Raw genomic sequence first — 58,767 nt, 5'->3', positions numbered from 1 at the left:
CAAAACCTCAAGGAGGTTTCTAAAATTATCCCTTAACTTTACTACCAGAGCTCATCAAAAGTTGCACTCCATGGTAGTTACAAAGAATTTCGTATTTAGATACTTCGAAATTGGGTTTGATTTTAAGAGTACAAATGGACTTCAAATATCTCGAGTTCCTAGCACCTCTCATGCTGCTCAGTGAGAAACGCAAAATGAAAAGTATGCATCTTATATTGTATTAGTGGTCATCTAAATTGGAATGCACATATCGCAGGTTGAAGGGCATTCACAGATACATTAGCAATCTAGAACAAATATGTAACCACGGTTTTCTTTAATCCTGTTCCTTTTAATTTCCCAAGCACTCAGATTATTTACCTTCGGCGCTCATTTTTTGGCAGAAAGATTTGATACATCCAGTCAAAAGATCGATTTGTCATCAAATAAGTAATGCTAACTTCCCCATCCCCTTTCTCCCACATCAGTTCAGTAGAAAGTCGAGTATGAGTGTTTAAGGTCCATTGAAGTCCCTTCCACTCAGCAATTGCCTGGATGTTGGACTTTAGTGAGTCCCCCTTAGATACCTTTCTCAACGCTTTGTTGAAAAGAAGCAAGAGTCACGGTGAGGGTTAAAAGCTAGCTTAAGTCGAGTGTTTCCCCATCCCCCATCGGTTCAGTAGAGAGTCGAGTGTGAGTGTTTAAGATCCATTGAGATCTCTTCCAGTCAGCAACCTTCCTCCCACATCGGTTCAGTAGAGAGTCGAGTGTGAGTGTTTAAGATCCATTGAGATCTCTTCCAGTCAGCAACCTTCCTCAATGCTTTGTTGAAACGTAATGCTAACACGGTATTGTGGAACAGAAGATGCAATAACTAGCAAGAAAATAGGGTAAATTACATGTTACCCCTCCCATGGTTTTGCATAATATCACATGACTTTTCTAAAATTTCAAAATAATCACATAACTTCCATGTGATTTTGTGTAAAGTGGAAAATAGATAGAAAGCATATTTAATTACAATGATTAGACCACATGTGTTTTAAAAGGACGTGTGATAATATCATAATATCCACTTAACCCCTCTATGATTTACATAAATATTCACTTCTTATAATTTTTACATTTATCCACATAATCCCTATATGATTTTGTACAAGACGACTAAATCATTGTTTAATTTAACATTTTAAGTAAAGACACAGCTAGTATTTCAACTAAGGATGCCATACATACTCTTTTCTGTAAAATTTCCCATTTATACAAAACCATGGAGGTGCAAAGTGCATATTTGGAAATGTTAGGGACATTATATGACAATAGATGAAACCACATAGAGGTTACTAATAATTTACCCAAGAAAAAATGACCTTTTTCAGTACCCAAGTACTCTAGCGCTTAGTTTAGGCAGAAAAGATGTGACGCATTCAGTTAAAAAATCAATCTGTCAGCAAACAAGTAAAATGCGTAATATGACTTCACATAAATAATGTACTGTGGAACAGTAGATGCAAAAAACTTGCAAGTTAAAAAAATGAGCGCCTTCTGTTGATTTACGGGGTAAAGAAGGGAGGAAAAAGCAACAAAATAATACTAAGCTTCCATGTGCTATTATAAAAGCAGAACTCTGATTTATAGATATGTACAACTATCATTCTCCATCATATTAATACACAGGAAACTTATGAAGAACAAGACAGCATGCACACCCCAGGACGATAAGCCCATGCAGGGGGCAAGCGTGCATATTTCTCCATTCCTGGCTGCTCATCAAAAGGACGTTCCATAACCTTCAATAATCTGCGAACCTCTTCGAAGTCGCCCATCTCAGCAGCATCAATGGCACTTTGGCATAAATAGTTCCTAAGAACGTACTTAGGATTTACAGAATTCATTGAGGCCTTCCTCTCCTCATCAGAGATACCACTAGCAGAAAGCTACAAAAATAAAAATGAAGGCTGTGAAACGTGCGATTCATACAACTTGAGAAGTTACAACATTTCAGCAGAAACAAACAGATACTTCAGTCACAAGTAGTGCACAACAAACAACTTGAACAGCAACACAAACAAACTGGCATAACTCTTAAAAAGTGGCCCTTGCTAAAGAAACATTCAAGAAATAAATATCTTGAGCAATAATTTGTTCCCCAACCTAGGAGGCCACAACTTGGACACAAGAAGCCAGCTCCAGAGCCGAGGTACTCTTCACCTGGCTCTGCAGTGGTAAGGAACTACCTTGTTTATTCTCTTCAGGTTTACTTTTACAGAAGACTGTCATGTCACACCATTAAAAAGCAGATATGAACACAAGGTAAAAACAGTTCAAACAACGCCATACTCCCAAGAAGAGATGACATGAGTACCAAAAGCTACCAATGAACTCTATGGTCAGTTCCAGCTTCAATTCCAAAGCTTGTATGTTATATTTGCTCCCATGTTATTAAATCAGTTTCATACAAATTTTCTAACATTTCATGGTATCATCACTTGCAGGTGAAAGAATATCAAAGTTACATCACATGACCATCAACCAATACCATGGCACAAATATTCTTGTAAAACACTAGGTGCGCAAAATATCAAGACGGGGAATTTATTAAAGAACTACGTGTAAACAAAAGGTTAAACTTTTGCTGATTCTAAATTTCAGATAATTGATTCAACATTGGTACATATGTTTCAAGCAACCCACAAGAGAATAAGCCAAGCAGGAACATGGAAAACCTAGAGAAAATAGCACAACCAGATTCAAAAGTAACTTAGGATGAGTTGCCAAACAGAACTTGGTAAAGAGCCAAGAGAACCATAAATATGACTTTCGAGGAAGTCAACACAATAGGCAGACAGACAGAGGGAAAAAGACACGAGGCAACAGAAGATTGGGGAGGAAAAAAATTGAGACTCCTCATAATTTCTTTACAGCATTAAGTTTGCTCCCCATTAAATTACAGCACAAATTTTATCTTAGTCAGTCTATCTGCGAAACCGACAGCTCAAAACATCATATTGTCTCAATGAATTCATAGGACAACTTGCTATCACCAATTTCACTCCTGAGCAACACTTGACTTAACGACTTGTGAAAATCTTCCCCTTCTGCTCGTCTACCCTCTTCGGATATAGGAAAAGCTCTCGATCTAGTTGATGTGGTCATGATAGGGGTCAGCTATACTTGTTGGAGCCAACATATGAAATCAATGTATAAAAAGTTGAAATCGCATCTACATTCTTAGTGTGAAATTCGGCTAGTACTTATTTTACTCCAAACCATGCCTTCTCACTGCAACTCCATTTGTACAAGATGCATGTATAGTAGTCTAGTCCATAAAAAAAATTGAAAAAAAAAAAATCCAGATGAATAAACAGTTGAATAGCACTTCGGCATGTTGTTTCTTCAATATATTTTCTTTTTGCCGCTCCTACAGCTAACTGTCCCTGACTTTTACAAATTAGCAGCCATATTTCAGGCCCAAAATTGGTACACAATTGCACCAAAATATCTCTATGGCAACACAGGAAAAGGCACCAACAAGCAACACAGAAGAAGAAAATTAATTTCAGACGAGAATAAACTAGAGGCATTGAAACATTTAAGTGACAAATTGAAGATGAGGCAATGAACCAGGTAACTGACACTACGCTCAAGGAGAATCACAATTCTTCAGGCAAAGCCCTACCATAACACGCTCTTAAGAGCTAAGGGACAAAAATATGTAGTTAATTAGACTACAAAATTTAATAAACTACTAGCAAATTCCCACGCACTATTAAGTATTTAATTCAATAAGCATGCCAGATGAAGAGATCACCATATATTAAATAGCACCAAACCAGATATAGTAATGAGATATTTGGAAGATTATGAGGCTCTAGGACTTGGGGTCCCAGGTTATAGACCCCTCTCCCCCTCCCCGCTTCTTAAATCCCATCCCTCTGCTGCTAGAAATTTGAAAAAAAATATTAAAAAATATATATATTTGGAAGATTAAATTCCATAAGTAACACCCTATCGTTGTCTAAAATGGTGGCAGTTACCATTCCAAACTACATTTGCCATCTATCAATATTCAAAGGAGAAATTTTCTTATGCTATGTCAAAAAAATCACATTTACCTCTTCAGTGTAATGATAAGTTCGCCAAATATCAAAAAATATGTAACCTTTGAATAGCATATGTGAGTTTCAATTAAACAGACAATACCTCTTCAATATAGGACTTCACCCAGCTGGTCCATGCCTCCTTCCGTTCTTTACCAATATCAAGCAGTACTGCCTTTAAAGGAATCAATAGCTCATCTTCAGGAATGGCAGGGTCAGCTTTAATATTTGAGAGCAACCGGAAGAAATTTGTATAGTCTACTTTATCAACAGCCATATTGTTAAGAAGTTTGCTGAGCAACTGTTTATTGTACTTTGGCAGGCCAAGTTTTTGAGTCATTATAGCCTGATAATCATCCATAAACTTGGTTCCATATCTGTAGCAAGTCATACCCAGAATGTCACAAAAAATTCTATAAAATTAATTTGAAAAACAAAAGCCATTAAAAGCACCTCTCCATAACATAATTTGACTCCTTATCAGTAATCAACTTGGCAGAAGATAAAGTCCTAGCAAATTGGGCAATGTTCCACAGGGCAATATCAGGTTGATTTGCAAAACAGTATCTCCTCCCAGGAAGATCTGTTGTGTTTGGAGTATAACTTGGATCAAAAGCATCTAAGAAGCCAAAAGGACCATAGTCGATGGTAAGTCCCAGCACACTCATGTTGTCAGTATTCAAAACACCATGTGTGAAACCAACACCCTGCCACTTTGCAATCAAGGATGCTGTACGCTCAGAAACTTCCACAGCCCAAGCTGGTACATCAAACATTAGAAACTCTTAGTACCAAAATAAATAAATATGTGTGTAAGCTTTCTGTCTTTCTTCCTCCTCTTTTTTTTTTTTTGGCCGGGGGGGGGTGGGGGGTGGGGTGTGTGTGTGTGTGGGGGAGGGCGTTGGGTGTTTAGAGAAGAAGAAGAGGGGATGGGTCAAAACTTGCTATCATATCACATATTTTGTCCTTTTAATTGCAATACTGAGAGAATATGGAAGGTAACCCCCCACGATAAAAGAACTGGAAAAAACAAGCAGAATTCATGTAACAACCAACGTAGAATCTATCCCCAAACTTCATTCTTGTAAATAAGCAGACTGATTAGCAAAATCCTGTAGCCAAAAGACACATGGTGCACGAAACCTGAGAAAGCAATGGTAACTGATCTCAAAACCTGCTTGGACTGGTCAACATAATCAGGCCAACCCTGTTCCCTGCAGGAACACTTCTACCAATCCTTAAGCTCCAAGAAAACCCACATGGAATATATCTTCTAGTCTCCGAAACCAAATTAGAAAATCTAGGAACCCTCTCATTTTCCTAGGTTAATTAGCAAGAACTAACAGCATGTATCCGTAGTTAAGTCCAGAATGAGACTCATAAGAAACATACAACCGGCAACTTGGACTGGCAAAATGACAGCAACATATATCAAAAAATCATGCCCGAAGGATACTTAATTTAACACCTATTATCACTTATATACTGCCACTAATTATGTAAATTAAATGCCAACCTGCATACTTGTTTGAGGTTAGATCCACCACTTCATTGTCTTCCTCCCCGGTTTGAAAAGATACACTTTCGCTCTTACTCATATTCTCTAAATGGGGATAATGATGCTTAATGGTGTAGTCTGCCAAAGTACGAACAATATCAAGATCCTCTTTTCCTCTAGAAGCATGTATTTGGTATGAACCGAAGCGAAGGAAAGATTGAGCTACTCTGCAAACAATTGCACCAGGTTCCTCCTTTGGATTTCCACTGCACAGACACAGAAATAAAAACTAATAATTCACAAATTAAACCAATAAAACATGACAGATGAAGAAATATTAAATTGTGGTGGCATCAATTTAAATCAAGTTACAGCCCTACCCCTAAGCAATGCATGCAGAAAAGTACAAATTCTCATTCCGGTATCAACCTAGTGTTGTAAAATCAAGACTGTGCTTAAAAAAATATGCTATATTTGGTTAAAGTCAACAAGATCATACAGAAATTTAAGGACCAAGACATCGGAATAACATGCAAACACATCAAACATTGGAAACTCCTTTATTTTTTGAATTACTAACATGGGGCTGTAATGGAATATCAAACTCAGAAAAAACACATTAAAACATAAAAGCTAGAACATATATCAAGCTCAAAAAAACCGCATGAAAAAACCATGACTGAAGAACATACTCATAGAACATGTCTCGGGTGACAAATTTTCCAGTTGTCACAAGACAAAGAGCACGTGTTGTGGGTATTCCCAGAAAATACATTGCTTCACTACAAAGAAATTCCCGTATACTACTTCGTAACACTGCAAGACCATCTGCAAATCGGCTGTATGGTGTTTTTCCAGCACCTTTGAGCTGCAACTCCCACCTTTCTGAATTTGAGTTAAGAAGCTCCCCAAGAGTTATTGCCCTGCCATCACCTAACTGACCAGCCCACATTCCAAACTGGTGTCCTCCATAGCATTGAGCATAAGAAACCCTATAGGAGTGACATGCTGAAATGTTAATCAAGCACCATAGAGGACCTCTAGGATGTATAAGCCGACGTGACACTTACCCTCCAACCAAGGGAGAAGCTCCGGAAAATATCTGCGCAAAATCAGGTCTTTCAAACCTGAAACAACAAATATGTTTAGGAAGATGACATAAGACATCAATGAGAAAGAGAAGAGCCGAACATCAAGATCCAGACAGAAAAAGAGAGAACTAAAAGGAAGTAACCACATCTTAGTAGTATTATGTATATTTTCTTCCAGGAAACAATTCAACTCTATCTGACCTAACTCAGACAAGAAATACCATACACAAACTTCCAAATCAGCTACATTATCATTTAAAATTAGGAACCACCTCCTGATTCTTGTGATAATTTTGAAAATACCAAGCAATGGGAAAAAAGCATATCCTGAAATAACCGCGCTAACAAAAAGGCAGGGAAACTGCAGGCCCACCATGTGCTTAAAATAGCATTGCAGGTTTTGGCAGAGAGCAGAAGAATCCTTGTTCACTACTTCACTATAATAAACTTATATTGCCACCTTCAGGATGCAGACGAGAAAAAAAGCCAGATATGTTCTACATCACAACCTAGTGAATCTAGCTCACACAAACAGCTATTGTACATTCAAGATCATCCAACATAAAGTTGATGAAAAAGTCAACTATTAGAACCTCAAAACAGCACAATGGCGAATGTACTCAAGAACTTAAAGCTGCTATGCAAGAGATCCAAACCATTATAAGCTTTATGAAGAAAACATCCTTTTCCACTACTAATGAGGAAATACTGTTAGCCTTTTCCACTACTGCAGCAGATTTATGCAGACAGGAAAAGAGGTCTCATTTCATACAATGGACCTAAATCCCCATTTTTCACATAACTCCAAAAAGAAGCCAATTATCGCTACACCATAGCAAAGCATCTTTGCCTTAGAGATTGTATGTCCAGACTCCTTAGATTGGTCATCACATTCACAATTGAATAATAATGAAAAAGACTGCCAGATAAAGTAGAAAAAGATCGAGAGTGCATTTCACCAGTAAGTAGTGAAGCAACAAATTTCCACAAGGAGAACCTTTTTCTTCCAACTAAAAAAAACGCCTGATAATTCTCAAATCAATAACAATGTCAGCTGTTTAAAGAGGCTTTAAAGTTACACCATGCACACATCTTTGTGCTGTACCCCAAAGATGCACATAACACATGAAACAAACTCGCATACTCACTCTTTAGAATCCAAGTCAAGTGATTCAGCAACTGATTCTGACCATGCAACGAGTTGAGGGTTCTCCACTTCAGCTGACGGCGATACTTTTGTATAACAAGCATGTAATACCTATATATCAAATTGCAAAGTCAATTGAAAAACATCAATCAAGTGCCAATATCCCATAAAAAGCCAATCCTGCAAGACCACTATGTATTATGCATTCACTATTTGCTTCCAACATCAACATTTACTACCCTACTGCAGAATTAGCTACAAACTAAAAAGTTAAGTGAAATTTCTGAAAAGGGTGAGTAATCCAGCAAAATGGCCCTATTTATCAAGTTGCAGAGCTGACGTTAACATTGAAAACATCAATTATTGTCAATACATTTTAGGTTAACCCTCCAAAAACTGCTAAGAGTATGCTTTTAGTATATGCTGCCCAACATTAACAGATATCCCTACATCAGAATTAGTTGATGCACAAAACCTTGGAATAAATTTGTGAAAAGGGTAGTTAATCCACCTTGGTGTAATTCTGTGCTATTGCTAATATAGAAGGCAATTACACCTACATTTTTGCACAAAATGTGCACATTTAAGTTCAGATTGAACTAAACGTTCTACAAAGATCAACTAAATGCCCTTTACAATAGAAAGGTCAAAATTGTTCCCTCTTTTATTAATGAGGCAGCCAAGCGCTGCTTTTTCAGTAATTTTCCTTAAATTAAAGCACACAATTTCCTTACCACTTAATATAGTTAAATCCCATTAGCTACAAAAAAGGCCCATTAAACCCTATCCATAAAATTCACTCAAAGAAAAGATAAAAAACAGAAAATATTACATCATTCAGAGAAGTAACAAATTAAACGAGTAATGGCAAGATATCCAATCAGTCCATTTCCACACTCCATATATATTCAGCAAACCCTAAAAAGAAGAAAAGATAAACATTTTGCATAAATTAAGAAAATATAAGCACAAAAAAACTTTTAAAAAAAAAACTAACCTCTCTTGGCATAATATCAGTTCGGGGGTCACCAGGGAGCTCTCGAACAAATGAATGATCCCAATTAAGTTCCTCCAGCTTCAATTTCACCCCTTTATTTTTACTAACATTATTAATACCATCATGATTTCCACCATGATTATTGGAATTCAAGCTCTGATTTCTGAGATCATCGGCGATGGAATCAACGGCTGCGATTGACGGAGAATCCATAGCAGAAGAAGAAGAACGAGGAAAGAAATTGGAGTAGTGGCGTTGCTGTGATTTGGAGAAGATGGAAGGGCAAAAATGGAATCTTGGTTTGGCTAAGAGAGAAGAGCGGAGATTGAAGAAGAAGGCGGTGGTGGTGGAAGAAGAAGAAGCTGATGAAATGTAGGAAAGCATTTTTTTTTTTCGTTTTTATTTCTCTTTTGTGGTTTTTTTTGAGATTTTTTGGTTTTAATTTTCTGCAAGCGGCCGCCGCTTTTGGTTGTTGTGTCTTTGTGCTTTGGATTGCGACACGTGTTTATACAACTGTGTTTGTTTGACTAGTTTTCTTTTTTTTTTTTTTTTGGGTCAATTGTTTTGGTTGGTTTTGGAAAAGGGATAATATGAGAAACCTCCCCCAATATTACCAGGCATCCATGAGGTTTTGAAAATATCATTTACCTCTTCTAATAATTGCAAAAAGATTATGTCAACTGTCACTTAACACATAATTCATATGTTAAATAAATATAGCTCAAAAAATTAAAAAAAGAAACAAAAGCCACTTAGTTCTCTTTTTCCTTTCTCTAACATTCTCTCTTACTTTTTTTTTATGACTATATGATTTTTATGTGTAATTTATTGTAAATTGAAATTTATTGATCTTTAACTTTTTGTGTTGTGATAGAATGGGGTATAATTTTGCAGTTTATTTTGAATTAATTTTTATAATATTCAGTACAATTTAAAAATTTGGGTACGGGTTAAGAAGTTGAAAAAAATTATAACATTAATAAGAAATAGGTTTTAAGCATATAGAGTTAATTTTGCAGTGTATTTGTTTGCAAATCTCCTTTTTCTTTTTCAGATTTATATTTTTACGGATTATAGCATTATGTTGTGATAGTACTACTTACGATTATTTTTTAGGTGGTGGTTTTCTTGAAATAAACAAAGTGGCTTAGGAGGATATTTATTTAGCGAGCAAAAGCGTAGTTTAGGGTTTTTCAAAATTTTATTACATAAATAACAACGGCTCCGTTTGGATTTGCATTTTTTCCAAAAATTGTTTTTGTCTTTCAAACACACCAAATGTTGTGAGCCCACAACAATTATGGCTACAGTTAAAGAAATGCGAAACTACGTCGTTTGGGCAAAAGCCCCAGTTGTCTATTTTTCGGCTATTGTTTGCAAAGGCAACCCAAAACCACTTTCCCAAAATCACACGAGTGTGAATGCCGAGAGATTCAGGACCGCGAACAGCTTCTGCTTCCTCAAAATGCTCCTCTAAAGCTAAATTGACGACTGAGTTTGTCAGCTCAAGCTCGATGAAGAAGCGAAGTCAGAACGCATCCAAGCTCCCTCCTCGTTGCGCGACTTCAGCTCAAACATTGTTTGAGCTCTCCGACCCCCTCTTTAGCTCTTTAGCTCGATATCCGGTATGTTTTTTTTTTTCTTTCAAAAGCTTCTTAGCCTTCTGTTGTAAAGACTAATTTCTAAACTAGATTGTTAATTAGCAGTGGGGAAGGTTGTACTTTCAGATTTAATGTGGCCAAATCGCAAATATATGCGATACACTTGTGATCTGGAGTATGAACAGTGTTAGGGTTCATCCAAGAATGGACTTCATTTGCAAATTTTTTCACCGTTTTCGAAGAAATTTGGACTGATTAAACAAAAAATTGCTTGCTTTATCTTTTGATGGAACCTTTTTGTGTGTGCATCGTCAGAGCTGGCTTTCTCTGAGGAGCTATGAAATGCGAACATTTTTTGACCGCATTAATTTGGTTGGATAAAAGAGAAATTAAACTATGTCATACCATTTAATTGTTTGCTTAAGGGGAAGAGAACTTGACTAATTTGCCTAATTTATTTGGCTGTTTTAAATGTACTTTATGCCATACCATTTAATTTACTCTCTGGTTCTCTCTCTCTCTCTCTCTCTCTCTTTGGTAATTTTAATTTTACAGTCTCTTTACTAGAATTTTACACGTTTGGGAATCATCCAGAAAACTGTAATGGAGCTGCATTGCCCTTAACATGTTTATGTGCAATTTGTGTTTAGTCATACAATGCTTAATCTAATTTAATAGTTAAGATTTTCATATATGTATTCCTTTTATTGGTATCTGGATCTGATTGCAACATGCTTGAATAGAATTTCTATCATTATTCAGCCTAATTTGAGTCATGTGTTCCCTTGTAATCTGACAAATGCCACCTTAACGTAATAATTTCTAGTTGAAGTGTCTCTGTGCTAGATGTCAATGACACGTTCTTGCAATTAGCAATCATATGTGAGATTGTGAAGAATCACCATGTTTCAAACATTTATCATATATATAATAGCTGCTACTGTTTAGAAAGAGCATTTTCATTGCATTTGTCCTTAGTCAATTAACTTGTAATATCAAACCTTCATATGTCTAGTTAAGAATTTACCCGCCGCTTGTTATCTCTATTGTTCATTTAGCAGTTGTTTTTGAGACTGTTCTATGTCTCTGCTGGCTGCTGCAACAGAATCCTTGGCTACCCTCCTGCTGCCACACTATAGTTTTATGCCTGACCTGTAACTGACTTTCTTGAAACATTGAAACAAAGGATATTTGATTTCAAGGCCAAAAACTTCATACCCTTGTTTATGATTTGCCTCCAACAAAGTTGTAAACTTACTTATCTATGCTATCTGGTATGACATAAAATTGAACTTCTACTTCAAATATGCCATGGATAAGTGTAGGATACATAGTTAAGAGACTCTTACGTTAAACAATCCTTCGTTGCCTTCATCAGAACTGAATAATTTTATACTAGGTGCATGCTTGATTGGAAAGTCAACATAAGAAATTATTATGCGGAGAGAGCTGCCTTTGACTATCCAGACTTGCCTTCAATAGGCTTATTAAGCTCTCGTTCTGATCCTATTTTATCTAGTTCTAGATACTAATGACTTTAGTTAACTATTTTGATGAATATCTTAAAAGAATGATTGGGTTTATTTGCCAAGTCCTCAAGTTCTCTTCCCCCCCCCCAATATTGTCATTATCTTTTTTTTAATGTCATTCCATTTAGTTTGCTGTTTTTTTCTTACTTTATGGCCTAATTCTGTGTTTTTTTCCCTGAATGAACTGCTGCACGCTATTTTAGGCTGCTAACTTTTTTTTTTTACCTCGAAAACACTTGATGTCTTTGTCTAACTTCATACTGCTATTCGGTGCTAAAAAACAGGGTAGTTTACTGCTCTGGTTGCCATTTTCTAAGGTTATATGCCCCCTATTATCCGCCGTGCTTCCAGAGGTATATTTGCTTGGTTCTTCTTTTTTTTGGCCTTGTTCAGTGCTGGTAAGTAATTTTATATCTATGTCAACACAGCATTGAAGTAGAAAATCATCCAGAATTCTCGTTCATCCAACTCAGTGTGGGGGGAAAACGATTTAAGGAAGTTGCATTTCTAACTATTACAAGGTAATTCTTGCTCCTCCTCTAGTTTGGTTATTGTTATGTCGTCTCTTGGATAATCAATAATCATGCCTGTAACTTTATTTTTTTGTTTTGATAACTGGATTTGTTTGTGGGTTAATAAGATGAGAAAACAAAGGCGCAATCCAGGTGGGGAGCGTATGTATTTCTCTAGGCAGCACAAAATTGATTTTACCAACCACCTTGTGAGCATGCATAGAGCTAGTGAAATTAGGGACAATAACATTACTAGCTATGTAGTTCCCGAAATCCAACGCCGGTTGAACGGCTAATATGGCACCTCCTTCTCCTCTAATAGTATAAGAGGCAAGTACTATGCATTGCGCGAGCTGACCAAACTCTACATTGCCTTCAAGAGGCGGGGAACGGGAATGGGTTGGGATAGCCAGAAGTTTACCTGGCTTATGGACGATAGCCAGTGAGCCGAGATGGAGCAGGTATAACTATTTTGGTGTTTTTATATCTTTTAAAATTTGTTTTTAATAGTTATATATGCTGGTTCCTTTAACTCCTTTTTGGCTGTTTTTTTTTACTAGGTCAACCCAAAGTTTGCAAAATTTCAAAATAACTGTACCATCTATCATTTGCTTGAGGAGGTCTTTGTCAATCAAGGCGCGACGAGAGAACGAGCCCAGTACTTCAGCCGAGGAGCAAGACATGAAGACTGCTGCACGACTTGCACGGGGAAAGGGAAGGTCGGACTTTGCAGCTGAGGATGCTGAAGTTGAGGTAGGAGGGGTCACCTCAGTGAAAGGGAAGAGGGGGAAAGGAAAGCGGAAGTCGGGTGATTGCTCAAGCGGTAGTCCTATGTCCACTGCCTCTGGATCAGTGACTGACAGATACCTCAGGGCTCTTGACACCATTGAATCGCTGGTTAGTCGAAAGAAGAGCTCCAGCATGAGTGTCTCAGTTAGTTCTCCGAACAAGCATCGTTCTAGCCGTGATGTCTCGAAAAAAATCGACTATGACGTTGCCATGGATGAACTTCAGGGATTAGAGAACGTGCCCTACGTAGCCAAATTTGCTGCTGCTGCTGAAATACTGAAGGATAAGCAAGAGCTGGCTGTTTGGAATTTAGCTGGATCTGACGCCGACTGCATCACCTGGATGAAGTTAAAAGGCTATTTCCCGCCTGACCCTCAGGAGCCCTATCCCCCACCCCTATTTTAGTTGGTTGCCTTGTTCATCGGGAGCACTTATTTGGAGCTTGAGTTGTTGCCTTTGTTTGTTTATACTTGAGACAATTAGTTGTAGCATTTGCTACCGGAACTTGGACTTTAATTTTTCTTAGTGTTATCATTTGTTTATTTAAATTCCGGATGCTATGAGGCCATGACTTTGTTGAGGATTTGACAATTCTTAATGTTGAGTATTTAAATTCAGGATATCTTTGTGATCATGACTGATTGTTGGATAGTATTTAAATTCAGGATAATTTTTTTTGGCAATGAATATGTTAGATATAACTTGAATTCAGGATGACTTTGTGGCCATGAGTTTATGGTCCATAGTTGCCTCATTTGAGGATGACTTTTTCGAAATGAATGTGTTGGCTAGTATTTAAATTGAGGATGACTTTGAGGCCTTGACGGTGTTGGCAAGTATTTAAATTTAGGATGCTTGAGGGGCCACCTTAACTAGTTAACATTCATTTTTTGGTTTTAAGGTTATTGTTTGGAACTATTCGGGTGATTGCTCTAGTATTGCTTAATCTTAGCTGGCCAATACATTTTAGCATCGAAGGTATTACATAGTGACCAAATGATACTATTTGCCTTCTTAATATTAGCTTTTCCATATTGTCTTGAAAAGGAAGTTAATGACTAGTCTTTGTAAATCGCATATAATTTCCTGCGAACTGATTATTGCATGTGTATAGGTATTTTTAAGTCATTTTTTTGTTAATGCATGCAGTCAATTGTTAACAGTATTGATCATTACTGTTGTCTCATTTTTCCTCAGATTCACCTTTGACGAAACTGAACCAATAACACCTCAAATGGAGTTTGATAATTATGTGCATGGTGGGGATTTCTTTGACAAATCGACGAGGAGGAACTCATTTTGACCTTTGTCATGTTTGTACTTGCTGGATTGGCCTTATTCGACCCATACCTAAACCTTTTGCAGCGGCGACGAATCCGAGCTGGTGCACAGTCTGGTGCTCAATAGGTTGCAGAGCTGAAAAACGGTCGTCGAGACAGAATATTCGACAACCTTCGCATGGAAGCTCCCCTTTTCCTCCAGTTATGTGACTTGTTGCTTGATAGGGGCTATTGGGAGCCCCACCCGACACAATGGGTGGGAATTCATGAGTCTGTTGCCATTTGCCTTCTGTGTTTGAATTATAATGAGCGACATAGGGTGCTAGCCGAGAGATTCCAACATTCTTCCGAGACAGTGGACCGCCATCTACGACGCTGCCTTCGATCTCTCGTTCGATTGGAACGCGACTTAGTCAGACCGATAGATTATCACATAATTCATCCAAGAATACAGAACAAAGCGCTGTTCTGGCCCTGGTTTAAGGTTAGGGGTTATTTTGTGAAATTAGTATTTAATTTAACCTGTTGGAGACATAACGCTGGTATATTGTGATTAGGATTGCGTTGGAGTGATTGATGGAACACACGTTTCAACTTGGTGTAGAGCCGAAGACAGGGATCGTTACCAGAATAGGCATGGCAGCTTATTACAAAACATTCTAGCCATGTGTGATCATAACATGAGATTCACTTATGTCGGGGTAGGGTGGAAGGGTAGCGCACATGATTCCAGGATCTTACGAGATGTTTTACTTGATCCTAATTGTGCCTTTCCATGACTACCAGCAGGTGAGTAAAAATTAAATGAAATACCGCATTGCCTAATTGAGTTTTTGCCTTGTTTAAATATATATATTTATAATGGATTTAACTATAATTACATGATATGCAGGGTAGTATTACGCGGTGGACACGGCATACACAAATATGTCAGGATTTATGACTCCCTTTAGGGGTGCACGGGGAACCCATCAAGAGCGGGCAGCGCGAGCACTTTTCAACAGATGCCATGCATCGTTAAGAAACATTATAGAACGCACGTTTGGTGTCTTGAAGAAGCGATTTCCGATATTTAAGGGTCTCATGCATAACTATTTAATGGCAACACAAAATAATATTGTCCTGACTTGTTGTGCCTTGCACAACTTCATGTGCGATCATGTTCCCAATGACGTATATTTTGTTGAAGAAGAAGCAGATGGAGCATTGGCAGATAATATAAACCCCTTCAACCAAATGGCCAGAGCACAACAACTAGATATGTCGACTCAAGGAATTGCTGGCTGGAATGAATATAGGAGAGCAATAGCCGATCACATGTACTATCACCAACATTTGTAGAACATGGTGATCGTTATCTATTCGGTGCTTATGAAACAATAAGGCGGATTGTCAAATTCAAAATAATAATTAATGTTTCTACGGACATATTATATCTGGCATGTACACTTATGAAACCTCTATTTTCTAAGTACTCAATTAATTGTACCACTACGAAAGGCATTATGTATTTTAGGACATGGTGATCGTTATCTATTCCGTGCTTTTCTTACAATAAGGCGGATTGTCAAACTCAAAATAATTGCTTAATGTTTCCACTGACATATTATATCTGGCATGTACACTTATGAAACCTCTATGTATTAAGTACTCAGTTAATTGTACCAGTGCAAACGACATTAAGTATTTTAGGAAGGATATTTAAAGAGAAAGAAAATTTTAAATGTTGTTTTTCAAAAACAGTGAATCCAAACAAGTTTGTTTTTCAAAAAAAAATCTGTTTGTGAACAACAGCTAATCCAAACAACATTTACTATTTTTCAAAAAATGAACAGCAAAGTTTTTTTAAAACACTCCCAAAAACAGTTAATCCAAACGAAGTGAACAGTAAATGAGGTAAGTGATACTTTTAAAATCTTAGGGATGTTAGGTGATATTAAGAGAAACCTTAGGAGAGATTTGTAATATTATCCCTTTGGAAAAATGTAGATGTTTTATGACAAATTGAAATTGGCCTTTATGGAGAAAAGAATGAAATTAGTGAACTTGTTTTCAAATGTGTGCTTTTCTTTGTAATTTTTTTTGGCAAAAATTTGGGTAAAGCCGATCTACGAACCCACCCATAGATCAAGTGGTGTAAAATTTGCCACATCATCATAATGATTAAAATATTTAGAAACTCTATTGCACAACATCGGAAGCTCCTTAACTTCAGGCATCTCTTCTCAATTCTTTTTCTTTTCTTTTATTTCCTTTTGAAATTCCAAAGCAAAGAAACTTCTAGTGGCAACAAGTTTTTGAGATAAGAATTCTTTCTACTTTGTTCACTTCATCTTACCCATTTAACAAGATCTACAAACCCCTCAATTGTTACCTTTCAAGTTTTGCTTTTGTTTGGCTTGTACTTTTGGGTGTAATTTTGCTTAGATTTTGATTTTGTGAAAAATAGGGGAAGAAGAAATGGAGAAGAAGGGCACGACGGAGGATTTGGTGGAGATTCACGAAAACAAAGTGGTCTCGGCACTAGATGCAAGAGAAGGAAGCAGTGGGAAGGGAGATGCAAGGAAGACTAAGGAAAGAGAGGTAAAATATCAAAAAACTCCTTGTGATTTATCGAATGTTCAATTTAACTTTCTCTGATTTGGAATTTTATACTATACCTCCCTGTGATTTCGACTAGATTGAAAATTGGACAAAAAGTATCCAATCTAATGGTTGTACGTGAAATATTGATAGTGCCCTTATATAACTGAATGCATCAGGAGAATTTTTCATTATTCTTGGACTTGAAATTTGAAGAATCGAGAGAGATAGAGAGAAAGTGAAAGCAAGAAAAAATCCTAAATTTGAAATTTTCCAACTTCTTTCAAGAATCAGTGGAGAATTCTAACAAAATAGGAGGTCAATTGCAAGGAAAATTCATCCTAATGCTTGTGCTGATATCTCAAACCCCTTAACATTCCTCTGATTCAACGATTTTCACTTAGCATTCCTTCCACAATTACATAACTTGCATTGATATCTCAAATCCCTACTTCTGTTGCCACTTCGATAGCTTGAGGAAGATATTTTAGAAAACATCTAATCCCAAATGAGATTTTGAAATCAACAATTTCACTCCTAATCCCTTATCGTTGTATCTTCAATCCCAGAAAGGGGAAGGATTTGGAGATCGATTTGAAAATTAAGGGAATAAGGATTTGGAACCCTTCCTCTATCTTTCTTCAGCTTTTAATCTCCATATAGGGGTATTTTCGGCAAGTGCAAGCATTTTTTTCTCTTCAACATTATTTATTGCAAGTCTTACTCTCTCTCTCTCCCAAGGAAGTTAAATTGAACATTCAAACCACAGGGAGTTTTTTGATATATTTCCCAAGGAAGGAGTGTCAATACTTATATATTTAGAAATCAAGAATTTTGTTTCTTAACCATGCTCAAACTCTCTCTCCTATTGGTGTATTATTTTTGCGCTGAAGAGTGAAGTTGGAATTTTCTTGAAAAATCAAATCCATGTCAACGAAATCAAGAATTTCTTTTTCTTCGCTTGGACCAAATGGGAAATCAAAAGAATTTGTGAAACAAACAATGGAGAAGCATAGGGAAACTTCAAGAGTTTCAACTAAGAATCTAATAAAGCGACTCAAATTGGTGTAAAAAATCTAGATTTATTTGTTTTTGCCTGGTTTTTTTATGTTGGGTATATGTTTGTTTTGGAAAATGTAGCAATAAGTAGAAAGATTGTGATGAAAATTGAAGAATGGTTGGGAAGTTCATTGACTGAAAGTTACTGTGAATGACTAGATGTAACTGTATGTAAGTGTGTGTTTTGAGGAAGGAGGAAGAGTTAATGACGAAGTGACAAATTTTGGATCACTTGGTCTATGAGTGGGGCTGTAGACCGGGTCTACCCAAATATTTGCCATCTTTTTTGACCTCCATTTTGATAAGTTATTGTTCAGGATATTGAAGATACAACATTTAAAAAGAAAAAAAGATACAACAAGGTGAAGTCTTATAAGAATTATGTGTAATATTTATGAATTATTAGCATAATGATTGTGAAATTGAATGTGCGTATGGGTTGTGAAAATGAACATAGAATGCATTTGTGTAGGTGAATTGAACGTTAGTAGATTGATATGTGAGTTATAAGCGTCATATATTTTTTTATGCATGTGTTACGATTAGTTAGAAGGGTTTTTATCTTTTTATTGGAAGATACATATTATGTTAAATTGCATAAAATTTGTTTTTGTTATAGTAAAATACAATCTAAATCACAATTTTTTCCCTATTCTCGAGAGACTCTAAAAAGAAAATTTTAAGGAAATTATATGAATTTCACAATAATTTATTATTTCATATTTTCAAGTGTTAATTGCACTAAATCTCCTGAACTTTACCCTTTACCTCTTCTATTCATTAAATATATACTTTGTTCCTTGTTTGATTTGTTAGAACAAAAGTGCCCTTGATATATTAGTTTATTTTTCTTTATTTATTCATTCTTTTGTTTTTCTTTTCTACTTGTTTCTTTAAATTCTATTTCTATTTTTTTCATTTATCTCATATTGCTATATCCTTCATTTTTCTATTAGTATTACTAATTGCATAGCAAAGGGGAGAATTGCACTCATTACGATTTGTTTATTAATCATCTTTGCTAGAAATAATTAATTAATTATAAGCTCTAGATGTACTAATTTTAAATACTATGTGAAATATTACTTATTAAGAAAGCTCTCCATTACTTAAATAGTGATAAACAGGTTGATTTGAGTCATTATTTTGATCACATTTTCATTTCTTTTGCAAACTACATATTTTATTTTATCTTTTTCTACTTTTTCACCCTTCAACCTTGTTCGTCAATGGCATTTTTCAATTTCAAATTCATTATTAAAATTGGTTTAAAATACTCCTGGACAATTCCGAACCTTGTCCCATTATTTTAAATTTACACCCCAGATGTCAGAATTCATGTGCAATTATTTCTATATAAACTTATCATATAAAAATAAATTTGTAACACATACAAATTTGTAAATTCAAAAGTAAAAGGTTAATAAGTATGTTGGATTTCAAGAAAACATGACTCAGTAGCAAATATAATGATTGCAATGGTTTTTTCCATGTAAATTACTAATCCAACCTCAATTTTTGGCAAAGGTAACTTTACTTGAAAATTATCACAACCATTATTGTGTAATTCTTTGCAATCTTTCTTTGTTTGTTGTCTCTTTTTTTGTCAACACAAATAGGTAACGCATGATAGGGATTCAGCGCAAGTTTTGGTCATCTAATCACCTACCATCTATATGGAACGCTCTTTTCTTTGCACAACATACTTTTCTTGCCTTTTCTTTCTCTTTGATCTTATCTTTATTTTGTCTCTTTCTTCTAAGGTTAGGTAGTACACACACATAATATCCTCTCTTTGTCAGTGCTCCTCTCCAATATTATATGCAAAATCTCATTCTCATCTAATGTTTTCGATCTTTACTTCTCTTACTGTTGTTTGTCTTCTATTCTTCTCTTTGTTGTCTTCATCATTTCTTTCTTTTGTCTAGTTGCTAATAGAACTAAGCTTTATATTCCTTTCAGATCAAATATGGAGCATCAAATGCTATGGATTTTCACATCTAAATAAAAGACCCACCATAGGTTACCCAACATTGGTAACTCTATGGCTCTGCCCTCCTTACTTGTTTTAGGCACAAAGTTCAACTAAGCCCTAAAGATTTAGAGTTAATTTGTAGCATACTAAGCTAATTTAACTAAAAGCAACTGATACAATGAAGGATAAAATTGGCAAAAATAAGGGAAGAAAATGATTAAGAGAAAAGATATATAATAACAAGGAGAAAGGAATTGATCAAATGAGCTGAATCAGTCTACTAAAGCGAAAACAAATTAATAATCATAATAATGAATAATGAGTCATACAAGTCTTCTAAAGAAGAATAGAGTTACAATAGGCACATTACTAACTCTAACGATAGTCTAATCCAATTTCCCCATATGTCATTTTTCAAAACTTCTAACTAACTGATAAATACTCTACCAAATGATGACATCCCGTTAAAGCTCTGTTGCTAATAAGGTTATTATGATAAATGCTATAGAGTTGAATTAAATCCAAAAACTCATATTAACGTGCTGTAGAAAATATTTCTATATAATAACAAAGTAATTGAGCAACAATCAAAATCAATATCTCATGAATAATAAGTTAAGGATTTAGAAAGTATAAAGGGTGGAAATGGTAGAATTAAGAGAGCAATTGTTCAAGAGGTAAGAAAATACAAAAGGAAAGGGAAGAAGAAAGAAAAATGCTCATAAGTGCAGTTTTCACTCATTCAATTTATTAAAATATTTTTGGAGGCTAGAAATGAGAAAGAACTCCATGTTTTATAGCTGAATTTGGTTATTGTAACTCATCCATGGACATAATATCTAAACCAATAAAATTCTATCACTCTTCCATTCCTAAAATTATACTATAATTACTAGTATGACAATCCACCCCCTTAGACTATCCTCATCCTCAAGAATGTCAACAAATTTAGGATCTCAAACCAAATCCTTTAACTAATAGTTCAATCTTGTTAGCAATTATGCACTTAGCTATGGAAACAAGTCTACTAGTTACCCTAAGATTGTTGTTGTCTCTAATATCAGTGAAGAAGAGTAACTTCCTTTTAGTTAGTAGGTAGAAATTGTTAATTAATCCATAGCAACTTCTTCACAATTTAGTATTGTACCGACTATTTGTAAGTAATTCCAAGTCCCGAAAATTGTCTTATTCACAAGTTTATAAAGGTTTTTTAAAGATAAACTTGATATCTCTTCTTTTATACTTACCATTAGATTTTCTCACAATGTAAGCATGGCAGTGGCTAGTAGCTTGTTTCTAACCTTGTTAATTATCACTAAAGTGCACAAGAGCAATTTCCTTTTAGTTAGCAAGTAGAAATTGTTAATTAGTCGATAAGTGCTTCTTCACTATTTAATATTATGCCGACCATTCATAAATGAATGCAAATCCCAACAATTATCTTATTCACAAGTGTATAGAGGCTCCTTAAATATAAATTTGGTATCTTTTCTGTTATACTCACTTTTAAGTTCTAAACTTTTGTTGTGCATGTGATTCCATTACATTTTCTTATAATGTAAGCATGATAGCAGATAGTAGCTTGTTTCTAATATTGTTAAGTATCACTAAAAGCATCCTTATTCTTAGAATAGGCCAACAAAGTTTGTGGATAGTTTGTATCCCCTTACATTTCCTTCTTTATAGGAATTTATTCTACTCCTTTAACTAAGTACTTCATATTCCAAAATCTAGTGAAGGTTCTTTCTTGTCTAACACACATAACCTTAATTCTATCTTACTTGCAGTTAACCATCTCAATATCAAATTTCTACAATATCTCATATTCTACACTGATTGTTATTTAAATCTTCCTCAAATTGAAGACTAATACTAGTTTTCTTTTTCGTGTGTAAAATTGTGACCATCTAGTGAACAAATTAATTTTAAAATCTAGACCACCTCAAACTTTGGAAACAAATCAATTATAGTTGTCTCTCTATATTAAAAATAACTGCTGCATTTTTTCTATCCAAATTGAAGGCAAATATTGGATTTTCTAACATTCAATCTTTTCCCAAATTTTAGTACCGCAACAATATCTAAAATTCCAACAATGCTCGACATAAGAATCTGAATAACATGTTGCTTCTCAATTTTATATTCACAATTTCTTGGAATGATTCCATATTCAAAATCTTTAGAGCTCTTCTTTATCCCTATTTAGAGTCACTTGGATGAAATATCATATTGGCAATTATCCCATCATTCATATTTGTGTAGCAGTTTCCTTTATTACCTACTTTTGTCATATAGCTAGCATAATTTTTTCTTTAATAGCATATAAGTTTAGATAATATAAACCAAATGCAAATATTGAAAACTTTTCTCTTAATGTCAAATCCATTGGAGTAACAAGTAAAATTTCTTGGTTAGAAGGCATATAGTAAAATCTCCAACATTTTGATTATGTCTCCTCTCCAGCCTAAATTACTTTGAGACATTTTATCAAACATATGACTACCTTTAGTTTGATCCTCTAAGCCAATATCTATATCCCTAAATTCAACTTTTATACCTATATCTTTCTACTTTATTTATTCTTTAATTAGTACAAGAAGAGCAAAATCAAATTTCTAAATGATCAATAATTCATTAGTTTTCTTATTTGCTAAAAATTATCTTTCCAAAGATACATCCGATAACAAAAATCCAGTTCGCAACTCCCAATATGATAGAATTTTGTTGAGATAATTTATCAAAAACCTTAGCTATTTCCTGTTTTGTTAGGTCGTCTGTAGTTAAGATAACTTTATCTTCCATCAATTCATCTCTAATTGAAGCTAATTTGTGATTTGCTTCTTTAATAGTTCCTTAATTTCTCCACTACCAACTACATATCCACATTCCATAGTACCAGCCTTTGTAGAGTTAAACTTTTCCATTTCACCTTCTTTTATTTTTGCATGGAGATAAGTTTCATATAAAATCCGAGATAGGTTCCTAAATTCCTTTAGCTTCATCTGGATCTTTAAATCAAAGCCAAAAGCAAAGTTATTAATAAATTACTTCTTACTCAATTCTGGTTTTAAAGCTAGCATCTTAGACCTCCGATTACCATAAATTTTTAAAGTACTTTGTTATTGAAATTATTTGTTTAGACCTTTTGTCTTCTATCAATATATAGTTCATCATTATAGAAATCTCTTTTAGGGTTTTCATACTGATTTTTTAAAAATAATATTTGTGATCAAAAAATAAGATGATGGTGATAGAAAAAATAAAAATTTAGAATGAAGGAAAGTTTAGGAGAAGAATTTATCAGTTTTAATTAACTATATTCCAAGTTGAATGTAGCCGCTCTAATACCACTGTCATGGAATTTGATTGAATCCATATATTTGGAGCAACTTGTAGCAACAAAAAAAAATACTCCAATATAATAGCAAACTAATTAAACAACAATCAATATTTTAAAGTGCTAATAGATTTATTTTTGTTTTTAATTGAATAAATTAAAATAACCACAGCTGCTTTAGATTGGAAAATATTAGATAGTTTAAAATTTTACAAGTTTTCTAGAGTATGTCTTTTTGTTTTACTTGGTTGTTACAAGGGAAGTTGTTTTTGAAGTCCTATAAACTATTGATCAATCTATAAAATTAAGTTATGGATATCAGTATATAGCAAATGCATTATCTTCCTTCAACAATCTAATGACTTCATTGCAAGTGTATTGAAATAAAGGACATATGGCCAAGGAAATTCCTCCATCTCAAGTACTTGAGTAATCCGTGAATAAGTGTTAGATTGTGTTTTCAAATATTACAAACCAATTTTTGGCAAAGTTCAAGATAGTATTAAGAATAGACTTTAGTAGTTCCTCTAAAGATAGAATTTAAATAGATTTTGCCAGTTTACATTAGTATTACAATTTGATAAAGACAACAAACTATTGTTATAAACTTTCCTTGCAATATAATAGGATAGAAAATATAAGAAAAATGATGGTTTAGACTATGTTTTACTATATACATAACTTGAGAAAATTTTATATTCTAAACATCTTTGTCATCTTGTCAATAAAATTATCTTTTTTTAGATAATTACCAAAAATTGTTCATTGCTATCAAAATACTAACAATTTAAACATTATCATTTTCAAAACTCTTTGAAACTTAAGTTTTGAAATATAATACCAATTTCTATGAAATTTTTTCTATAAATAGCTATATATGTATATATATTTTGTTTTCTAACTATAATTTTTCTTATTAGCACACCCATAGAGTGTGGCTTGACTCGTAGTATAGATAGAAAACTAGTATTAGTTGATTGCATTGGATAATTTTTCTGAGCAAGGAAAGATTATTTTTGAGAATATATTTCTAATGTAATCAAAATGTCATGATTTGTTCAAGTTATTCTTTAAAATTGATTTCATCTTCTGATTCAAAATTTTTGTATCATATAATTATACAAATTTAATATATAAGATAAATCTATTTAGAATTCCTTTTCTTTTGAAATCATGAAAGCATGAAATTCATGATTGAATCAAAATTAATAGAAAACATTAATACCAAATTTTATGATTCATTAATACCAAATTTTATGTTTATTTATTATATGATTCATTATTACTTTTAATTTATAAGATTCCTTTTCACATATAACTTGTAATCAATGTAGGTTCACAAACTATCGTTTGGTAAATTTTTATAATAGAATTTTGACTTATATGACCAAAGCATAACTTACCATTTTTTTAATAGTGATAAGGTGCTACATAAGTTAAAAAACACAATTTCAACTTATCTCATCTAAATGAATTTTAGGAGCAACAAAAATTGTAATGACTTTTTATATATTTATTTACAATATACCTAGTCAAAGTATTTTAAGACTAAAAGTTACGAGAAGCAAAGAATGTGCTACCTAGTTATTAGATGTAAAGAAAATTGTGATCCTTTGAGATAAATTATTACTAGCTAGTGAGAACTTATTTGCACTATATAAGTGGACAATTGATATGGTTTGGACCAGTATTTGGTGTGACGATAATAAATGAGTATCTAGCTGCTTTTTTTAATCAAATATCTCAACCAAAACTAGTATTGAATATCATAATATATTCTATGTCTACACCAATTCTTTAATTTCTCAATATTTTGCGAGATTAGGAGGAATCTTATCCCCACAAACTAAGCTTCGAAAAATTTGCTGTCCCTTTACCAATTCTGTACTGACTCTGTTTTTGAACTTGATAAATTGTGCATTAATGTCACTTTCCTTCATTTGAAAGTACCTTATTGGCTGCATATTCTTGTCCACTATTTTCAATAAACCAATACATAACAAACAATACGGGCTATTTCATTTTGTACTATTATAATGGCAAGGATTTGTAATGCATAATAGTTCTCCATTGTTTTGGTCCATCAATATTATTGAGCACCTTATATTAGATAGGCATAATACTTTATAGGATTGCAAGTGTTTATTCCACAATAAAGTCAATTTACACATAACTCTTACATAATGACATGGGTTTAAATAAAGCCTTCCATGTGGACTTATCTAGAACAATACCTTGCTTCCAATTTCAATTTCTTACACAAAAATCAAAGTATTGATTGATTTGTTATTCCAATTTCCACTGTCTTCTCCGCTTTTTCCCATTCCTATTCCTATTTCCAAAATCCAAATGCCACATTATTTTTCAAGAATTTTGTAGTAGTTCTGATAGGAATGCTACTTGATTATTCATTCAAAAGTTGCATGCTTTATGAATCCCCAAATTTATGGATGTCAACTTTAATTTGAAATTCTTCTCCAGCATGTGTATCAATTACTATCAACCTAAAATATAGTCCAAATGCTCATCACCATCACCGACAATCTTCTAAATAGCATCAACATCTCGTGGACCATTTATGGTGTCGATGTCCTCCCTATTAATCTTGTAAAGTATCAATTTGTTATGGATAACAATGTAAGCACAAATTTTGTTGCCTAAAATAAAAGACAAGAAAACTTGCACAAATATCAAATTGATTAAATCAAATAATAAGCGGGTTACAATCTCTGAAGGTTCTTGAATCAAAGAAATTAATCCCCTGATTCTTTTCTTCGAATAGCTTCAATTGAAGGGCCGACAAGACTTGTTCTCCAATCGAAATGGTGTTTCCTACAATTTTGGCGTAGAAAACAATTGATTCGATGATGGCGTCAAACACTTGGAACTTCAGGTCTTCAACACCGATAGCAGGAGGATTTGTTTGATTTGAATTGGACTTGGATTTGAGGAAGAAAGCTCTTGAGAAAATTTGACAGAGTTTCTAGGGATTTTTCTTTTGTCTTTGCCTTGAGGGAAGACCTCTATTTATAGCCAAAATATGTAGGCTAGGTCTTCAAGAAAACCCTCAGAATCTTCCTGCATTTTGGACCACTTGTTACCCAAGAAATCCATTTAACTTGGGCTTAAATATTGGGCCAACCCAAATAGTCCACTGTGAATTAATAAAGCAATCAATTCACTCTAACTTAAATGGACACTATGAATTTAATTTGATTTAATAGCCCATATAATATTGGCCCAATTTGCCAGTCCAAAACATAATGGACTTCTATAATTTAATTTAATCAAGATCGATTTAATTTAAATAAATCTTGACTAAAATAAATTAAATAAATTTTCTTTGTCTACAAATGCCCCCACTTCAAGACTCAATTGAGACTTGCTTGTCAAGGATTGAAATAGAGACTTGAAGTACTTGATTTTTTTTTTTAATAAAAGGAGGCTGATTTCCCTTGAATCACGTGTGGTCTACACCAAGGTGCAATGCATGGGATCATTACCCAAGTGATTACAATGAATCTATTGCTTGCAATTAGTCTCGTGCATTTGGGAAACTTCTATGACCATTGCACCGCCCAACATCTAATAATCAAAGCATGGCTATTACTTTGTTCGGTGGAATACTTATCATGAAACTTCCACTTTAGAGAGCCGAGACGTGGTGCAAAGATTAGGAAATGTCTTCATACTTCGGCACTCAAAATTATATGCGGCAGACTTGCTAAATCGAAGATAATTTCCAATTCGCATCTCAGCTAATTGGAAGTTACTCGAATTTGGCAGCTTCCAAGTTCATGATCTTGTTATAATCAGCCTTTGCAAATTCCAGACGGCCATTGGTTTCTTTTTTTTTTTTTTTTGCAACCTGGCACCAGCTCAATGTAAAGGAGCAAGACCCATTGAATTTTATACTTCCAAATGCTACGAGAAACTGGTCACAAATATTTGGAACATTCTCAACTTAGGTAACCGCCAGCCAAACCTGCTAATTTTCACCACCTTGCATGAGGTTTCAAACCAGGGAACAAGATCGACGGCTGCCGAATCCTATTCCCAAGCAAATTGGAATTGATTCCTTAAACTTGATTTAAAGAAGTATAACTGCCGAAACTTGTAGCTTCCAAGTTTGCTTTCTAGTCTCACAATGTAGTTGAACACTTGTGAACCAAATTGATTCATGTATAGAATCATAATGCCGTGGCACCTTCAATCATTTCCAAATTGAGCACTGCCGAATTCATTGAGCACTTGTAATTAATTGGTAATTGGGCAAGTGCCTGCCGAATTCATTCGAAATTGAACAAACTTCATTGAGCACTGCCGAATTCATTGAGCACTTGCAATGAATTAGCTAATTGCCAAAACCAACTATTGGACGGTGTAGAAGGTAGGTGATTTCTTTCCTTCTGACCTTTACTTTCACGTACCAATCAAAATAGGTCCACCGCCCAGAATCAAGCACCATGGGAGCAAATCGACAATTGCTAAAATCAACTTGTAAACCATTGGAAACTATCAACCGAATGACTTTTGGAAACTGAACCCAAGATGCTAAAATTGTAGTTGTATCATCGAGGTGGTTTGGTAATTATCAAACCAATGGTATTGTCTGCAAGATGGCTTCATTGATTTTTAGAATTCCAGATGTCCCAAGAGACTAATCGCGGACCCTTAGGCAACCGAGCTTCTGAGCAATTGTTCAATCAAACCCCTATTGCTTCACTTTCCAAACCCCTCAAGCGTCAAGCAAGATACTGAAACCAGAAAGTGCTAAGACCAACTCATGGCCTAAACGAGTTTTTCGGCAACACGGCACTTCCCAAATTTCACCAGCTTCTGATAAGAATATATTTTACGTATTTTTTAGTGTGTTTTATTAGTTAATTTTGGTTTGATTATTTAGTTTTATAACTAAAATAACTAAGGTTTTGGTAAAAATCTACATTTTATGTTAAAGTGGCTAACATTGCATTTCTATTGATTTTTATGGGAAAAACTTCATATTTTGTAGGTTTAATGATTCAATCATCAAATGAAGTGCATTGAGAAGATATTTGGATGATTGATGATGGATTAAAGTGGTGAAAATAAAATATGAAGTGTAAAAGGAAGAAATGCAATTTGAGGACAAAAATCAAGAAAAGTCAGCTTTGACAACTCAGACACGTTTTCGTATTTTGACTATATCAGGAGCTACAATGATCGGATCAAGGTGATCTTGGTACCATTTTGAAGCTAAGAGATATATCTACATTTGGTATGAAGACATCAAAGTCCAATTCAGCCGTTTTCTTGGTCAAAAGGTCGAAACACAGAAACTTATCTGGATGGTCGAAAGCTGAAGCCCAGAATTGACCAGTCTATGGTATTTTGACCATATCTCTGTCCGCTGATCTCCAAATTAGATGATTCTTGAAGCATTGGAACTCTAATTCAAAGGGCTACAACTTTTGTGTTTTCCACAAAAGCCAGTTCGGCCTTCATCATGGAGAAAAATGCAGTTAAAGTGAGGTCAAAAGTAAAAACGTGTATGGCAGCCGAATTTCTGTAATTTGCTCAGCCATTTTTCTCATCTTCACACTACTTTCCAGCTAGAGTTGGAGAGAAAACGTAGGCTGCACATGCTTCAGAAGACATAAGGAAGAGATATAGCCAAGGTTCCAAGTCAAAAGCCATTATTTTTTACTCCCTTAACAAATTCAGATTTGGAGAATCAAAGTGGAGAGTCATAGCAGAATTTTTTGACTGGTAAGGGAAGGACTTTTCATCAGCTTATATGCAGAGACATTGGAGGATGCAAAAGAAAATCATATACGGGAGAAGCTTGGAAGTGCAGAAATGTAGTTTTTCCATTCTCTTAGTATTAGATTAGTGTAGTATAGTTTAGCTAGTTAGTTCATCCACTCTTGTATATTATCTAGATTAGGATGAAAATGGAGGATGAAGAAGGCAAGGAAGAAAGCTCATGTGACAAGGGTTGTATTCCTTCCAAACTCTTTATCTTTTGTATTTGATTCCAAGTTTAGTTAATATACAAGTTCTGGAATTTATGTTATTTATGTGTCTCTAAAGTTTAAGCCTTGGGTTTGGTTGAACTTCCTATGATTGTTAGTGTTTATTATTTGGCTATTTGATTGCTGGTATTTGAGCAAGTTATTTAGCACTTTGGCTCTTGAAATCATGATTAATCTGGTACCATTGATTGTGATTATCTAAGGTGTTGTTTCTGCAATGAAAGTTGAGATTTAACACTAGTTCAAGAAGTGCTAAACATAGGGAGTACACTCACGAAAGTAGAGGTGCATCTATGCGGTTTTTAGTGATTCATTTCATGTAATTTCATTGAAGAAATGAACTTGTAGCTAATTTCATAACCATGAGAATAGGTATGGATTAGTTATAAGTATAATTGATTCACTACGAAAGTAGGATTCAAATGCATAAGGAAATTACACCTTAACTAGCCTAGATATAGTACTAAATGATCCAAATATAGCACTTGTATGAGTAGTTAGGGATACCACAACCTAAGGAGCTTTTATTTGTTATTTTGTATAATTTCAGTAGGTTAAATTTCTTATAATTCATTGATAGTCTAAATAATAGAGAAGCTTTAGTAATACCGGTAATTGTTCACTCTTCCCTGTGGGATCGACCCGATATATACCCTAAACTACTAGTTGATCTGTATACTTGCAGTGAACGGGTGTAATTCGGTATTTTTTAGCTTGCACGTATGTAAAATACCCGTCAGCTTCCTCAATTGAATGAGAAACTGACTTCCTCTTTTCTAGCATATATGAGTTTTATATACAGAGGTAGAGCTGCCCGAAGCTATACCGAAATTTTTTTCAGCTTTCTTGAAGAATTACAACTTGCGAAGCTCTCAAGCTTGTGAGGTTTCCCAGCTTTCATCTTGATACTATTCCAATCGCACCAAAATTTTCCAGCCTTCTTGGTGAATTACAATTTGCGAACTTCACCCCAGGTAACTCACAATCTTATTTGGAAACTTTCTTGCTAAGAAATTCAATTTTCTCACGTTTGATGTGGCTGGAATTTTTTTTTTTTTTGGCACTTGTTGCTGCTGAAAATTCGATTTTGTCAAACTTTAATTGTTGTCAAAACTCCCATGGCGTAGCTTCGCACTCTAGTTACTTGTCAAATTGACTCGATGCACATGCAACTCATAATATTGAATTAGAATTCATGTTAAACACGTCAATTTCCATTGTATTGAATGACTCAATCCAATAAGTACACATATAGCCTAACGGATAGACTTGTGACTTTGTAGCAACTAGAAATCCAAAAGACTTCAATGATTAACATGCCCACTTCTCATGACGAAATTGGTGAATTTTGCTTGATTTGGACTTAATTGATCTATTTTGTTGACCATCTGTTGCCTTTACCATAGTGATTAAGCAATGCCACACTTGACATTAGAGACGAATATAACCCACCAGAAGAGCTTGTCCCATCAATGCATGCAACACGTCCCCTTTTTTTTTTTTTTTTTTTTGCGTGTCTCTTCTCTTGAATATCCCTTCTTAGGAAGCAAGGCAAAATTTTGCTCTTGAAGGACTCCCTTTTTTTTTTCAAGTTACAGCTGACATTGACGCTTCTTGCTGGAGCAAATTGACGTCCCAATTGTGTCCACAATTTTAGGACCGTAGCTCTTGGATTTCAAAACGCTAAGGTAATTCACATACTTTATGGCATTTATTTCTTGTCAATGCCATTTTTTTTTTTTTTTTTTGCCACGAAGGGAGGATCCCTCGTTACAACATACACGGTGGACACTCAATTTGAAGAAGGTGCAACCACAAACTCCCACGAGAGCCATATTATGGCTTGAGGAGTACATGAAGACGATGCAACCAAGAAATTTGAAGAAGGTGCAACCGCAAACTCCCACGAGAGCTATATTATGGCTTGAGGAGTACATGAAGGAGGTGTGACCACTCAATTTGAAGAAGGTGCAACCGCAAACTCCCACGAGAGCCATATTATGGCTTGAGGAGTACATGAAGAGGGGGTGTGACCACTCAATTTGAAGAAGGTGCAACCGCAAACTCCCACGAGAGCCGTATTATGGCTTGAGGAGTACAAAAGAAATGGCGCAACCAAAATTTGAAGAAGGCGCAACCGCAAACTCCCACGAGAGCCATATTATGGCTTGAGGAGTACATGAAGGAGAGTGTGACCACTCAATTTGAAGAAGGCGCAACGTCAAACTCCCACGAGAGCCATATTATGGTTTGAGGAGTACATGAAAAATAATACACGACTACCCACTTCAATAAAACTCACCCCAAAATTCAAGAAGCTTTTACTATCTTCGACCATGCCATTTTAACCAAACATTCTTTTTCCTTCCTTTTGCTGCAGGTTAGTCTTGATGCAATGGTGGTGTTCAAGGAAGTCGCTTTTTCAAATGAAAAGTATCTCCTTATCACTGACAGCGATGGTGACTCTGGTGACAAAGGAACGAAATTATTGGTGCATCCCCCTATACAAGGAAGTTACTCAGGTAAGTGGCCTTCTCACCAGTACCCAGAGTTAAAGGATTGGTCACTCAAACTTCCTCAAGATGATGGCACGAAGGTTCACTCCTTGAAATCCCTTATTCATGATAAGGAGCCAAGGACAACTCCTTTTCAAACCCTTGGCAGGCGGATCATAGATGGAGATGCACACTGGGGTCCTTCCTTGAGACTCAGTGGTGCATTCAGTTACATCGAGAATTATTGGGAGTGGTTGGAGGATATTCTCGGCAGGAGCAAACAAGTGCTCCGTGAAAATTGCTTGTTTGATGCCTTATATGCTTCGCTTTTCACATATGATAGGAACCTCCATGTACTTAGAGCATTCTGCGAGACGTGGTGTCCGGACACTAATACCTTGCATACATCTGTTGGAGAGCTGTCTCTCTCACTTTGGGATTTGCACAAGTTAGGGGGACTTCCAATCATCGGGGGTATCTATGAAGAGGTAATCCCATGCGCGGAGGAGCTAACTGGGGTTAATGAAAAGAAATTAAGGCATATTCCACAAAGTTGTGAGTATCTGTTCGCAGCCTTACATCATCTCCAACGTGGGGAATCCAACAAAGCTGGAGTTTCTGCTGACCAATGGATTAATTTCTAGTTTAAAGGCAAAACCAGGTACTCAAAGCCAAAGCAGAGAAGGATAAAGAGGGCATCTCGTGCTCAAGCAACCCAAAATCCGGATGGCGAAATTGGACAACCGCGCAAATTTTCAAGTCAAGACAATGGTGTATTTAATACCATCGGAGTTAAACTTCACTTGCGGGAAGAGAGTTATCTTGCAGCATTTATATCTTGCTGGCTCTGTGTCTTTGTTTTACCAGATGAGGACACCCATTATATTAGATCATCTACTTTCAAAATGGCTAGTATGATGGCTGCCGGTCGTAAGACTTGCCTTGCTGTTCCTGTCCTGCTAAACATATACCGTGGGCTTGATAAAATTTCAAACTTAGCTACCCCAGGGTGTGCACGTCTGGCTTTTCCGGTGCACTACGTATATGATTGGTTAGCGAGTTATTTCTCTACCCATTATTCGACTCCAAATACCATGCCTGGACCTACCATGACCAACTATTCTGGAGAGGGTGGCGCACGATACTTTGATGAAAATAGTGCTCGCGACCTCATTCATCAGGGAGATAAAGTAACTTGGGGAATCACTTCTCTTGTGAAGAATCGCAATGAACTCTTTATTGACGATGGCAAACTAGCAAATCTCGAACTAAGTTATTTTGTAAACGCCTGCTCAAATTACTTAGTTTTGCATGCTGAAGGGAATTTCCTTGTTGAGCCATATAGTCCATATAGATTCGCGCGACAATTCGGGTTTTATCAAGTTCCTCCACAGGAACTCGGGGCAGATGTGCGTTCCACAAATTATGACTTGAGTCGAATACTCTGGCGCACTGCCATTCGTAGTAAAACAGAGTCAAAGATACTTTTTCCTAGCTATCCCTTGAATGCTAGCAAGCACACATCTTCAGGCTTTCAAACATGGTGGTCTACGGTACATGATGATTATCTCCTCAAAGGGCGTGATACTTTGATTAAGAGTGTCCAATCAAGTGGGGAGCAGAAGAGGTCAAAAGGGAAGGAACTTGCAAACCTGAACAATCTCTCCAAAGTTGATAACAGTCTTGAGATGAAACAAAAGACTGTGAGAAACGAGAAGGAAATTTTGAAGAGTTCAAACAACAAGGTTGCTACCCTTGAGAACCTTACCCCTAATGAACAATTTTCGAAGGGTACTTCATTTCGTCTTCCTTCAAAAATTGTGAAAGCCATTGATCATGATTCTTGCAATTCACATGAGAAGAAGAGGAGCGAGCCTTTTGATGAGGAGGATGAACAATCCACTAGCACGGACCAGCATTAGAAGCGCAAGAAGTCCAAGGTAATGACTTTCCCTTTGGATGATATTGGTTTAGATCCTAAAGAACTCTTTAAAGACATTCCGGATATATCTGTGCCTGGTATAAGCCGTGCCAATATTGTAAGGACCCCCCTTGCCTTCTTTAATTTAGCATTTGAAATCTACTTGTCAATTTCATATACATGATTTGTCTCATGACGTTTTCCCTACAGTTGGATGATCAAGACTTAATCTTCATTGATGATGGAGAACCAAGTCAAGTATCAATTGAAGGACCTACTGCATTTGAACTTTTGGCCAAACAAGTGGTCAGTTCTACCCAACAAATGGGTGCTAGTGAGAATTCCAAAAAGGCAGTAGAGGATGAAAATGTGATTCAGCAAATTACGCCACAGAAGGTGGAACATATGACTCCATCGGCCCAAAAGAAACTCAAAATTTTCGATCCACCATCGTGGCCAAGGGCACCTCAAGTGTCTGAATTTTGCCCCCAAAGTGTGATCTCAACATGCCGTCGAGACTATATCCAAATGTTGTGGAATAACTTGAGGGTGATAATATCTCAAACAGCCTTAGAGCGCATGCCTGCTCTTGAAATGAAAGCAAGCGAAATCATGGAGGAAATGCAAAGTTTCAATGCCACGGATATCTCAAATTTACAAGACCTTTTAAAGGCTTTCTTTGCAAATGCAGCTCGTTACGTCGCTGTGAAATCTTCCCTCTCAAATAAAATTTCAGTTGAATCATATAATGAGTTGCTTTCTACTGCCACCCAACATCTTAGAGATGCTCAGAGTAAGGAGAAACAACAAGCGGAAAAGATCTCAACGCACATGCTGAAACTTAAGGAGATTGATCGCGAGGAAGTCGAGTTGAGGAAGCGGCTTGAGTTCTTGGATACTCACAGGAAGGAGACACTTTCACGGCTACGAGAAGAGCAAGATGAGCTTACCCGAGTGTAAGGCATGATGGTCGACTTACAAAATGAAGTTCGAAAGATTGAGAATTCCCCGCCCCTACTTGCTGAGGAGAGTCAAACTTTTGACAAGATGGAAGCATTGCTTGAAAGCAACCGAAAGGAGCTGTCGTCATTTGAATTCTAGGAATAGTTGCAATCTTTTACTTTGTTTCAAATTTCATCTTTTGTTATCTGCTCAGAGCGTGTAGCTATGAGCACAAACATTTCATAATGAAGCTTGATCTCTTTTTTTTCACATCCTTGCAGACGTCCCCGTTTTTCCTTATTCTTTCAATAGCCACCATTTTAAGCTATTAACTGCAATACAAACAATTCCATCTTTGCATAAGTTTGATCACACTTGAAAAGGTAATTATCCAAATAATTTAGTAATCTGAATAATACACTTTCAAGTATATACCACAAAATAATTCGAACTGTCTTAAAGAGAACCGCTCTTCTTTTTTTTTTTTTTTAACAAAAGAATCATCCGGACAAAGGATTTAGTTTTATATGATTGTAACTGAACTTAGAAATTGCCCGCTAAGCTGCCTACGTATCCCAACAGGGAATCAAGTCACACGTAGTTCCTACCATTCACAGTTTAAACTCTTGCGGGTCAGGAGTATCCTTTTGTTTACCACTTTAGATTTGGTGGAGTGTTTCAGCAGTTTAACCACGTGCTACACTATTGGTGGTTGTTATCCACAGTTTTAGCTCATGCGGGTTTGGAGCAACAGGCAGTTTAGACTTATGCGTCGTGGAGTATTTCACTTTTTTTTTATGGCATGTATAGCTTCACGAATTTCCCATTTATAGGACCAACTTTCACGCCATCTTTGTCCACCAATTTGTCCGCACCATTCATGTAGACTTCTCGAACAATGTACGACCCATTCCATTTAGAGACGAATTTGTCTTTAGTGCGATGAGTCATAACTATTGGCCTTCGAACGGCAAGTACCATGTCCCCGACTTGAAAGGAGTGATGTCGAACTTTCTTATTAAAAACTCTAGAGAGACGGGCTTGATAGCACTCCAGATTTTGTTGGGCCTCCAATCTCTTCTCATCCAAAGCTTCCAATTCTTCAAGGCGCAGGCGAACATTTTCTTCCTCCGTGAGCCCTTCTTGGATAGCGATTCTCAAAGAAGGAATTTGTTGCTCAAGGGGCAGAACAGCTTCTACACCATAGACCAAGGCATATGGTGTGGCTTGCGTCGGAGTTCGGTATGTGGTGCGATAGGCCCAAAGAGTTTCGCCTAACCTTTCGTGCCAATCCTTCTTTGACTTTGCAACCACTTTCTTCAACAAGTTACATAAAGTTTTGTTGAATGCCTCTGCAAGACCATTGGCGGGGGCATTATACATGGAGGACTTGCGTTGCTTGAGATTAAATTTCTCACATAACTTATCCATCAAGCCATTGGAGAAGGATTTTCCATTATCAGTGATAATGTACCGGGGAGCTCCATAACGGTAAATAATATTCACACGAATAAAATTCACCACATCTTCCTTTCTAACTTGCTTGAGCGGTATGGCTTCAGTCCACTTAGAAAAGTAGTCGGTCGCAGCCAGTATACATAAGTGTTGACCGGACGACTTTGGTAATGGCCCCACAACATCAAGGCCCCAAGCATCAAAAGGCCAAGAAGCAACGGTCGGGTGTAACGGCTCGGGTGGTTGATGAATGTAATTTGCATGAAACTGGCAAGTTTGACATCTTTGAGCATATTCTATGCAATCTTTGACCATAGTAGGCCAATAGTAGCCCATCCTTTTAATCCGAAAATGTAACTTGGGACCGGATTGATGTGCTTCACATATTCCAGAATGTGCCTCGTGCATCGCCCGATATGCCTCGTCTTCGCTCAGACAGCGCAACAGTACACCTTCAAATGATCTTCGGTACAGCGTGTCTTTGTACAAGATAAAACGAGGGGCTCGACGACGGATGTCAGTTCTTCTACGTTGCTCCTCAGGTAATTTTTGATACTTGAGATAATCAACGAGAGGTTGTCTCCAATCTTCTTTGTCAATTTCATAGGTTGAGAGCACATGAGCGTCGCCTCCTTCAATATTTTCATCATCAATTAGTGATGGAACTACCCACTTTTGACATACACGAACTTGTATCTCATGATCCGGCATGGCAAGCGAAGAGGCTAGCACAGCTAATGCATCAACTTGCTTATTTTCCTTTCTAGGAACATGCTTAATACTTGCACCTCCAAGCCGCTTCATAAGTCGCGTTGCATATTTGTGATACGGAATTAACTCGGACTTTTTGATTTCATAACTCCCTAAGAGTTGGTTAACCACCAATTGAGAGTCACCATAGATTTGAAGTTCCAACTGCTCCATGTCAACAGCTATTTCAAGTCCGAGTATGAGAGCTTGGTATTCAGCGACATTATTTGAACAATGTTGACTTAGGGTAAAAGAGTATAACAATATCCCTCCATCAGGAGTCACAAATACAATCCCCGCTCCAACCCCATGACGATGAGCAGCACCATCAAAATATATTTTCCATGGTGGACGAATCTCAATAAGGAGTACATCCTCATCTGGTAGTTCATCACTTAACTCCCATTCAGCAGGTATAGGGTGATCAGCAAGAAAATCCGCCAGAACTTGTCCTTTCACAGCTTTCTGAGGCACATAAATAATCTCAAACTGTTGTAGCTGAAGATACCATCTAGCTAGACGGTCAGACAGCACCGGCCTGCTCATCACATATTTTATAGGATTCGCCCTGGAAATGAGCCTCACACTATGCGCTTGAAAGTAGTGCTTTAACTTCTGTATTGCAAAAATAAGGGCTAAACACAGCTTTTCAATTGGCGAGTAGTTTAGTTCGTTGGGGGTCATCATTCTGCTTAAATAATAAAGGGCAACCTCCTTTCCTTCATTATTTGCTTGAGCGAGCAATGCCCCCACCGACCGTTCTTGGGCATCAATATAAAGGAGTAATGGCTTTCCATGAATAGGTGCAACCAACACAGGTGCTTTCATAAAATAAGATTTAATGCTATTGAATGCATTACTACATGCCTCATCCCATTGAAATGACACATCTTTCTTCATCAAGCGACTAAATGGTTGACACCTCCCTGCTAAATTTGAGATAAATCTCCTCAGATAAGCTAATCGCCCTTGAAGACTTTTCAATTCATGAATGTCACGAGGTTCAGGCATCCTCAATATAGCATCAATTTTGGCCTGATCAATTTCAATGCCTCGATGGCGAACCACAAAACCAAGAAATTTTTCCGACGTGACTCCGAATGCACACTTGAGAGGGTTCATTTTGAGTTGATACCTTCTCAACCGATCGAAAACTTGTCTCAAATCTTCCAAGTGATTACTTCTTTTTTTTGATTTCACAACTAAATCATCCACATAACACTCGATATTCTTATGAAGCATGTCGTCAAAGATACTTTGCATTGCTCTTTGATATGTGGCACCAGCATTTTTGAGACCAAAGGGCATCACTTTATAACAATAAATACCCTTAGGAGTACGAAATGCAGTGAGCTCCTCATCCTCCGGTGCCAATCAAATTTGATTATATCCAGAAGAGCCATCCATAAATGACAGAACTTCATGCCCAGTAGTTGCATCAATCATGAGTTCAGTGATCGGTAAAAGAAAGTCATCTTTGGGACAAGCATTGTTAACATCCCTGAAATCGACGCAGATGCGGATTTGTCCATTTTTCTTTCGCACAGGCACGATACTCGAAATCCATGTGGGATATTTAACTTCACGAATAAACCCGGCTTCAATGAGTTTATTGACTTTCATTTCGATCAACGGAATCAAATCAGGTCTAAATCGCCGTTGTGCTTGCTTCACAGGTCGAACTCCCTTTTTAACAGCCAAATGGTGGACGGCCACTTTTGGATCTAAACCCAGCATTTCTTTATAAGTCCATGCAAAAATATCTTGATACTCCCGCAAGAGTTCAATATATGCCTTCTCTTCGTCAGGACTCAGTGAAGCACTTATGTATATTGGACGCGGGTCCTCTGAAGTACCAAGATTGATCTCCTTTAGATCATCCACAGTAGCCTTAACACCTTCCTCCAATTCAGGTGGAGCGTCTTCAGCATCTTCTTCTTCTTCAGGCGAGTCACCGTCAATTATGGTTATATGATTGCATGAAGCAACACTCTCTTCATCATCCTCTTTTGGTCTTGTGTACACCACGGTATGCTCCCTGACCCTCAATTCAGTCCCACACTTTATTACAAGGTCTGTACATCTTCTCATTCTCGAAGGAATGATGCTACCAAATTTATGAGGACAATCAGAAGGTTCTTCAAGATTTTGCAATGACTTTGCCATTTTTCCTTTACTCTTATGAGAGTTTTGAGATTTTTGTCTTTTTTGTGGTCCTAATCTCTTAAAAACAGATACCCGTGGAATTTTATTCTCCTTTTCGTGAAAAGCTTGAGATTTACCAACTATTTGAGAAGACTCATCCTCTACAGCAATATATTGGCTACTAACTCTATTGATCTTGATGCGGATTGGTGTAGGAGAGGAGTAGCCAAGGCCAAATTTGGGATTTTCAATGGCGTATCCCTTTTCCTTCAACATCTTTTGGGTAGGATTCAACTCATGAATCATGTCACTGGTAGATTGACGGGATGAAACATTTAACACCGCAGATTCTTTGAGATCGTATCCAGCCTTAGCGAGAAGCTGATAAGCGATAGGATCAAAACCTTCTTTAGTTCTTGACTTTAGTATGGTGTCTTGTTCAATTTCAAATTCTTTGCTTAAAAAGTTAGACCTTTTAAGTTGAGAAGATGACGCCTTTTTTGTATCAAGATGAGCTACCGGAAGAGTCAAATCTTTTAGAGTTTCATGCTGAATTGCAGGTGACTGTCCCTGTTCCATTCTTGATTTGGGAGGGCAGCGAAAGACAACTGATTCATTATTTGGTAATGAAATATCAGTTTCTTCATGAACTTCCTCTTTTGATTTCGAAGTCATCACTTTCTCCCCTTTTGCATTTGGAGATTCGGGGTTCTGGATTTTATCCCGAGATAGAGGTTGTTCAGTTTTATCCTTCGCAATGTGCCTTCTGATGTAAAATTTGGCATCGGCGATATATGCTTCCGCCTCAGTGAAAGGATTATCATCAGCTTTCACACTTCTTGCCACCCTGTTTTGACAGTACTTGAAGCATTGATGAAGAGTTGAAGGTACAACTCCATTTTCATGAATCCAGGGCCTTCCCAACAATACATTGTATGTTGTTTTAGCATCTATCACATACAATAGTGCTCTGGACGTCATGTCATCAATGACTATCTCCAAATTTAGTGACCCAAGAGCTCTTTGCCCTCCTTGATTGAAGCCTTGAATCATCAGTCGGCTATTGGAGAGTTCATCAACCGGGATACCAAGCTCCTTCAGAGTTTTTAAAGGGAGAATATTGACTGCGGAACCTCCATCTATCAACATTCTATTCACTTTTTGCTCCTTTGCATAACCAGTCACAAACAAAGGACGGTTATGCGGTGTTGACCCAAGCAACAAGTCTTCACTAGTAAAAGTGATACTTGTGACGTTCACCTCTTCATTGCTGGTAGGCACACGACCTTTTTCATTGCCGGTGGATGCAAGGGCCATTTCACAGAGAGATTCGCAAGTATTATCTTTTTGTTTCTCGATATGATCTACTCGCGTTGTGTGACTTGCGACCACATCAACATCAAAGAATTCATTTGGCAAAAATTCTTTTAAAGTGATAGGAATTCGTGACTTTTACTTGAAGATTCGGCCTCCTTGAAGATTATGACAATCATTAGTTTTCTTTACGTCTTTCTCTTTTCCCTTCCAAATCACCATACTTCTTGTTAAGACCTTGCTCGCCCTACTAGATGGACAAGACTTCCGCCTCCTTCTTCGCGTGACTAGAGTCCATCCTTCATCATCCACATCAGACTGTAGCGCCTTTTCATTTTCATATACATGTTCCTGAAGAGTTGAAGGAGCACCTTCTTGTTTGATTGCACCTTCTTGTTTGATTTCTATAGGATCAAGTGATCCAAATTGAATTATTGGCAATACAGGCACCATGACCCTTTTATCCTCCATGGACTGCAGGGAACCAATGGACGTTTGATTCACACTCGCCTTGTCTTCTTCAAGGAGAATTTTTCCCTGTCTTGCCAACTCCATTACTTTGTCTTTGAAGACAAAGCATTTTTGAATGGGATGCCCGACCAATCGGTGATACTTACAGTAATTTGGATCGTCAGTGTTCCTGGCCTCATCAGGTCGCTTCATCTCAGGAAGCGTGATCAAGTTTATACTTAACAGATCGTCAAACATACCAGGGACATCAGAATCAAGGAAAGGGTACTCCTTATCCTGCATCTCCTTGAGAGTTGGTTTCCTCTTTCCTTGTTCTTGATGTGCATTGATCTTGCTGTCTTCTCTCCTGGCAGTTTTGGGAACAACCTTAAAGGGTGTTACACTTGTAGCCATAGCCTCCTTCTTTTCATTTTAAATGGTGGCTTGCCCCCTTTCCTCGCTTCTTGTCTCTCTTTGGCCTTGTAAGGGTCAGGAATTGGCGATTCTTGTCCATCAAGATTAATCTCCAACTTATGGGCTTTTGTGGACAGTTCATCAAATGTTCCTGGTTGTACACCTTGTAAGATGTATCTGAGTCCCCAGTGCATACCTTGAATGCACATCTCGATCGCGGAAGATTCAGAAATTCGATCTTTGCAATTTAAGCTTAGATTCCTCCAACGGTCGATAAAATCAATGATAGGTTCACTCTTCCATTGACGTGTATTAGAGAGTTCAGTCATGCTGACAGTTCTCTTTGTGCTATAGAAGCGACTAAGGAATTCATGCTCTAGCTGCTCCCAACTGTCAATGGTTCCAGACTCCAGATCCGTGTACCAATCAAAGGCATTACCCTTCAGCGAGCGAACAAACTGCTTAACGAGCAAGTCACCATCAGTGCCCGCATTGTTACAAGTTTCCACGAAGTGTGCTATATGTTGCTTAGGGTTGCCCTTGCCATCAAATTGTTGAAATTTTGGAGGTTGATACCCCACAGGCATTTTCAAACTTTCCACTCTAGCGGTGTAAGGTTTGGTGTAACCACTATATGACTTGGCACCTCCACCAATCTTGTCCTTGATTGTGCCTTCGATAAATTCCTTCAGATTGTCAACATGAATGGTGCCATCAGGGGAGATCGAAAATTCCTTCGCGGCTTGTGACTTCGCATCCTCTTTTTCCTTCTCCCTTGATGACGAGTCCCCTTCATCTTGCACTTTGAATTTCTGTTTGGACATACTAAGGCTATTTTCGCCTATATTTTCCACCATATCCATTAATTTGACTATCTTGGCATCTTGACTTTGGGCATGCACTACTAGCCCTTCGACAATTTTGGCTAGATTTGAGATTTGGTCTTCCACAGTTGTGGTATTGGTCATCATGACGGGCATCACCACAGAGGCAGCAGAATCACTTGGGCTACCAATGGATTCATCATGGGCTCCTTTCTTGTTAGAAAGCATCTCGAGATTTGCTACTTCAGTCACAACGTTCGCCTTAGTCTTCTCTGCTAACTTCTTGGCCTTACTCCTTGTCAGAGGTGCAGTATACTACGTCCCTTGAGTGGTTGAGACATCAGCAACTAAGCCTTCAAGAGAAAAGTTCACCTTCTTGAACTCCATCGAACTTTGAAACTTTGAAGTTGTTGGAAGAAAAGAGATGAGAGGCAAAGATAGTCCCACTGGGCGTGTCAGAAATTTGTAAGCACAAATTTTGTTGCCTAAAATAAAAGACAAGAAAACTTGCACAAATATCAAATTGATTAAATCAAATAATAAGCGGGTTACAATCTCTGAAGGTTCTTGAATCAAAGAAATTAATTACCTGATTCTTTTCTTCGAATAGCTTCAATTGAAGGGCCGACAAGACTTGTTCTCCAATCGAAATGGTGTTTCCTACAATTTTGACGTAGAAAACAATTGATTCGATGATGGCGTCAAACACTTGGAACTTCAGGTCTTCAACACCGATAGCAGGAGGATTTGTTTGATTTGAATTGGACTTGGATTTGAGGAAGAAAGCTCTTGAGAAAATTTGACAGAGTTTCTAGGGATTTTTCTTTTGTCTTTGCCTTGAGGGAAGACCTCTATTTATAGCCAAAATATGTAGGCTAGGTCTTCAAGAAAACCCTCAGAATCTTCCTGCATTTTGGACCACTTGTTACCCAAGAAATCCATTTAACTTGGGCTTAAATATTGGGCCAACCCAAATAGTCCACTGTGAATTAATAAAGCAATCAATTCACTCTAACTTAAATGGACACTATGAATTTAATTTGATTTAATAGCCCATATAATATTGGCCCAATTTGCCAGTCCAAAACATAATGGACTTCTATAATTTAATTTAATTTAATCAAGATCGATTTAATTTAAATAAATCTTGACTAAAATAAATTAAATAAATTTTCTTTGTCTACAAACAAGACCATATGGAATCTTTGTGAATACACCATCTAACTGGAACTTTAGGATTGGCATCTTACTCCTGTCAATTGCTTTCAACCCAACCAATTTTTCCTCCAGCATATCATATATTGAGACCAAAAATATTTTGCATGGTGATGTAACATGGAACAACATAGAGGAAATCTAAATTACTCCATCGGCTATGTACTTTAATTGTATAAGACCCATAAGACATAATTAAAGCATTTTCTCTTGAAATCTACTCAACCATCAAGTCCATATGGATTTTAGGGGCAACTCCTTTATCCTAATTTATAGTAATTTTTTTGAGTGGGGATACAACTCATTCATTGTTAGCATTTGATTATGTACTTATAAACACTCTAACGCCATCCAGCTAGTTTAGAGGAAGGGTATTTCTTTTTTATTTTTTTAGTAACAAACATAATTTTATTGCCATGAATATGCATTAATGACTAAAAATACATAAAGATTAGAAAATCATACAACAATTTTGAAAAAAAAATAAAAATCATAAAAATAATATTGTAACCTCCAAAACATATTCAATTCATATAAATTGTTCCAACCCAACAAACTTGTGCATGCCTTCTGACAGTTATATATGATTAAAATATTTTCTTATCCAAAGAGAAAAATAGATCTAACCTAATCGACGTGAGAAATTACAGATCTATAAAATCTTAGTTCTAATAGAAAAATGGTAAAAAAATAACAAAACTCTTACAAAAAAAATTTTAGGAGAGAGTAAAACTATACTAGAACAATTTCGAATAGAAGAAACTGTCACTAGAAAACTCTAATAGAGACTTTATTCAAACAAAATAATGAGAGATTGCTCCTCTCATGGGGAAAGACTAACAAAAAAAATTGATCTTATGAGAGAGTTGAAAGAAGTTTTGGTTGGAGAAATGTTTAGAGAGAGTGAGGAGAGAATTGGTTTTAAAGAGAAAAAAAAAGTATTTTACTTGAACCTATACATTCAAAAAACATATAATTTGATACTATTTAAAATATTAATTAGGTGATCTATCATAGTTCCACCTGATTAAATCACATATCTTATTACTAAATTTAAAAAACTTTCCATTTGGATTGGCCTATTTTTCAAAAATAAGTTTTTTAAATACAGTGCTACAGTACTACATGAACAAAAACAACTCAAAAAATCTCAAATTTTTTTTTTGCATATATACTGTTATAGTAAAATATTTAAAAAACACACCCAAAAGTAGCTAATCCAAACATATTTAATTAATCAAGATGCCAAATGGTTTAATATTTGTCATTAATTTGATCTATAAATCTATGCATACATACTTGCTAATAAATCAATGCATACATACTTTCAAAAGAATCATTTGGAAATAAAATAATAATTCAAACTATATATATACACACACACACCTTTATCAACCAATTTAATAATTGACATAGTTAATGTCATTAAAAAATTCTTTCTCTTTGACTAATTTTTTCATGATAAATTCATGTTTGAATTATAATTTAAAACTAGAGCTCTATACTGAATAGTTAGAAGGGTTTAGTGATGTTGGTAGAGGTCAAAAGAAAATTATCCTATACCTATATGCAACACAGTCATAAAAATGTAAACTAAAAACTATAAATTTCGATGTAAAATAAATATAAATTTTCTATTATAGAATATAATGTAGCTATAAATGAGAAGTTTAATTAAAATAAGAAAACAATATTCTTGTTCAATTTTGAGTTTGGTATTGACCAAACTTGAATCATCTCTCTAACTTGATCCATGCTTTTGTATTTATTCATAAATCTCATGATAAACTGATTTGCACAATAAATAATGATTTCACTCTCAATTGCTAATAACTTATTTGTATTATCTCTATATCTTAATGGCATTAGAAATGCTTCTTTGGCTAGTGATAACTATAACAAACTTCCATATACAACAATTTGTTATGTTTAAATTGATCCAAACTTGTTCACCAACAGGGACGGAGCCAGAAATTTATTTTTGGGGGGGCTGAAGTGTATTAAAATTTTTTTTTGTGACGAAATAAATATATTTAATAAGTAAAATTTAGAATCAATAATTATAAAAATAATAAAAACATATAATTATACATACCCAAAAATTTGTTATTGATTAACACTTGAAGTATTGGTAGTTGTTGCACTCGAATAACGAAGAGGAGGCAATTGCATTCTGCGAGTCTTCATCCGTTGAAAACGCTGCAATATTTGCTCATTTTCAATTGTTGCAAAAATATCCTTCTCGATGTATACAACCAGACAGTCATTCATCCACTCGTCTCCCATTTTGTTGCGCAAATCAGTCTTGACAATATTCATTCCAGAAAATACTCTTTCAACAGAAGCAGTCGCAACTGGTAGAACTAATGCCAAGTATGGGATAAGGTTCCCAACAATTCTTCTGTCTTCTTCAGTTTCGGAGTTTTATGCATCCTGAAAAAGAAAAAGCGAAGGAAGAAGACCATTGGTCTTGGTCGGGCAATTAAATGATTAATTGCAAAATAAATCTACATCTATTTTCTATACATAGACTTCTCCAATAAGTACCAAATGGTTCGAAATAGAAAGCATTGAATTGAAGGATTTGCAGGCTGCATACGTATTTATCCGGCCCGTTATCATTATTAAAAAAGCGATGTGTGTGATTATTCCTCTTAACCTAGCAAGGCATTATTGAAGAATTGAGTAAAGGTTCCCAAATTTAAAATGCTTGAATTGGTAGAAAAGCCCCCGCAGGTCATCATGGGTTTATGAACTCGCAAGTCATCATGGGGGACATGATCTCTTCACACAAATTTGCTAAACCAAACAAATAAAGAAAAGAAAATAAATTAATGTCGTCTACAGCCTCATCAGTTTTTTGAGTTTTACTTGAGAAGATTGCAAGTACTTCTCATGTTATTTCCCTGCATTAATGCCTACAATGTCTTTCAGTTCCGAATTGGGTAAGTTGGACGACTCCCGCGTCCGCCTTATTGGCCTCATCCACACCAAATACTCTTAATTGTCCTTGAATAAGAAAGATTTTTAGGAAGGCAGGGGAAAACAAAACTTAGATTGTCATCATCCTCCATAGGTTCCGCTGAAGTACTTGCCAGTATAAAACACTACACAATTTTGTCATGAAAAGAAAATGGATGTGTGTGTGTATCACTCGCTACTGCTATTGCCATTTGCCTCTATTTATTTGTCTCAAAAAAGACCTGGAGGATCAGGCTCAAACAGAAAGTGAGAATAATCCACAAGGTCTTCTTCATCTTGTTGATTATTCACGTTGCCGTCACCGCCCAACTGGCTGGGCTGGCCGCCGGAATCCCCTATATATAGGGGGTTTTCCGGCGGCTTGGGGGGGGGCTTAAGCCCCCACCAGCCCCCCCTTAAATCCGTGGCTGTTCACCAACACATTGTTATAATACTATTTTATACAAGCAAATATTAACTCACTATTGTAAATATTTACGGTCTCTGGGCAGAACCGCCTAATGTAATGTAATTTTGAGACAGTATGGGATAGGCTACATTCAACTATTTGTACTGTGTCCTTGTTTTAGTTAATGTGTATACTTTTTAAGTTTTAACCCAAAATACTCATTTTTTTAAGTTATATTTTGTTTTCATTTATATAGATTGTCATGGAAGTGATTGACATGGATTTAATTGGAAGGAGTTCACAAACACTTCATTGCTGGTAATCCTAAAACTCCAGTTTTATGGATGTATTAACGAAATAAGATGGCATATGCTATAGCAATATGTACAATCAGTCGGTTTATCTTAATTTAGCAAATAAGTTGTACTATTCATGTAATCCGGGCAAAATTCTTTACTACAACATGTTGCCGACAAGGGATGAGTTTCCATTCATAAATCTCATAATAATAGATATAGATACGGTGGAGCCTATCACAAGTCAAAGTTCTAAGGAACCTAAATTGCGATGTAAACCATTTCTTAAACCTAATCAAGTAGGACTTGTTTCGTTATTTTAACCCAAAAAGATACTCTTCAAAATTAATTTTTTTATGTTATAACTGTAGAGAGAACATAGCAATTATACAGATTATCAAAATAATTTAAGATAGGGTATATGTTATACGAGACCAATTTAAAGTTTTTCAGGGTAATATATATTGTTTTGTAAATTAGCCCCAACATTGTAAATTTTGTGATATTCCTATAATAGAATGATAGCTACCGATGCTTTGGTGATTGTATTTTTTATAAATATTATATTAATGATTGAATTTATTATGCAAATAGTGCAACATTCAAATAATTTTTCATTTCTTTTTGGAGTTTTTGAAGGTTTAGAATGAAGTTAGAACTAGAATTCTTATTTGTGCAATGCATAGGCTAAAACTTTAAACTAAATCATGGAAATTATTTTATTGAAAAAAACTGCATGAAAAGAAAATCCAAATGAGTGTCAATTTTTAGCAAAAATAACTTATTTTTAATATTTTATATAAAACACCTAAGATAGACAAAGAAAATTATGATAGAAAGAAAAAACAAATCAAAATTTGCTACAATTTTGATCAAGTAGTTATATTGATACATTTTTTATGCTCATATATTTACATCTCCTGAAATTGACCTAAAATATATGAAAATTAAGGTGATTAATGTGAGAACTCGAGAAAATCAGGTGTGTGGTTTGCATTTATTTTATTTTATTTACCTTGATATTGGAAATATTACATATAACGAATAAGTGGTTAAATTAAATGTCTAATTGAATTTCTATGAAATCGAGAATTAGAAATATCGTAGATTGGTGTAGAAAAATTTTTATGAATCAAATAAACACATGGTATGTATATTGTAAATTGTGTCATTTGCATATATTACTAGACACGTAGCATATATTATACAGTTGAATAAATTATATGTCTAGTTGTTTTTCCTTTAAAACCGAATGTATGAAAATCTCCTAGATTAATGTACGAGAATTTTGTAAGGGTATATAAATTAGAACAAATGAAGTTTGGAGTCAATGCATGAAATAATAAAACCGCAGCCCCTTAGTGAGCAAATAAGTTAATACTAATGACCTAACTAACCCTGAATCTTGGTTAAACTACTATGCAACCTAAGGAAGCCGTCTTCTGGAAGATAACCGAGAGGAAACAAAGAGAAAGAAATTGCTAGTTGGGCGGTGACCGAGAGGAAAGAAACACAAGGCAGCTTTCTTTCTTTCTTTCCAAAAACGGAATCGAGGGAGTGGAACTAAGAGTGAGGGAGAGAAAATTTGGTTAGCTTCATCATCTGCTGATCATAATCAATAAGAGAAAGGCAAGGAAAATAGGAGGGATAGCTGGTGCAGACCTTGAGGAAACAAAGCTGGGAAAATCTGGTCAGTCTGCAATTTTTAACTCTTAAAGGAAAGAGGTAAATTCTCTGTGATCAATACTTATTTATTGAGTATAAATGAATATATATATATAGGGTTAATTCCACTTTGTCCCCCCAAACTTTGGACGATTATCCACTTAAGTCCCTAAACTTCAAAATGGGACACTTAAGTCCCTAAACTTATTAATACTTCCCACTTAAGTCCCTGAACTTATAAAATGGGACACTTAAATCCCTAAACCCTTATAAAATGGGACACTTTGACCACCAACGGCATTCAGGATTTGTTAATAATTTTCCTTAAGTGGGAGGTATTTATAAGTTTAGGGACTTAAGTGTCCCATTTTGAAATTTAGGGACTTAAGTGGGTAATCGTCCAAAGTTTGGGGGGACAAAGTGGAATTAACCCTATATATATATATATATCTACAAGCTGCAAGATAAGTTTTAGCAGAGGAAATGAGCTTCGATTGAAGAAAAATTCTGGTTTGAGATTAAAATGATTATTTGACTGAAGTTGTAGCAACCGGGAGTTAATTACATGAATTTCAGCTCATTAGCAGTGTAAAAATGGAAAATATAATATAAGAAAAGCATGTCATATGGTTATCTCAGGTATTACAAGAAGTTTAGTTGAAGAAATTTGGGAAAAGTTGGAAATTGGGAGGACCGATGGAAGATCCTTACTGGAATTTTTCCAGCTTCATCCGAGTGGGGGGGGGGAATGGAAAAGTTTCAGCTGTCTTGATTTCTTCATGCATGAGAGGTTTGAGCATAAAATGGAGGGATCTAGTAGAAGAAACTCGTCTTTAGGCATTACTTGCTGCTACGAACCAGCTTTATAGCCGAGAAAGGATATAAATCTTGGTTCAGCTTTTCTCTTGGATTTTTGGTTATAAATTTCTATGTTTTGCTTAAGATGGTCTGTAGTTAAATGATCATCCCCTGCATGTCTAGTTGGAGCATGAAACTGAAAAGAAAATTATGAGAAAACACCACATGTTAAACTGTTATACTGCTGTAAATTGTAATTAGTTGATGACAGATTGTTGTGCGTAGCTTTTGGGTTGAATAATTTGTTGAAACTAGATGCAATTTGCCTTGGTATATGCTGGACTGAATGTACTTTAAATATTTAGAGCTTGAAGCAAGTGAAAGAATAGAGTTTTTGTCGAAAGCTTGAAGTAACGTTACTAGTTTTGGTTGCTGACAAAGAAAATGAAACAGATTGTGCTTGTGACCGTCCCTTTTTGGCCTTGAAAACGCGATAACTGGATGTCGATGTCTTCAGAAGAAATGTAGGTCTATGTCTTAGCTTCGAAACGCTATAAAATTCCTCAATCCGATAAGCGTAACTCCAGTTGTGATCAAAACATCAGAGGGTGGCAAAGCTGTCTTTCTTGCTGCTTTCCTTTTGTTCCCGGATGCACTTTGCTTTGATAATGGCCGTGAGGAACCAACTTTGAACCAGCATTTCCTCTAATTTCCAACTTTGTAAGCTTTCATAGATGATAGCTACGGTTACCCTGAGATTTAATGGCTATATACAGCTCCACAAGTAGAGTTAAACTAAAGCAAATGAGGGGAAAACTCATGATAATTATGTACCTAAATTGGCTTCTACTTACTTAATATTGTCTTCACAAATATTTTAAAGACTATAAAATTTGAGGGACTGGTGTAGTGGAATAAAATTTAACTTACAAATAACTTTGAGTTTAATTAATTAAAAAGGGGACCAATGAAGTACTCCTAAACCGTAATCTTAGAATCTTGAGTGGAAAATGATTTAATTCTAAAATAAATATCTTATAAATTATTAACTTGGGAAAACAGGTATAATTCTTGATTAAAACAATAAAGTCAATGAGTTTCAAAATAAAATGATAAATGAATATTGAATATATTATATTTGTACTTTAAGGTCAAACTAGAATCTGTTTTAGCCTAGACGGAAGAAATGAAATGTTTGCTTGTCTTAATCCTTGCACATTAGATTGGAAATGAGTTAATCTTAGTTCAAGTGTTTTATATGATATTAAAATTTGGTGTATATGTACATTAACCTTGTTTTAAAGCTACCAAACTTAATAATCTTGAAGACAAACGTAAGGAAGGTTGCTAGATTTTGGTGATTCGTTTTATAAGCTTAGGAACTTGGGTTTTAGTTACTTAAACCTTAAATTATGTAAGATGAGTGGTTGTATATAAAATGAATATTCACTTTAGAATTATTAACTTGTACTAGGAAGTAGCCGTGAACCAGGAAACCAACTCGAGACTCGAGAGTAGTCATTTGAATCTTTGGTGAGTGTTTTCCGAATTTATGTGTTAAATTGCTTATGTGTACCTAAGTGTAATTATATGGCAAATGTGCTTATTATGAAATATTGTTAAGTGTTTTCAATTGTCCCTCGCCTTCTAAGTCGAGGGTGTACTTTATCGCACTCGACTTAGTTGAGATTGAAGGTTGATAATTGATCAAGTGATATTGTAAGTGTGCATGTGTGAGGACTCGTAAAAACTATTATTTTTAAGCCTAATTTATGGCTTAATAAATTATCTAATTGGATTTTTACCACGAGAAATATTTTCTAGTCTCATTAGACCTAAATACATGACAATATAATTTCGTTATATTTTTAAAGTGTCTCGTTTCAAAAATTATTTTTCTTAGGAGCCTGTTTAGAGAAAAGGTGAAAATACGTTTGGAGAATTTTGCCAATTAGGAGTACAATTAGCCCGGAAATTTTGGGACATGTACAACGGCTTTAAAATAGATAATTTTAGATTTAAGTACTTAAGTGATAGTTAATAATATTATCGTTATAAGAATTTCTTGGAGGTTTTGCGTAATAGCGTTAAAATTGTCGGTACGCGTTTTCATACGCGCGGCTTTATTTGAGGGACTTTAGACCCTTATTTCGAGACAATAAAGAGTGAATAATATTTATATGAACATAAGTACATTAGAGGTTTAGTGCACTAGTGAACCAAACGCGAGCGAAATCGAGCCCTAAATGCACCAAACGAGCCCTAATGAGGGTTGACTTTGGAGTGAATTTACACCACTCATTTTAATCTTCTCTTGGAAGCTAACCTTGATCAAATTTCACTCTTTCTTCTCTCACCAACAGCCGGCCAGCCTTCCCTCTCTCTCACTCCCTTGCTTCAAAAATTTCTTCATCAAATTAACCACAAAACTTCAATCAATCTTCACCAAACTTGAAGACCATCTAGCAAACTACTTGGAGGTTGGATCTAGCAAATTAAAGGGCTGCATTTCACGGTTTCTTGGAGCCTCTTGAGGACCGAAAATTTCTGGTTTAAAGCACTAAGGAGGTATAACCTCATCCTACACCTTAAACTTGGATTATGATGGTAGAAATACATCTTTAAGCTATTGCATGTGTATGGATGGCTTGATATTGTTGGAAAATTTAAAAAGTGGGCTCTATGAATTCCCACACTTGGGTTGTTGCTGATTAGAGGATTAATGTTGGATTTAATGGTAGTTTAGTGGTTAAAATGATGGATTTATGGAGTATTATTGTTGGAAACTCAAAGTTGAGGTCATGACAAGAAATTTCCGAAACTGCCCCTGTTTTGTTCGGCCATGATAAGACCAATTTTTGGTGATTTATTGGCGTGAACCTGATGTTTATATGTTATGTTATATGTGTAAAAATTTTCATTGGAAAACATTAACGTTTAGATGGGCAAATGAATTTATTCGTGAACTAGGCAAGCTAGAAAATTATTTTCGGATAACCCTGTCCAGCGGTAGCATTTTGACCATAACTTTGTCCTCCGACGTCGAAATTGAGTGCTGTCAGTGGCATTCGAAACTAGACATCCATACCTTTCCAACGGTATAAAATACGTATTCTGATTCCATTTGTAGGAGCCGAACCATTCGTTTTAAGATAGCTGTCCTGTCTCTCGGATCTGCTGGAATGGTTTGTAGAGGCAGCAACTTGAGGCTCAATTTCGAGCTGGTTACTTGCCAAATTTCAGAACGTTTCCTTCCGTCAACTTTTATTCCTATGAATGTATTTTTCAACGCCATAAACCATGCTCAAATCCGAGCTAAATTGACTGAGTTGTGACCAAAACAAGAGGACTGCCCTGTTTTGGAAAAACGTAATATTTGGACTGATTTGAGACAAAACCCGGGAGTGATCTTATTAATTGAAATTTTTGATGCTAAACCATTACCAAAGGTATCATGGATGTATCTTAGACCTTTATTTCACAAATGAACCATGGTTGGATAGCTTTCTTGGTTAAACGATTTGAATTGGGAAATGAAAGTCAAAAGGCAGATTGCCTTAGAAATTTTCCGGAACTTTGGATGATTAGTTAACTACCTTCCCGAGGGTATTTTTCCCTGAAATTTGATAGAGAAATACCTTTCATATAGGAGTAAAATACTGCCAATTTTGGTACCAATCCAAGTTCGTTTCGATACCTAATTAAATTTCTAGTGTTGGAGGTTCAAATCTGGAAATTCTTCTCCAGTCTTGAATTCCCCCAACTTTGAGCTACCGTATCTCGGTACTCGAAACTCCGATTCTTGATCCGCTTGCTTTTCTATAAACCTCACTTGCAACTCTAATTGAGTTACAAATTTCAGAGGCCGGTTTGCAACGTGTGAATCGTGCCGAATTTTCAAAGTTGGCCGAAATCCAACTTAATTCTGCCTTGTAAACCGAGTCTGTACCTTCAAGCTCATTTTTGAGTACTTTCCACTTCGATTCATGAAAAGGTGTCTTCTAGGAACTTATAGTACTTTCTAAGAGGTTTCCAACGGTATAAAGTTTTCCAATTCTCGACTTGTGCCGAGTGTGTTACGATTTTTCAAAGATTCATAATAAAACTGAAATTTTCCAATTTCAAGGAAATAGAGTTTTTCAAGAACTCTTTATTCTTTTGATATTATCTGAACGTTTTATCCCCGAATTCCTAGATAAAGACTTAAATACTTTTGAACGTTATCAAACCCCACTCGAACCTCGATTTACGAGTAATTGAGGTTCATTTTCACGGAATTCCCTCGATTAATGCTAGTGAACGAATTATTCCTCGATATTTGGGATGTGAATGATAAATTCACTATTATTTGCTCAGGCACACACGAGGACCTTCAAGAGGATTCCCCGGTGGACGCTTGAACTTCCCTTGACCTTACTCACACCTAATACTTGGTGAGTGTCAGGTGTATGTAAACTTGTTACATGTTTAATTGTTATTAATGATTGAAAATCTTGAAAGTGGAGTCGAGTGTGTACTTTACCACACTCGTTCTCATTAGAAATGAAATTTTAATGATTGAAATGCATTGAATGAATGATTGAAATGCATTGAATGAATGAAATGTATTGGTATGCTAGCTGCATACGTCGTTGGAGTGAATCTCCTCGACACACAAGTGCACATGGGGGACGCCCAAATCTCATTGGCCGACCTTGGACTCGAGCCGGCATGGGCTTGGTCGGGAACCTTGGCGAACCATGAGATATATAAGCTTGACCTAATGAGAGGTCTTGCTTGGCATACTCGAATAGTATCGCCATAAACTAATGACAGGCGGGCCCGATACAGGAGTATGTAAGGTGAAAGGGGACAGGTTAAGTGGAGTTCTACGGACTAAACCTACCCGATTGACGGAGTGTCAATTCGTGGAGGTTATTGCTCGTGCAAGTGGAACTCAGCTCCTGAGAGCTACTATATCCTTGAATTGTTTCTGTTTACTTTTCCCGCTCGAATTGTTAATTATTGCAATATTATTGCTTGACTTGTAAATTGAGATTGTTATTTGAGCAATGTGCTTGCATGTGTGTTCTTGGCCTCACGAGCGTTTTGTTCACCCTGTAGATTTGTTTTCCTTAACAGGACTGGATCCGGGGACATATTGGAGAAACCCTCTTGATGTACTTTTGTTTAGGGTTTCTGTCATCATTTTGTCTATGCCTCTTGGTTTTGGGTTGTACTGTTGTATTTGGAATGTAGCATTTGGGCATGAGATGAATTTGGGTTTAAAGTTGTATTTTGAACACCCGATGTACGGGTTGGATAATAGATGACCATGGTTAACTTGAACGCTTCCGCATCACTGTATTTATGTTTTGTACATGTGACTATTAGATTAGTTATAAACTTGAATGTTTTGCGTGAGTCCTGGCGAGAGCTGGGCAGGCGTCCCGCAGATACCCTTTGGTTCGCTTTAGGGAGAAGTGGGGGTGTCACAGCATGACTGTAAGCCATGTGTGTACCTTATCACACTGGCTGAACTGGGCCCCAAAACCCTCCGTTCAACGGACTATTCGAGCCAGCAGAGGGCTTGTTCGGGTAGGACGGTAGCTTTGGGTAAGTGTTTCGGTATACTCGAGTATTACCACGGAGTAGCAGATTACTGATAGTGATATGGCCATCCAAGTGAGGGAAGTGTTTATTATTTTGGAGGTTATAAGGAGGAGTTCGGTGGAGTGTGTAGTGCATTGAAGTGGTTCTAATGCGAGCACCGTATCCTTTTAAAAGTGATTGTTTGGTGATGTGCTTTCTCAATTGCTTAATGAAAGTGATTGTACAGTGAAATGTGCACTACTCGCTTAATTGTACTGATTTAAGTGCTTATTAATTGTTGCTTGCATGGAAACTTCACGGGCGTAAGCTCACCTTTTTAGCTTTGTTTTTCTTACAGGAGTTGGAGATTGAAAAGTGATTGGATGGAATTGGAAAGTTGTTTTGGGAAATTCCATCACTATGCGTATATATTGGAGTCACGTTTTCTTTTGTATTTTAAGATGGTTGAATCTTCTGTTTTGAGTTGATGTAATATTAAGAATGGATGTTTAGAACGTGTATTTTGTTTCTTTTAGTGGACAAATCTTTGTTTCAAGCTGATTGGAATGGTACTTAAGAGTGAATGTTCAGTTGTTCAATGATAATGTTATCTCTGAAGTTAATGTAAGTGAGTGAGTCCTGGCGAGAGCCAAGCAGACGATCTGCTAACTTCTAGGGTAGGCCCTAGGAGAAGGTGGGGTCATCACAATTAAGGTGTGTAAATGTTAAATAAGGTATGAAAATATGAATTTTCTTCATGTTTTAATATTTTCTTTCTTAATTAATAGTTTGAATCTTGTTGTCTACTATGTATTTTTGGTAAGATATACAAATTTAAGTTAGAATTACCATATTAGGAATGAAATTTATAAAGTAAAGCAATTTAAATTGATTAGATATTTATTGTTGTTTTTACATTTTGTTATTTTATGTACTAATGGTCTTTTTTTTTTTCATTTGGTTGTCTATCAAATTTTGTTGGTTCTCAAATTGTGTGTATAGATTTTGTTGTAGATAATATTTTCATATAAGAATTTGAATTACTAAATGAAAAATTAGAATATTGTTATTTCCTTCTTCAATTTAAATGTTTGTTTTAATTTCGGTAATGTAACTACTAAGTTGTTTTGATGTCATTATTGTCAAATTGAAGAACTATAACTATTTTGGATAGGACACAAACTTAGTTGGTATTATTAAATCGAATCATGGAATATTATTGTCTCTCAATTTAAATTTGTTAATCAATTTTGCTAGTTTACCAAATTGTTAATCAGCTTTTTCAATTTTTCTATGTTTAGGTTTTATATTAGATACTATTGACATATTTAAGATAAAGTTGTCAAATAGAAGATTATTGTTATTTTGAATGTTTTCTTCTTGAATTTGAATGTCTAATCCAATTTTTATAATGTGCTAAGTTGTTTTATATTTAATGTTACCATATTGAAAGGCTTGAAATATTTGTGTTTTTTTAATGATACTAATTTATATCCTTTTCAATTAGATGCATTTATATATTTGGTACATTCTCAATTTGTGGCAAGATGCAAAATTTTTAATATATGAGTCTTAGAAAATTTTGCTGATTGATACATGCATACATAATAAGGGATAATTTCATAAAACTCTCCTGAGATTTGTCATAATATCACTCAGCTCCCCTCAAGTTTTTAAAATCTAGCTTACCTCCCTTGTCAACTTGACAAGACTAAATATTCCTATCAAAATTCATAAATTGACAACATTACCCTTTCTCTTAATAACAATTTAATCAAAAGGAAAAAACAAAATAAAATTTTAAAAGCAAAAAATATAAATTATAAAAAAATTACAAGCTAATAATGGTCTATATGTCTTTACATTGGGGTCATGGTGAGATAGCAAAGGTCGAGTATAAATTAAATCTAATCAAGAACCACCTAGGAGGATTTTGGAGAGTAATTAACACATTAAATAATTTCGTGCACAATTAAAATTAAGGAAGTCAAGATATTTATTAGAGAAATATGTTTTAATTCATGGTATAGTTTAAGTTGTATTGAAAACTAAAATAATCTCTTTATATGTGTGAGTTTTTCAAGGTGTAAATTTTGCTTTTGTTCCAATACAACTAAAATAAATAGTTTAAATCAAGAAATTTACTCCTTATAAAAATTTAACCTTATCTTATTTTTTATTGTTGTTATAAATTCCATAAGTAGGATAATATAAGGGTAGTATTGGAAATTTTTTTTTATCTTTCTTGTATTTCCTCCAAAGGGGTTAAAATGTTACAAGAAATATCAATCTACAGGAGGTAAGTGAGATTTTAAAAACCTTAAGCGAGTTGAGTGATATTATGAAAAACCACGAGTGAGGTTTCTGAAATTATCCCTACATAATAAAATATGTAATCTAAGTAGTTTTATATCAAATTAAATATCAAAATTTAAAAAAATCAGTTTGGAAACTTTGTGAGAGGCCGAGGTTGAAAACACCTCCTTAAATATATAATATATAAAGATGTTTATTCCATATGGGATTGAATTTTTAGAGTTTTCATTTTTTTAATAAAAATTTGGACTTCTATCCTCTATTTCAAAAAGGCATTTCTTGCTTTTTTTTATTTTTTTTTATTTCGTGACATACATTATTTGAATCAACGTAACGTATTCAAATGAGGTTGTCAAACATCATCAACAACTAGAACATAAGTTTATGCACTCGAGATAATAAATGTTTATGAAATATTTGAGAATTTCATTTAACATATCTAGTCGCTACTTCAGGAATATAGATCTACTATGTTAGTTTACAATTTTTACAGCTAATCTGGGGCACTTTTTTTTTTTTTGCTTAACTTTGTTGTTGTAGAGGAAATGCTTTCAGAAGTTCAGAACTACTAATCAATTTGAACGGTATGAGCTAAAGATAACTACATAAAAAAATGATAGATAGTATATAAATTCATGCAATAAAGGTTAAACAAAAAAAATGCAAGCTTTCAGCGATTCTTTGTAGATGTATTTGAAATTAAAGAAATATTATTATAAGATTTGGTTCAATGGTCTAAATAATTTCTACTAGTCAAGTGCTTTTGTAATTGATTAATTTATTTGAACTTGTTATAGACAGTGTTTCAAAGATTGCAAGCCTAATTTCAACAAAACTCAAAAGAAATTAGTGAAAGGATCTCAATAGTTGTTCTCTACATTAGATCAAATTACATAATATATTAGGGTAATTGTAAGCAACTCATAGTTTTAAAATGATGTTAGGCTAGTTACAATTATCTCAAGAAATAATTTTGAAAACAGTGAGAAGCTTTTCTTAATCTATCAATATCATCTCTTTTGTTGATTTTAAAGTGACAAAGTAATCTCATGTAGCTAAAAATTTAGGTTTCAGGGTTTCATTTGCATCAAGTTCTTTTAGTCCAAATATACCTTCGCATGGCGAAAAAGAAATCAAAGTAAAAAACTCATTTCAAACAAGATTTGGAAATGCATCAAATAGGGAACAATCTTTGATTCCAAACAATTAATTAGAAAGTACTTTGGACATGCTTCAGATAGCTTAGATGTGGTAGCCATGGTGATGTCATGAAGACAAATCTTTTTCTTTTGTCATTACCCCAAAACTTTGCAAAACTTCTTTTTTATGAAC

General features: G+C 35.5%; 3 protein-coding genes and 2 long non-coding RNA genes across 9 annotated transcripts; 3 read left to right on the top strand and 2 right to left on the bottom strand.

Annotated features, from left to right (window-relative positions):
* Positions 1 to 1,567: 1,567 nt before the first annotated feature.
* On the bottom strand, positions 1,568 to 9,235 carry LOC113700642 (uncharacterized). Its single transcript, XM_027221110.2, has 8 exons — positions 8,813 to 9,235; positions 7,817 to 7,926; positions 6,648 to 6,704; positions 6,270 to 6,569; positions 5,596 to 5,843; positions 4,533 to 4,839; positions 4,183 to 4,456; positions 1,568 to 1,916 (listed from the first exon to the last, which is right to left on the bottom strand). Exons 1-8 carry the CDS (start codon positions 9,194 to 9,196, stop codon positions 1,662 to 1,664), a joined length of 1,935 nt encoding a protein of 644 aa, XP_027076911.1. The 5' UTR covers positions 9,197 to 9,235; the 3' UTR covers positions 1,568 to 1,661.
* A 939-nt stretch (positions 9,236 to 10,174) lies between these two features.
* On the top strand, positions 10,175 to 16,022 carry LOC113688794 (uncharacterized). Of its 5 annotated transcripts, XR_011815940.1 has the most exons (6): positions 10,177 to 10,437; positions 12,227 to 12,295; positions 12,371 to 12,463; positions 14,441 to 15,007; positions 15,081 to 15,312; positions 15,416 to 16,022. XR_011815940.1 is itself a non-coding variant. In XM_072053175.1 (5 exons), the coding sequence occupies exon 5, from the start codon at positions 13,136 to 13,138 to the stop codon at positions 13,646 to 13,648; it is 513 nt and encodes a 170-aa protein (XP_071909276.1). In that variant the 5' UTR covers positions 10,175 to 10,437; positions 12,227 to 12,295; positions 12,371 to 12,463; positions 12,835 to 12,915; positions 13,015 to 13,135; the 3' UTR covers positions 13,649 to 13,865. The 5 variants fall into 5 exon arrangements, 4 of the variants coding, with proteins under 4 accessions (XP_071909276.1, XP_071909273.1, XP_071909271.1 ...); XM_072053175.1 differs by lacking the exons at positions 14,441 to 15,007; positions 15,081 to 15,312; positions 15,416 to 16,022 and adding exons at positions 12,835 to 12,915; positions 13,015 to 13,865 and having other exon boundaries at positions 10,175 to 10,437; XM_072053172.1 differs by lacking the exons at positions 14,441 to 15,007; positions 15,081 to 15,312; positions 15,416 to 16,022 and adding exons at positions 12,777 to 12,915; positions 13,015 to 13,865 and having other exon boundaries at positions 10,175 to 10,437.
* A 548-nt stretch (positions 16,023 to 16,570) lies between these two features.
* LOC140008524 (uncharacterized) lies at positions 16,571 to 21,851 on the top strand. The gene is made up of 2 exons (XR_011815936.1): positions 16,571 to 17,106; positions 20,128 to 21,851. It is a non-coding gene; the product is annotated as an uncharacterized lncRNA (long non-coding RNA).
* Positions 21,852 to 38,431: 16,580 nt separating this feature from the next.
* LOC140016022 (uncharacterized) lies at positions 38,432 to 40,519 on the bottom strand. The gene has a single exon (XM_072068891.1). The coding sequence runs from the start codon at positions 40,517 to 40,519 to the stop codon at positions 38,432 to 38,434; it is 2,088 nt and encodes a 695-aa protein (XP_071924992.1).
* Positions 40,520 to 48,544: 8,025 nt separating this feature from the next.
* Positions 48,545 to 55,747, top strand: LOC113688788 (uncharacterized). The gene is made up of 2 exons (XR_011825124.1): positions 48,545 to 48,810; positions 55,478 to 55,747. It is a non-coding gene; the product is annotated as an uncharacterized lncRNA (long non-coding RNA).
* Positions 55,748 to 58,767: the final 3,020 nt, after the last annotated feature.

This window comes from Coffea arabica, chromosome 1e, assembly GCF_036785885.1.
Source record: "Coffea arabica cultivar ET-39 chromosome 1e, Coffea Arabica ET-39 HiFi, whole genome shotgun sequence".
NCBI classification, from domain to species: Eukaryota; Viridiplantae; Streptophyta; class Magnoliopsida; order Gentianales; family Rubiaceae; genus Coffea; species Coffea arabica.
This window is presented reverse-complemented; position numbering and strand designations above follow the sequence as displayed.

Coding starts and splice junctions, on each gene's coding strand:
- LOC113700642 (XM_027221110.2), bottom strand. CDS start 9,196: ATGCTTTCCTACATTTCATCAGCTTCTTCTTCTTCCACCACCACCGCC. Junction 4,457..4,532: donor TCAAATTATGTTATGGAGAG/GTGCTTTTAATG, acceptor GACTTGCTACAG/ATATGGAACCAAGTTTATGG. Junction 1,917..4,182: donor TGAAGTCCTATATTGAAGAG/GTATTGTCTGTT, acceptor TTATTTTTGTAG/CTTTCTGCTAGTGGTATCTC.
- LOC113688794 (XM_072053175.1), top strand. CDS start 13,136: ATGAAGACTGCTGCACGACTTGCACGGGGAAAGGGAAGGTCGGACTTT.
- LOC140016022 (XM_072068891.1), bottom strand. CDS start 40,519: ATGGCCCTTGCATCCACCGGCAATGAAAAAGGTCGTGTGCCTACCAGC.